The sequence below is a fragment of the Chenopodium quinoa genome, unplaced genomic scaffold (assembly GCF_001683475.1).
Source record: "Chenopodium quinoa cultivar QQ74 unplaced genomic scaffold, ASM168347v1, whole genome shotgun sequence".
Taxonomy (NCBI): Eukaryota; Viridiplantae; Streptophyta; class Magnoliopsida; order Caryophyllales; family Amaranthaceae; genus Chenopodium; species Chenopodium quinoa.
Genome location: NW_018743252.1, coordinates 3,798,816 through 3,860,699, shown reverse-complemented (window position 1 = coordinate 3,860,699; position 61,884 = coordinate 3,798,816). Strand labels below are relative to the sequence as shown.

The 61,884-nt window shown below is 34.9% G+C and overlaps 5 protein-coding genes and 1 long non-coding RNA gene across 6 annotated transcripts; 3 read left to right on the top strand and 3 right to left on the bottom strand.

Annotated features, from left to right (window-relative positions):
• Nucleotides 1-1,354: 1,354 nt before the first annotated feature.
• On the bottom strand, nucleotides 1,355-8,992 carry LOC110735038 (SPX domain-containing protein 4-like). Its single transcript, XM_021915157.1, has 3 exons — nucleotides 8,256-8,992; nucleotides 2,365-2,527; nucleotides 1,355-2,151 (listed from the first exon to the last, which is right to left on the bottom strand). The coding sequence occupies exons 1-3, from the start codon at nucleotides 8,667-8,669 to the stop codon at nucleotides 1,658-1,660; spliced, it is 1,071 nt and encodes a 356-aa protein (XP_021770849.1). The 5' UTR covers nucleotides 8,670-8,992; the 3' UTR covers nucleotides 1,355-1,657.
• Nucleotides 8,993-16,156: 7,164 nt separating this feature from the next.
• On the top strand, nucleotides 16,157-19,209 carry LOC110735035 (aldose 1-epimerase-like). The gene is made up of 5 exons (XM_021915156.1): nucleotides 16,157-16,738; nucleotides 16,863-16,912; nucleotides 17,467-17,590; nucleotides 18,301-18,405; nucleotides 18,790-19,209. The coding sequence occupies exons 1-5, from the start codon at nucleotides 16,624-16,626 to the stop codon at nucleotides 19,173-19,175; spliced, it is 780 nt and encodes a 259-aa protein (XP_021770848.1). The 5' UTR covers nucleotides 16,157-16,623; the 3' UTR covers nucleotides 19,176-19,209.
• Nucleotides 19,206-22,658, top strand: LOC110735034 (nuclear-pore anchor-like). The gene is made up of 3 exons (XM_021915155.1): nucleotides 19,206-20,603; nucleotides 22,074-22,148; nucleotides 22,245-22,658. The coding sequence occupies exon 1, from the start codon at nucleotides 19,249-19,251 to the stop codon at nucleotides 20,566-20,568; it is 1,320 nt and encodes a 439-aa protein (XP_021770847.1). The 5' UTR covers nucleotides 19,206-19,248; the 3' UTR covers nucleotides 20,569-20,603; nucleotides 22,074-22,148; nucleotides 22,245-22,658.
• Nucleotides 22,659-23,505: 847 nt separating this feature from the next.
• Nucleotides 23,506-25,991, bottom strand: LOC110735036. Its single transcript, XR_002513976.1, has 2 exons — nucleotides 25,665-25,991; nucleotides 23,506-24,041 (listed from the first exon to the last, which is right to left on the bottom strand). It is a non-coding gene; the product is annotated as an uncharacterized LOC110735036 (long non-coding RNA).
• Nucleotides 25,992-30,669: 4,678 nt separating this feature from the next.
• LOC110735033 (cystathionine gamma-synthase 1, chloroplastic-like) lies at nucleotides 30,670-36,114 on the bottom strand. Its single transcript, XM_021915154.1, has 11 exons — nucleotides 35,480-36,114; nucleotides 35,018-35,121; nucleotides 34,751-34,824; nucleotides 34,492-34,660; nucleotides 33,952-34,011; nucleotides 33,429-33,632; nucleotides 33,248-33,334; nucleotides 32,893-33,000; nucleotides 31,897-31,992; nucleotides 31,664-31,782; nucleotides 30,670-30,971 (listed from the first exon to the last, which is right to left on the bottom strand). The coding sequence occupies exons 1-11, from the start codon at nucleotides 35,970-35,972 to the stop codon at nucleotides 30,848-30,850; spliced, it is 1,638 nt and encodes a 545-aa protein (XP_021770846.1). The 5' UTR covers nucleotides 35,973-36,114; the 3' UTR covers nucleotides 30,670-30,847.
• Nucleotides 36,115-45,468: 9,354 nt separating this feature from the next.
• LOC110734875 lies at nucleotides 45,469-49,515 on the top strand. The gene is made up of 6 exons (XM_021915005.1): nucleotides 45,469-46,860; nucleotides 46,950-47,009; nucleotides 47,121-47,208; nucleotides 47,420-47,763; nucleotides 48,632-48,690; nucleotides 48,807-49,515. The coding sequence occupies exons 1-6, from the start codon at nucleotides 45,469-45,471 to the stop codon at nucleotides 49,513-49,515; spliced, it is 2,652 nt and encodes an 883-aa protein (XP_021770697.1).
• Nucleotides 49,516-61,884: the final 12,369 nt, after the last annotated feature.

The following is a 61,884-nucleotide window of genomic DNA, read 5'->3' as shown; positions in this document are numbered from 1 at the left end:
GTTCTTTTGGGTCGAGTATTGGATATGGGTAAGTTACAAAATTTGTGATCTGAAATTATTCCAAGTGAAACTTACCTAACAAACCAACTTGACTTATATAAAAAATGAAAGAATTCATACTCAGATATGACCTGAATCAAATAATATGATGAGGCTGCCCTAGTTAATCTCCGTGATAAACAAATTTCGTTTTAGCGGTTTTGAGCAAAATCGCTATTTGAAGTAGCAGAAACCGCTACTTGAAGCAGCGATTATAAGGCAAAACCGCTACCTCAAAAATTACACTTTTGTCTTCGTGATAAACAAGTTTTGACAAGTTTTATTTATCACGGAGATAAACTTGTATTTCCTCCAACGTGATCATCCCCCCTAATATTATTTTGTTGTCACCCACACTTTCTAAAGCTAACACGACAATAAATCGTCGATGATATAACACATAATAAGCCACACATTGCCTGTATCTCCCTAAATGACATGGTGGCACATCATATTTGCAATTAAAATGAATTTTTAGAATAATATAAATTTTCACGTGAATTTCTTTGTCCTAGGTTACTAGTTTGAAAATTACATGTTTTATCGATATTTTACAAGTTGTCTAGATATAATTTGTTAGGTGCTATTGCATAAAGATGATGAAGCATATAATGTCTTCATTGTGATTTGTGATCTATGATACTTTATTATGTCAAGTAGCAAAAAAATATGAGCTTATTCATATCTTTTAATTGGAATTGAGTCGTTTGTCCCAAAATATAATTGCATTGCATGTTGACTCTACGTTGTATGTTTTATTGAATGCACTTATACATAGATGATTGTTCAGCTGAAGTAGAAATAAATCGAAGGTAGTAGAAATAAATCGAAGGTTTTAAAGGAAGTAGATTTCGTGTATTTGATGATAACTTGTGATTAAGCAAGATAAAAGAGAGAAGTTTCATGTTATAATGGTTTCTATATGATGTCTTCTTTGGTTTCCATATTCTAAGTAAGTTTCAAATCTACTTGTAAGTATCTTGTTCTTTATGTATAGTTAAAGTGTATACGCAATGCACACCAAATTCCTTGAGTTACTAAGGGGAGGAATCACATATCTTATCCCCTACAATGTGTTTACATGGCACCCATGAACTGCTTAAAGGAAAAAAAAAATACTGATATTAAACCCATATACCAAGTAAAAAACTTGCTGTGGTACCATTATTCGGTTATTCCTGTAATAATCAAATATATAATGTTCAAGCAATAAACTCAACTCTACAACAAACTCAAACTTGCACAAGTATTAGTATATTAGTATAGTATTGTTATCAAAAAGGGCTTTTGTGACAGTAAACTGAACTAGCAGAGGGAAAAAAAATCTCAGCTGAACATAAATTAAAACTACATTGATATCCGACTGAGAACAAAGTTATAACATAGCATCCACTAATATTTGGAAGCAGTTTCATTGTTGTCATCACTATAGTTTGCTAACTTGTAATTATGATGCAGCGTGGCTATATTAAAAAATACACAAAACAAAAGCTGTTTCTGTTCAACATTTAGGGTTTTGCCCAAATGTTCAGTATGTGTTGTGTTCAATGGTACAGAGGCTCCATCTGCTGGGGAGTTACACTAAGTTGTTAGCAAAAAGCTGCAGGCTTTCCAACATTCATGGAGTCAAACCAGCATCAGCTTGGTCAACAGTTTCCTCATTCTCTGATGGTGGTGCATGGCTACTGTTGGAAGGAGAGTTCTCATTAGTTACAGCTCCACTACCTTCATCATTTTGGTCCCTAAATATCACTGCAAAGGACAACGGATTATAGGTTGAACTTGTCCGGAGGCCTTGTATGGTTTTGATTGCAGAAAGAGTACTCCGGTATATATCTTGGCTCGCTTCCCCTAATGATGATGCATCAGAAGGCATATTAGTTGCATCAGAGACGGCAGGATCTACTTGGTTTTGGTCCCGAGGAGCAGAAGTTGATTCAGTGACTTCCTCCTCTAGAGGGAAAAGAAGCTCAAGATTAGCCTCACATTCTCGAACTAATCTAGTAAGAGGTTCTGTAGTGAAGAAGGGTTGATGTGCTGCAAGTTGTGTGAAAGGAAGCCGCAGCAATCCTCCTGTTCTTTTGTCATACTTTTTCAATATCTTAACAAGTCCTGTCAATATATAATCCACAGGTTGCACTTTGGAGTTAGTTATTAATTTTTTTTGCGTAATATCTTCAGCATGACTGGAACACATACTGACTATACCTGTAAAATTTAGGGAGGTATACTTTCGGGAAGCAGCATCTCCCTATCATGAGTGACACCACCTTATGAATCAAAAAAAGTAACCCATAGGTAAAGCAAAAGATATAGCCACTGTACCTGCAAAGTTGAGGGAGCTATAGTTTTTCAAAAGCACCATTTCTCCATGTATAGTAACAAACTCCTTGCGTATATCCATCATTTCCTCACTGAATTCACTTTCTGATGCTGGAATTTCATCCCTTCTGTCCTCCCTTACCCTTAAAATTCTTTCTTTTAATTCCTGTAGCAATATTAAGCACATGTTACATACAATAGGTATCTGAAAATTATGCAAGTAAAAACTTGAAAGCAGAAGGTATAAACATCAATGTGCATCTTCTCGATTTTAAATAGCCTTTGACAATCACTTCTACAATTTCTTTTTGGCAAAAGCAACTACATGGTCATGGCTTTAAAAATACCTGTGATTCAATGGACACATCTTTTGAGCAATGGCAAGGCTGTGTATCTTAAATCCCCCATACTACGTATAAATAGGAGCACATGCAACAACTGGACGCAAAAAAGAGCACATTGATAATCGTTCTAGACAATTGCAAACAAATAAAGGAGTTACCTCCAAAACAAACTTAGTGAGAATGCTTCGGACTTCTGAAAGAGTTTTAACATTTTGAAAAACTACTACTAATTTTATACTAATCTAGGCCACTAAACCTAGAGGCAAAGCGAGCACTAGAGAAAGACTAAAAAACTATTGAATGCAAGTCTGCGTTTGTTGATGCCCTTTTTCTGAAGAGCCTCTTTCCTTTTATAGCTTTGATAGGTTCGAAGGGGGCCGTTGGATAAACTCAGAGGCTAAAATCTGCTGCTGGAGTAACTGTTCTTTGCTTGTCCATGATCTCCATATTTCGTGAGTTTATTGCTCCCCTGTTGATTTTGAAATCTTTCTAGGGGAAATTTTAATTTCAAGCTTTTTTTCCTGTTACTTCTAAACTGCTTGTGGTTGGTGGGCCTTTTATATTAGGTTTTAAGGACTTGGGACTTTGGAAATGAGTAACAAATGCCCCTCCCCCACCCCCACCCCCCAAAAAAAACATCACGAAACTTCTAACAAATCGAATATGAAACTGTTTAATACACATCCATAGGATATGACGCATAAATCACAGCTATTTCAACTGACTACATGCAGGCAACAAGTAATTAAGACATCAGCCTACTCAGAATAAAGGAATGACAGGGAAATGGTAAAGATGCACTTATTCATAAAATTAAACTTAAGGCACCAGGGAAAACATAACATATATATGGGCAGGCAACATGTAAGTCAACAAGCAAGCAGCCAACTCACGCTAAAGGTAGGAAGAGGAGAATGACAAAGGTGCATTTAATCCTGGTACACTCAGTATGTGTTACATACTTACATGTATCATGCAAAATCCATTAATCAATACAAAGGACTACATATTTCAAATAGCATAACCTCAGTCATAATTCGGACCATCCTGCACACCCAATGATCCAAGTGTCATGCACTGGAAATCTACAAGGTATTGCTAAATACACTATGAATACTACCAAAGTAATTTACTCAACGTTATTATAAAGCACGTCTTACTATAAGATTCATCTATTAATACAAAGTTAAAGAGTTTCTGGTAATACTAATCTAATTAATTCCAGGCACTTCTACATAGTAACATGTAATTCTGTGTGTAATACTCTTTAGGTTACCAGAAATGGTGCCAGTTCTTTTCTTTTTTAATTTGAAAGCTTGTATCTTAGTAGCCAATGCGTGCACCTTCCTAGTCAAAGAGGCATCAAATACAACAGCCATTACAAGTCCGCCAGAGTGTGTCTATGTAAGTGTATTTCAAGAGAATTCCAAGTGTATAAAAGTCCAACATAAACCAAATCAACAACCTAGCATGAACTCTAGAGAGACAGGGTCTAGGGAGGTCATATGTTCAAAGCTTTCACTCGATAAAATGTTTCTCTCGTGAAATTGTGATGATAAACTACGTATCCAGGGATAAATAAAATGCAATTCCCACTCATAGGTGTGACTATATTACAAACCCATATAATCCCTCTCACCTACAAAGATAAAAGCAAATGTAACATGGTCATACATAGTCACATCGTTGCTTTAGAGGCTCCCACTAGAAGATTGTTTCAAAATTTACTTGCATTACAAGATTCGTCCATTAAAAAGAAGAAATCTGATTTTACTCAATTTACTACTACATCAAATTATTGGAGCTTCCAACTTACTAAGGAGGAGGCAGGTAAGCAAATAAAGTTATCCACATCTGTGTATACAGAGGTGCACGGGGTGCCTACACCTACTGAGTAGCCCAATATGGATCATGAAATTTTATTAGTTGAGGTGAGGCTATTTCAATAAGGCTCACAACTGAAATCTGTAACCAACATCTTTACTTATTAGTTAGTGTTTGTACTTGCAAGACATCCATTTTCATGTGTTATCAATGCATAATTTCAACCATAAATAACTTTTAATCTTTTTTATAAGTAGAAATTGCTAAGAGTAGATAGTTTGAAAATACAAACTAAATATGAAAAAAAAAATCCCACATGACTATTTCTTTCTTTGTGTATAAATCACCATATATAGTCAATCAAAGTAGAATGTGTGAATAGTACAGAAGTCAAAGTGATTCAAAGGTAAAGAAATGGAGGACATATTAAGTGCACATTGGTGTGTACTAAGGCACAAAAAACGTGCACACCAATCCATATCATCTTAGAGAACCTTTAAATAAATGTAGGAAGACAATAACTTGGGTTTTGATAACTAGAATGGGAAAACCTTATGTCCTAGCCATCTTGGGCCTCATTAACATGGAAACGTGTAATAAATTAACCTAAGGAGGGGCACTATGGGTAGTCTAGTATATTGAGGTTAATAGTCTTTAATTTTATTATAAATAGAGCGAGAGGAGAAAGGAAGAGCAGGCAGAATTTTGGAGTGAACCCTTGGGAGAGTTGTGACCTCAAGACACTATTTTGAGAGCGTGACCTAAAGTCACTAATAGAAAATAGAAATTGGCATCCTAAAGTTGCTAGCTTGTACAAATCCCTGTTTCCAATATTTTCAATCAAAGATTCGATCTTTTCTCTCTGTTTTCTGTGTTAATTGTGTGCGTGAGAGTCCAGCAAGCTCAAGTCCATTACAAAACGGTGGGGTTTCAGCAGTAGTTTCCATGCTTCCTAGGTGCCTTGAGCCTTTTACATTGCTAGATATGTGTAAGAATTTTATTTCACAAAATATCATCGGTAATATAGACATATACTATGCATGAAAGTTGTGAATTATCTGCCAATAAGTACACACTTGTTTCCACAAAAAAGCTTTTGTTTCTTGTTTAGCCTACAAATATGTAGCTATCACTTCCCCCTGCCTCCTATTTGGAATTGAGATGACACCTCAAAATCTTCATTCCTTGCTCATGTTTCAACTTGTTTAATTTTTTGGTTTGGCCCTTAAAAGCTTAAATGGTCACATATTATTCTCATTTCCTAACCTCATATAATTGATTTCCCTTTCCTCAAAGATGTTCACCTAGTTAGCAAAATCATTTAGTCATTCTATCCAAGTGAATAATGATTGAGCTACTGAAGTACAAAGGCCTTGTATAAGGTAAGTGTCGACTACACCATAGTGAAGTATGAAAAAAGATAAATAAATAAGTAATACAAAGTCAGTCTCAACACTTTCCACCTTCAGCATTATTCATTATAATATGCAAATTTATAAGACAACAAATGGGTCCATATCTCTATAGACAAGCTGGTCTATAAAAGAGTTTCCTTGCTTCACATGAAAACATAAGATGCTTTCATCATTATCATTTTGTTATTCTCCAGTTTTTATATATTCTAGAGACATACACTAAATCAAGATTATGAGCTTTAAAGACTACTGAGCCATTCAGAGTATTAAAAAATTTATAAAAATAAAATAAAAAATGGCACGCCAACTCAAAGCTAAAAGTGAGGAAGAAGGGTATTAGTGAGCTAAAGTGAAATGGTGAGATTTATAAGGATTTCCACCATGGGTGGAGCAAGTGAATGGGTCAGTATTGGAATTTTTAGCTTCTTAATTTCTTAAAGATAAAAAAATTAACATAATACCACTTAAAACACTTGGTATATTCTTTCAAAAAAAAAAAAAACACTTGGTACGTGACAAAGAATACTTGCCAAAAGGGTAAAAACTAAGAGTAAAACTAAGAAAAAAAAGACCTCAACCATTTCAGAGGAAGTGGCAAGCAGAAAAATATATGGACAGCATGAAATATAAAGTGGTATGACATTTACAGCAGCAATACACGCAATGAGAAGAAAAATATGCAACAAGTAGGAATGACAGCAAATGAAGACAAGATGTGGGAGAGGTTCCTAAAAACCCCTCGGTAAATTAAAAGAGAGTGTAAGGAGATGGATGAGAGAAGCAAGTGTTTGCCTATGATCAAACCCGCCTCAATACATTTCAACTCCACCAGTCAAAACACTAGGATGGTAAAAAATGCAATTATTGAACCTCACAAGGAAATAGTAGCTTGGCAATCAACAAACAGTGAGCTGATGAAGCTTACAAAAAAATGCACAAATCCCTCTAATAGAATCAAGAAGCATACCAAAAGGCATGGCATTTATGATGCCGTGAAACCAACAATTGTGGAATAAGGCTTTATGAGTAATAGTTCCTGTGAAGTCTCACTTGAAAAAGAAATAAAATATAGGAGATGTCTACACATAAAATCCAAGCCCAGAAAATCAGTGGTAACAGAACATGACACAGTATCTGTTGCTCAAATGGCTTGTATACTACAACTGATTTAATTATACCCACTCTGAACTCCTGATTGGCTGTGCCATTTTTACCTTCTTACTTGATTTCCTATTTTGTTTCACCTACTTTCATGTCAACCTCTCAACATTATAAATTGCAGTTCTGCTGTATTTTCCATTTGCTAAATTTTATTTGAATTTCTTATTAAAGGTAATATAGTGCCAGTTTAATTAGCTTAACAATTTGAGTACTTCGGATTTCCAGAAGTTACCATTTAAAGAGTACATGTGATTTAACTCATGTTGATCACTTACAGTTCTACGGTTCTACCAAGGACAATCCTTACAAATTTGTAATCTATGAAGGTTTATATGCTTAATGACTTATGTCACTCTTTATGCAATTGTTCATCTCCTACGCATAAAACTTTTTTTTAACTCGTGCGTGTGTTTCAAAGATAAAGGTTTAACAGCTACAAATTTAAAGCTTTCATGCAACTCAATTGATTCTATGAGCTAATGGTTAATGCTAGTAATGGGTGATCTATGTTACTTAGACTCTCGGATATGGGTTGATACTATAAGCACTTGATTCTCTATTAAGCTGTTCTTTTCATTCTCCATCAGTTGGACAAATTCAAGATAAGGTCCACTAAACTACTGTCCCACGTTCAGACTCCTCAATGACAATGTATGTCATACACACCAATCAACACAGAATCACCTATTTAGGATGATCAATTCTAATTAATACCAAAATTCTTGAGCTATTTCCATTAATAATGCTATTAAATCATTGAATTCCCAAAATATTGTCACTTTTTGATAAATCTCTCTATATTATACTAAACTACAATTGAAAGTTCTCATCCAACATAAACAATCTTCACCAATTCAGTAATTCACAAATCTATCTCGCCTTCGACAACAAATCGTTCCAAAGATTCAGTACACACTTCCATACTCCACTAATGCATCCATCAAACTTAATTATCTAACACCTAATCTAAGTATGCCCCCACTAACAATCAATAAATCAAACTTCAATAACCTCAACAAAACACTAAATTTCTTACTAACAACACTCAAATCAGTCAAAATTCAACAACCCCACAAAAAATCTAATCAATAAAAACATTCATAAACAACAATCAATCAAAATTAACCCAAAAAATAATGAAAATACAAACCAGAAAACGGATGACAAAATCTTCTTCTTTCTCAACATAGAAATCATTCAACTTATCAAGTTCATCATTGAGAAGTCTAACAAACCAATCTTGAAACTCCTCCAATGTCATGGATCTCTCAGTTGTACTGCGACTGCGACTGGACCCACCACCACCATCATCAAACTCAACACTGGGCCCACCAACTTCATAATTTCCAACACCCAGTTGACGACTATGAGTATTAATACTATTATTATTACTACTATTAATATTAGAATTATTAGTATTAGTATTAGTATTAGTATTGACAGAAGAAATTGTATATGGGAATCGTTTAAGCAGCTTTTTCAAGGGTTTGTAGCACAAGAATTTGTCTCTCCATTCTGGTAGAGTTTCTTCTAAATGGGTTCGAAATTCTTTCCCGAATTTCATGCTCAAAAAACCAATTGTCAGGGGGGGAAAAACATGAAAAGTATTTTAGAATTTTTTACAAGAAATTTTTTTTTGAGAAATTGAGAGAAAATAAAGAGGGGCTAGAAAGGCAAAGTGAGGGAGTGAGAGAGAATCTGGAATCTGAAATTTGGATTATTGATTAAACTTAAGATATGCATGAGATGTAAAAAGTGAGGTAAGCGAATATTTGGGTTGGAGTCTTGTAGGTCAATGTTTTTTTGTTTATGTTTCGAAATAATGGTTAAGATTGTTTACTAATTTCAATTTAATTTTCTCAACTTATGTAACCTTATAATTTTAGCTTTAGCCAATCAAAAAAGAGATTTGTAAATTCTTTTAAAAATAAATAATTCAAATGCCACATAAGCAAAATTGAGGAATGAGATTTTAAAATTAAAATTAATTAAACATAAAATATTATCTTTTGAGATTAGAAATTTAATCTAAATATATAACCAGTGATTTGGTAGGTCTTGAAAAATTTGTAATTGTCTATTCCTCTGCAGCTTTACTTAAAACATTACTCCGTATTTTATGTAGACTGCTTTGTTAACTATTATGTGAAGAGATACGAGGAGAAAGTATGTGAATACTAAATCAGTATTAACCTTTTAGGTAAAACGTTGATCTTTGAGGAATGTATCAATTCTGTAAAACAGGATTATATGGCTTAATAAAACATGCACACTTATTTACTGTAAAGTGGTAGAAAATTGTTGCTAGATCTAGGGTCAAGTGTAAACAGCCTCTATGTAAAGTTGCGATACATCCAAACACCTCATCTCACCCGAGATGGATCCTCTTTAGGGGCATTGGATTATGTTGATATTGATATTGATATTGATTGTATTACTTTAGTGAGGATTTAAATTTGATCAAACATTTCATTAAATTTTCTATTGTTGACTAATTCGCCAGGGTTGTTTAACTTTATAAATTTTCACTTGATGCACACTATCCTTACAACTTCTTTAAAGTGCATGCATCTCTTTGTATTTACAATGAACCTCCTTTCAAATTGTTTAACATTTAATTTTTGATGAACAGGAAGAATTTTCTACCACATGCAATAGAACCTGATCATGTTGTATATATAGGATTTTGAACGGAAAAAGAAGCTCTTGAGAGGACAGGTTAGCCATTATCTTTGAAAATATTTTCATACTGTCTATCTCAAACTTTCCCCTTGTAGCCTTACCTGTTAACTTTGAATGTAGTGCCACATTATCTTAACAAAGTAAGACTAGTTGTAAGCCATTCCACAAAATGTGGTGTGCCTTAATTTTCTCCTTCCCTTCCCCCTTGCATGACTACTGACTTGAGCAAAATCACTGGTTACATTTTTAAGCCAATAAGTTGCCTTATATAATATATGGGTTTGCCTCATTTTCCATGGGTGCATTTATTATTATTCCTTGTTTTTTACACTGCAAAATCCACACTTGGGTGAATCTTGAGCTAGGTACACCCACAGTATTTTTTTGCTAATTTGGTAGCCATTTCTATCTTCAATTAGATTAGGGCGTAGTTTATGAATGTCATATAAATTATAGCTACTTTAGATGATCTCATGCATGGATTTAAAGATGAAATTAAGTCTGAGTGCATATCGTATGGTAGGCCTTGCCTTACTGGGTAGATGCATTATTACTACATATTGTACCCCTTGTTGAAGCACAGAGGACAATGTTTTAATTTGTTGGCAGAAAAATTATTTGTTCTTGTCTCGTACATTGAATCTTTAATGTGTTCATTATTTCAAATTAAAGCTTGTTGTTATGTATATGTAATTTTATGTGAATGGCCCCTTTTTAGGTAGGGGATGGAGGAAGCCCTTCTTGTCAATGATTTTATGTACAAGCATTCCACATTTGTGTGGGTAGGCTAAAGTAATTGAACTGTAGTGCAAGTTGCTATATAAGTACCTTATTTTCTAGTTTTAGTCGCTAATGTAGTCCTTTGCCATATTCCTTGACATGGCTATGATAGTTGTAATTCACATCCTGCTACTATGTTTGTTTGTTTTTTTTGTTTTGTTTTTTGTTTTTTTCTAAGCTTTAATGACCAATCAATTTCCCTCTTTCCTTTGTCAACATTTTATTATTCAATCTCTTTTACCCATTCTTTGCAGGAAATAAAGAAAGGTATTTCCGAGTATAGTTAACTCCTTGTAGTCCCCAAGTTTTAATTTTCCGAAGTTGATCCTATAGGAGTGAGACACCACGGTCCTAGAAATTTAATTAAGCATTAGAGTGCAAATAAGATTTAGGAGAAGTAAATTTCAGAGTTCACTCTTAGCTTTATTTTCTTCCTAATGCTACCCACTTTAGTACAGGGAAAAAAATAAATCCAAAAAATACCAGAATTTACTTTAAAATGCCTTGGTGCACATGGATCCATTCTTAGAGATTTGTCAATCATTTGTCTAAAAGATAAGGGATGCACCTTGAACCTTGATGAGTGTATTGAATTTACAACTTAGCTGTATGAACTATAGGAACCTTTGATCCAGCAGGTGTAGAGGACCTACTGTTTTGGCTTATGGATCTGATGAGAACCCCGGCCCACAGGGTCTACAATGTTAATTATGGTGATTCCTTACGACATATTTGATCCAATTAGTGTTGTTGATTTAATAGTTTTTGGAGGGAAAGATGTCAATTGTCAATGGCAGTTAATTGCTAACCTTTCTTTCTTAGTAAAATTTGATGATTTTACCAGGGGGAACATAATTTAAAAGAGCGACCTTTTAGAATGAGAACTTGTTTACGACTACTTTTAACTATTATACGAAGTATGAAATTATGACGCTTACTCTTGATGTATAGCAAGTCACATAAGAGGTATTATAAGCTAGTTAAAGCATTGTTTTTTTTCCCCACACCTCCCATATTCGAATCTTGTATCCCTTTTCCTCGTCGTCACACACAGTTTGGCTTCTAACAATCTAGGTTTGTGGCTTAAGAGGGGCCGCCCAGATTGGGCCCATGTGTACCCATAGCATAATAAGTCCAAGAAACTTGATCAAATGATTATGCACTTGTAAAAGTAAGACCATATAAAAATTGTTGATGGACAAATTATGGGTAATAATGTAGTTTTAGGACTCTGACTTACATGATTAGATGCGAGCAATGAGAGGGTAGTAAACTAGGAATTTTATATCAAAGTGCTCTCTTCCTAATCTAGGCACAAGAATAATGGGATTGGGCCAGTGAGCTAGACTTTAGTCCAATCCATTGGATTCGATGTGATTTAGAGTTAGCTAAACATTCGAGTTTGTCGGTACTGATGTAAAATTCAATCTTAATGATGCGCTAAAAAATTTCATTATTCCAAATGATGAAAGGACTTCATTGAATTTCACTTCAAACAAGAGTTTTGCTCCAACAATTTCTGTATTGAGATTGTTGTTGAGGTAACCTTAGTTGAAGTGTTGTATTCAACAATCATACACACTCTTCTGATGGATTTATTGCCCACACAACAAAAAATATTTTCATTTAATTCCAATCAAAATGTGGCTACATATGGACCAAAACATGATCAAAAGAATTTACACACTACTAGAAATAGGCCGATTTCAGACGGACAGTTTCTGACGTACACGTAATTCTGTCGGAAAAGTCAGAAATTCCGACGGATTTTCATTTCGTCTGATTTTCGACAGAATAAAAATCCGTTGGAATATAAGGGTTTTCCGACGGAATTAAATTCCGTAGGAAGATTCCGACGGAATATTCCGTCAAAAAATTACATTTTCGACAGAATTAAAATCCGTCGGAAGATTTCGACGGAATATTCCGTCAGAAAATTACATTTCCAATGGAATTAAAATCCGTCGGAAGATTCCGACGGAATATTCCGTCGAAATTTAATAATATAAAAAAACCAAACCCTAACCGGTTCTCTCTCCTTCTCATTTCTCTTTCTCTCTCCTTCTCTTCCTCCTGTTTCGCCTCTCTTCTCTTTCTTTCTCCTCTCCTCTCCTCTTTCCTCTTCTCTTCCTCTCTGACCTCCTCTCCTCCTTCATTCTCTCTCCTCCGCCCACTCTTTCTCTCTCTTCTCCTTCTCCTTTTTCGTCCTCTTTCCTTTTCTCCTTCCTTCTCCTTCTTCGTCCTCTTTCCTCTTCTCCTTCTTCTTCTTCGACCACCGCACCAACACCAACAACCAAGGACACCAGCAGCACCGACAACCGACAACCAACAACCACCGCCGCAACAACACCACCGCGCGAGCATCTCAAGGTTTCCACAACACCACCACCACCACAAAACAATGACCACCGTCGCAACAACACCAAGGTTTTTTTGTAGATCTAGTTTTAGTTAAGGTTAAATTGTAGATCTTGTTTTGTTTTTGAACATTTATGAATATAGTTAATTATTTTTGTAATTGTAATTGTAGTTTATAAATTTATTAGATATTTTTAATGATAATAGTGAATTGTCGTTTTTTTTTTTAATTGAAATTCATATCTACTGGTTTAGATCTTGTTTATTTGGTAATTTTTGTAGTCGGATTTTACGTTTTTATTTGGTAATTTTTTGTAGTCGGATTTTACGTTTTAGTCGGATAATAGTGAATTTACGTTTTTTTCGATTTGGTAATTTTTTTTTGTTTCGTTTATCTGGGTGGGTGGGTTAGGGGGTTGGTTAGGTGGGTTGCTGGTGGCTCAACAGGGTGGGGGCCTGGTAAGGGGTGGGTGGGGTAGATTTGGTCAGGGTGGGTGGGTGGGGTGGGGGAGGTTTGGACAGGGTGGATCTGGGTGGGGTAAGGGTTAGGGGTGGGTCTGGGTTTTTTTTATTTTTTTTTATTGACTTTTGCGACGGAATTTTCCGTCGGAATATACCTCTTCCAACGGAAATTTCCATTGGAAAAGTCACCAACTCTAACGGAAATTTTCGTCGAAAAATTGCGACGGAATTTCAATTAAAGTCAAAAACAGCGCCGACAGAAATAAATCCGTCGGGAATTTCGTCGGAAACTAGCCTTTCAACGGAAATTCCATCGAAAAAGGTCGAATTTCCGACAAAGGGTTTTGCGACAGACTGATTCCGACGGAAGGCTAGTTTCCGACAGATTTTTTCCGTCGGAATCAAGCTGTTTTATTGTAGTGACATATGACTGCCTTAGATGTTTGGATCATCCTAATAAGCAAAATACACCAAAGCACCTATTCATTCACACAGAGTTGAAAAAAAAACCCTAAATGGTTATGTGTGGCAGATTGGCAGTCCATGTTGCTCTTGTCTTGTTTTCCATTCTGATGAGTCCCCTAGTCTGCATCTACCTCCATATCTTCTGCTACATCTTGATTGCTCTGATTTGTTGGCCTAAACATAGTGTTCAGGTACTCCATAGCCTCCATCACAATTTCCTTCTTCACCTCAACTTGATCTGGCAGAATGCCAAGATTTTCAAGTTTCTTTTTGTTCATGTGGGGTATTTTGTACTTGTTCCCACCTTGTGCCTTGAGAATTTTTATCATACATCTTTGCAAAGTCACCCATATGTCCTTGTTGACTTTAGGGTTGAATGTGTCATAAGACTCAATGACTTTCTCAACTAACTCATCTAGATTGCTAGGAAAAGACTAATATTGCAAAGACTGAATTGACCTAAACAAGCCTAAGTCCAACACATTCAAATCAGGTACGATGACTGTGCTGGTTGGAATACAATTTGAATGTTGAACCCATTTGTTGTTGTTGCTGCAATGAACTCCTCATCTCTAGGAACTTGGTGAGGCCTTGTATTGTCCCATTGAATGACGACATTTTTTAGAAGACTTTCAGGCCATTCAGACACAATTGTTGGTATGACCTTTGTCAGTAACATCTCCCTAATCACCTTTATGTTGACATTCTAGAGTGCCTTTGTTTCCCATGTGCCTGCTGCTCTATTTTTGCTTGACTTTTAGCTCTCTCTTTGATATTGAATGGGAATATGCCATACTTCCCATCATGGAGTAGTTCCCCATTTCTGTCATACAATGGCTTCCCAATGATTTCCATGAACATTGCCTTAAGCTTGAATCTTGTTAACTGTTGTGCCTTGTAGGGATCTTCCTCTTTAGGAAGGAGATAAAATCTCCTCTTATCAGGATTGAGATAGAACCATTTCTCATCTATGTGTATGACATGGTTCATGTCAACAAAAGTGGGGTCCTCATTTGATGTCAGTGTTGGCTTTTGTTACTGCTTGTGTGTGTTCTCAGCCTCCCCTTTTTCTTCAAATAATGAAAAGTGACATGAGAAATCTTCAAGGCAACTACATAACTTCTTTTTGTCTGCCTTAGATGCAGAGGGACTGACTATAGGAATACATTTGAAAATTTCCTTGGCTTTGGACCTATTTTGCCATACTTCTTAGTCCTGACATCAATCAAATTCCCCTGTGCCATCTGTTTTTTTAATGTCAGTGAATATTCTAGTGATTGTTGATTTGTGAACATTGAATTGAACTGATAAAATCTTCTTGTGACGCCTTGGTAAGTTCCCATCGTGCATTTACACCAACATTACATCAACAATTTCCCTTTTCTTTTGCAAAGTGAGCTGCTTCCTTTGTGCTTGTTGATTCCCAACTTCATTGAATGCTTTCATGTCATTGTCTTCATCCTCTTCATGTGCAATGTGAACATCTTGTGTGCCTTGCTGCCCATTTTCTTCTTCTTCTTCTTGCATGTTTTCAATTGATGTTTCATATTGCTCTAAGTCTTCATCTTGCATTTCTTCTTATTGATCCTAGTAGATTTCTGCCATTGTTTCCTCTGTTAGTATTTGATCAACATCATAGAACAGAGCTTCAATAAATTATGCCATGCCTTTTGTCCGATTTTTTTTTTTCCTCAGATTGAGGTTGATGATATAGGGCTGGCTGCTGTTTTTTTTTTTTTTTTTTAGGAGATGAAGCTGCCCTAGGTGAATATGTAGATAATGAAGGTTGCTAGGTTTATGAAGATGATGAAGATTGAAGATGTGAAGCACTAATTTTAGTTTAAGGGAATTTTTTGGGTAAATATGGGCTAATCATGGATAGTTAGTGCTAACTTTTGGGTAAACATTTGACCTTTTGAAAAATTTCTAATTTATAATTAAGTGTGCAACATTAAATGCTTGTGACAGATTTGGGGGCTAGTATGTATAAGCCTCATAAATGATGAATGCTTGGTTTAAATGCAGGTTAAAAATCTGAATGTATGCTATTTTTTTCAAAAAAAATAAAATAGGAGGGAAATGAAACCTCACCCAAAATTTCACTCAATTCGAAATTTTGGTGAAAAATTGGGAGGGAAAACAAGTCCCTCCTAAAATTAGCAGATTTCCCCACCAATTTGCAAGTGGATGGGTCCTACTTTCTCTCTCCTCTTCCTTTAATTACTTTACAAAACTTTTCCTAATCTTTGCCCTTTAAGTTTTGCCTTGGTAACCGCAACCCCCTTCAAAATTGCACATAACATTTAACGGAGGTAGTAATATAGATTATATCCTTATTGACTTATTGACCATTTTACACAATAAAGTAACTAACTAAATGCACCTATGCCCCTAAAGTTTAATTGCTTTGACGAAACTTGATCTTTAATATATTATACCTACTTACTTCTTCTTTAAAAAAAATAACTACCGGCTAATTATAAAACACTTTTACGTAATACGCTAATGCAAACAATTTGTCAAACAAGCTAGCTTTAAACCTTCAAACTCTAACAAGCTAGTTTAAAGTTTTAAACAGTTAATAGAGATGAAGTCAAGAGTTTTCCAAAAGATCAGTCATCACAATTTATATTTATATCCATATCATAATTTTAATCCATATCCATTTATCTGGGAGCATATATAAAAGCTGAATTCATAAAATTGATAAAGTTAGTAATCCTCACAAAGAAAAAGATAAACATCCAGTTAAATTCCCCTCTCTCTTTCTAATGGCAGATCAAGGAAAGCAGGCTGAGATCTTTGAGCTCGACAATGGTTCAATGCATGTAAAAATCTCAAACTATGGCTGCACAATCACTTCTTTATCAATCCCTGACAAAGACGGTACATTTATTTTCAATAAAATTTCTGATCTTTTCATCTAATTTAAGTTTTTTCCTTAATTTCTTTTCTGGGTTTTATTATTGCATGTATGATAATTGATGGGTTTTGTCTAATTTTTGTGAAGGTAAACTTGCGGATGTTGTATTGGGATTTGACTCTGTCGACCCTTACCTGGTAATTTATCTCTTTCTTTCCAGGATTTTGCATTGGATTATTTATTTGATTAATAATTTTTTTTTTTTGAATTTTTGTATTTTATTGATGAATAACGTCTGTTTATTTCGCAAATTATCTATTGATTTTTTGGAATTTCTGATGAAAATTATTTTAGATGGCATGAGCTTGTTGGTTGAATTCATGAACATTAATAGGTTTATAAATGGGGTCAATAATTATAGGATATGAGTATGAATTTTAATAATTTTAGAACTGTATTGTAGATCAATTTTGGAAAATCTTAAAGGTTGTAATGTTGTCTTGATAATACACTTAGGTTAGTCAGTAAGTGAGACTTTTCTTGTAGTCAACCAAACTCAATTATAAATCCAAGCCCAAATTTGGATCCTGAAACGAACATACTTGTATTTGCCTTTGAGGCTGAATGCAACATCAGTTGTTCTTCCTGTTGAATTTCTTACATTTGAGCTGTCGGGTTTCTTTGCAACAAGTAATGATCTATGATCTTCAATGTTTCTGTCGCTAATTGATGTCTAATTTTTTTAACCCAGCAAGGAGCTGGATCATATTTTGGTTGCATTGTCGGTCGTGTTGCAAATCGAATTAAGAATGGGAAGTTTACACTTAATGGAGTTGAGTACTCTTTGCCTGTGAATCCCCCAAATAGTCTCCATGGTAAGATAACTTTAGCTTCTGAGATTCTTAAACTTGTGTTATCTCTTATCTCTGCGACTGTTGACATATGAGATGATATTATTTGTTGCTTTCCTTTGTTTATAAATTGTCATGTGAGACTCCCTAGTCTTGGTATTTAATTTCTGAATCCTCTTTATGATATAGTAAATATTGACTTCTTGTTGTTGAAGACAGAATCTAATAAATATTATTGGATCAAGCCTTCACTCTGTCTTCTTTATGCCTGTTATCTTTCAAAAGGGTGTGACTGTGTTCTTTATATACTCTCTGAACTATTAGAATTAAATGTGGTAGTGAATTGAATTTAGGTATCCCTTATTGACCCTAAACTTGTTTGAACTAACTGGTATTGAATTTAACTTACTCCACCTGAATCTATTGCTAATAAGTGAAAATACAGCAAGAACGCTGAAGGCCTAGGGTTTTTTCTTTTTTTCTCTTTTTATATGATTATCAAGTGCCACATTGCATTTATGCCTACGTTAATCTAGGCCCAAAAAGTGACCTGGTGGCCAAAGCACTACAATTGACATTATTAACATCTTTACAATGTGAACTAGTTCCAAATTGGGCCATTGTTTCGCTTGGATTCTAGTTCCATGTGGATTAGGTTGGACATCAAATTATGTTCCTTTTATCTGTACTTTCCCCTTATGTGTTTCCTTATAATTTTCGATCTTTTCATTTAGGTGGCCATAAAGGATTTGACAAGCAGATATGGAATGTAGTTGCCTATGAGAAAAACGACACTCCCTCGATTACTTTTAAGTATCCCAATCATGATGACGAGGAAGGTATGCTCTCTATTGTCACTTCCCTCTTCTGCTGACTACTGAATTTTTTAGTGTGTGTTTCAGAGTTTACATCAAAGAACATTTAGCATATTTTACACCTTGTTTATACACTAAATTAAGTGTTTGGAAGAGAATACAAAATATCACTTAGTATAGTTTTAATTCTCAATCTATTTGTAATTCCTTACCGTGTTTCTGTAGGCCTGATTAATATATATTAACATTTTGAAAGAATCTGCTAACGCTATCATTATACTGAATATACTCCAATAGAGTTAAACTTCCTAGTACAAATTTCTAACATCCACCTATTTGTAAAATAAACTGATGCTAAATCTATTTGTTTTCCAAACAAAGCCCTAAGAAATGTTCTTCATGAAACAGGTTATCCTGGTGATCTTTCTGTGACTGCAACATATACTCTTACTTCCAAAACAACCATGAGGCTAGACATGGAAGCTGTCGCTGAGAACAAGGCCACTCCAGTCAATCTTGCTCAACATACATATTGGAATCTAGCAGGGCACAATTCAGGGCCTGTGCTTGACCATCATATTCAAATATGGGCAAATCACTACACCCCAGTTGACGAGAACACAGTCCCAACCGGAGAAATTGTCTCAGTTAAAGGCACACCATTCGATTTTATTTTGGAGAAGAGGATCAGTCAGGATATTGATAAAGTTGGCATGGGCTATGATCACAATTATGTGCTTGACTGTGGGGATGAAAAGACAGGATTAAAACATACGGAACCAGGCTGTTGTTAGTAACTCTTCAGCCACAGATACAGTTCCATCTGTAGCTGGTAGCTCTCAGGCAGTCCCTGCTGAAGGTTCGAGTATGATTTCATCCATGGTTTCTGCAACTTGCCCACCCACAAAAGTAACTGAAGAAAGAGAGAAGAGAGTTATGAAAACCATGGTTGAAACACGAAAAACTGGGAGGAAGTTGGTTAGACCTCGACTTCTTAAATCTGAAGATGCCCAGCGTGATGTTGAAATGTCAGAGTTGGATGGCAAGAATGTGGGGAGGCCTAGCTTGGTAGCGCAGCCCTCTGTCTCTTTGTCCGGTGAACCTCTTGTTCGGAAATACCCTGCTTCTCCATCTCCTTCTGAGCTGGAAGAGCAATCATCTTTGCCTGGAGATTCTAGTTCTGATTTGCCTGCGCCTGCTCTTAAAAAGTCCAAGGGCTTAGAACCTGTTCAAGAGGATGTTCAAGCAACCTCTGCTGCTCTTGATAACGTTGAAGTTGTTCCAACAGTTGAAGAATTACTTGATGCAGCTGCTTTCTTGCCTCAAGACTCTATCGAGGAAGCTTCTGATTTTGGCAAGGATGATTTTGAACCATTTCAAGGACTTGGAAAGGAGCCTGGAGAATCTAATCATCCAGATGAGGAAAAGTTAGCAGATGCACAGAATGATTGTGGAATCGTTGATAAAGAGCATGCTGAGAAGCCAAGTGAGGCTGATCTAATGTTAGATGAATCATCAAATTTGCAGGCTGACCAGGATTTTAATCAGCAGATGGCTGATGTTGCTGACAGAGAAGAAGGAGGAATGCTCCCAGAAGGTTCTGACCTTGATGGTGGAGATGACACAGCTACTGTGGAAATTCAAGATGCATCTGAAGTTCAGCCTGATCATTCAACTGCAGCTTCAATCCCATCTCCAGCTCCAAATGATGATGATCCTGTAGCTGCTGTCAATGCAGAAGTCAATGACACAAATTCTCCTGAGATTTCAAATGCTAATGATCAGACTGAAGAAGGGGAACTAGCTGAAGATGTTGCTGACGATTCAAATATATCTACTGAAGGCAACGATCAAATTGCTGGGGATGCTGAACTTACCAGTGAAATTAGTTTAGGTGTTGCTGAAGGTAATCTGAGTTCTGTGGAATCTTCTATTTCCAGAGAAGATAGTCCCAATGTGATGGCTAGTCAGGAAGCAACTCAGCCTTCACATATGAGAGCAAGCTCAACAATTATAATGATATCTGAAAGAGCTAAGGAGCGGGCTGCAGCTAGGCTTGGACGTTCCCCTGCACCAGATTCCACTCCTTCTCCTGCTGCAAGGAGAGGGCGAGTGCCAATGAAACGAAGTCGAGGTGCCCGAGGTAGCCGTGGTGGGCGTAGGCCAAGTTCTGGTGATCAGAGCTAAAACTATAAGCTGGCTTATTTCTTGCCACCCCAACTGTAAGTTTTCTTCTCCTTGCTGCTTGTAATTTTTCTACTCCTTCCAAAGTTCAATTGCATGTTAATTTAGGAATTAGGATTGTTGGTACTGGCTACTTTGTCTTGTGAACAGCTATCACTAAAGCGTACTATTAATGTTTCATCAAAGGAGGACTCATGAAAAAGCCTAGAATAATGTTTAAAGGGGGTAATTTGACTTTTGAGCTGTTGGTTTCATTAGGAAGTGGATTTAATTAAAGTAAAAGCATTCCTTTTCTCTCTAGTGATTGTTATTCTTGCTTTGTTTTGTTTGGTAGTAACGTAGCAGTAATAGGCTCCAATTAGATTATGGCATCATAGTATCAAGGTTTAACAAATTTGAGTTTTACAGTCCCAAATTCTATATGAAGTTTAATTGTTGAAAGTAAATTGTAGTTTTCAAATAGGTTAGTCTTGTCCCAGTTCTTGTTCTTAAAGGGCGTTTAATTATGTTGCATTCTTCCTTTTCATTGGGTGTCAGATACACAGCCTGTGTCTGAGCTCTCCTTGCGAAGATTAAGCCTGTGTCCCTACTCATCTTTTGGAGTTTTCTTGTATTTTAAAGAATTAAATACAGATTTGAGTATGTCTTTGGTAGAAATTTCCATATCTAACCCACCAGTGGTAGCTTGCAGTCAGACATTGTAATACAGTCCACCCACCACATCAACATTCTCTCTTCAATTGGCTTAATTTTGTATGCAAATAGTTAAATGTTAAGAACCGTAGAAACAAAGGTAGTATTTATGTTGAAAATGGTGTCAATTACTGCCTAAAATTCCTACTTATTTTGTTTTGGACGGTATTTTCCAATTTCTTAATCCCTGACAATATAATTAGTTTGTAAGCTATTACTATTTTTATTCAATTCTGCTCTGCAACCCTAGCTGATTTCATTTCTGAGTGAAATGCTACAAAGCACTATGGTGGAATAAAAATTGTTATTGTTTTTTCCGAACACTTGATTTGCAATTTAATTTTAGCGTTTCAATTCCTGGATTTGAATTGAAGAAGTTCAACTTGAACTCACAAAACATTATCTTTAGTATTTTCTGATCTTAGGACTAGAATGATACTCTTTTTATTTATTTATTTATTTTTTCATTTGATGCCTAAAAATCGTCATATATGATATTTGTTAGGTTTGTTAGTATAAAGTTAGGAACTGAAACACATCTTCTTGTGCTTGCATCGGATCCCTTTCAAATATTGACATGTCTTGCAAAATATGTTGGATGTATGAAATCACTAAAAGTTAATTTTTTGGAAATTAGCATTGGTGAAGGGTGTATGTATTGTTTCTGTGATAACAGAGAAAGTAACATAGCTGCTCTTGAATGGGAGGCGTAAAATTTATTTTTTATTTAATTACATATTACATCTTTTTATAATGGGACTATGTTGGGTTTTAACATTATCTTATTCTTGTTTTCCAATGTTTGCTATTGACAGGTGCAAGTTTGAGTTGATGCCAATCAAAGAGTGCAAGAGAAGGAGAGCTGTAAAGGAGATTCATTTAGATTGAAGGTAATGAGCTTTAATCCCTCCTCCGATGATTATATTAACATGATGAAAGTTCCGTATCTCACTAATATGCTCCCAATATTCTCTTTGTACCTACAGGAAGAAAGATGTACAAAGATATTCAAGCAAGATCCATGGCTTTTGAACAGATTCGTGGATTTACTTATGTGTAGATGTAGTGAGTAGGCAACAAGGACTTGTCGCAGCTTACAACTTACAAGAACATCAAGCACCATTTTTCTTAGTCTTTCTCTACTTTGCTCGACTTTTGTTTAGGGTTCTAAGAATGCTTTTTGAATGGCAAGTCAAACTTAGCACAAGGAGTTCATAGAACTTGCATTTGCACATTTTGTTGCTCTGTAACATATCTAGCCAGTTGCATGGTACTGATTATTTTTAAGAGAAATGGGGAAGTGTATAATTTATGGCTTTTTGCTTAGGTGATTAATTTCAGGGCACGATAGACTAGAATTGTGTAAGTATCAATATAATTTTGGTAGATTTTCTGCTATTATGTTGAAGTCATGGTATTTTTAAAAATTGATTAGCTTTAAATTAAAAATTCGGAGTTATAAAGCTCGTTAATGTGTGGAAGTTATTAGTGTCAATACTATCAACCAAGGACGACTTGAAAATTTAACAATGCCGTATTTTTGAGAATTGTAAAAAGCTTTTAGGAAGTAGTAAACACTTTAACCAAGTCTTCCAAGTAAACCAACTTGGTGCAGCAGCATGATCCAAGACAAGTATGGACATGGGGCAAACTTTAAGACAACGAGCACCTCATGTTTAATTAGGTTGCATAAGTTAAAATTTGGTTTATGTAATAAGTTTATGGTGCAAATTTTATATGCAAGCTTTGAAAACTGGTTATTTTTCATATACAAGTTAAAGCCAATTTAAGTAGTGGGTGAGTTTTTTCAGTGATCAATATTTGGGGTATCAATGCCAACCAAAACATTGGATAACAAAAGTTGCAGCATAATCTAGCAGATCCAAATTATGTCATCATTGGCTTTTAGCTAATTTGCTTAATATCCAATAATCATTATATTGATGAAATATCAAATGTCATATAACTAGATCATGAAATTTCAAAAACCATGTAAAAGTAGTCTAGTTGCAGATCATGGTCTTAGCCTCTTAGGTAGCTCAAATTCATGACATGAGTTCTCAAGAGAACCTTTTCCATTTTTTTTGAGAGAAATTTTCCATCTTTCTTGTCATTTAACATCTTGACTATTACACTTGTTAATTCTTAACTTTGTACATTAATAATTCTAATATTTAGCATCTATTGTTATATAGAAAAAAAACACATACAAGAAATAGAGCAAAAGTTTAGATGCTACACTAAACGGAAGTATAATAGAAGTAAATTATATGAATAGTTATTTGGTAGTGTCAACACAATATGAAATGCAACTTTACAATGCCTTGGCTAAATGTTAGAGCCTTACCATATGATTATATCTATCTATTAATTTGGAGAAATGAACTTGAGAAAATGTAGCTAGTTCCATCTTATCAGATGTGAAGAAAAGGAAAATAACATTAGCCTAAATGGGAACTTAGGACCAAAATACTACACAAATTGCAGATTACTACATCATAAAAAGTAGGACAGATAAAAAATTATAACCATTAAATTCTGCGGTATTTTAAAACAAAATAATTATAATAAAAAGTTTAGAACCTTAACAAAATTGCTATATGAAGCATGACGTGCACATCAAAAGCAACATCTAAGGACAAGTGCGGGGCATCAACACATTCGCTGATTGATAAGTCCACATTGCAGATACTCTGCAAAATGTTACAAACCTTCAAAAAAACTTCCAAAAGAACTGCTTGAAGCTTTCCCGTTGCCAGTACCAGTGTTCTTCCTCTTAGTACCTGAAAGAAAAGGAAAGCGAAAGGATGCACTTTCAACAATCACCAATATATGTTGCATATGTGGACGTGGGAGAACGATAACCAGTAAAATTGAACAGACATGGAAATATTGACTTAATGTTTACACAAGAAACAAAGCAATTTTGTTAATCTAGTCAGTGGATTACAATAAATACACATCAAACAATCAATATTAAAAAAGAAAAAGAGAAATCGACATATGAACATGTAGTTCGTGTTATTTTCAGCTAGAAGCTTCTATCAAAGTTCAAATAATCATTAAAACAATAAAGTAGGTAATTTATATTACTTCTCAATCTGTGTTGGTAATATTTATATTAATTTATATTAAATCAAATAAATAACCTTATTTTCATAAATGATTATTTTTTTAAACTCTTACACTTTACGTGATTTACCACTTTAACTTATAATGACTCCAATCAATTAATCAAGAACAAACATAATAATATAATCATCAACACACATTTCCATTTCATTCTTGAATTAATTAGTGAGCACATACAATTTATTTTAATTAAGGTTCCTTGCCTAATTTTGTGTACAAAATTGCATTATTACTACCTTGGTGTATAAGATGCACTAATAAACTTCATTGAGTCAATCTCAACTTATATGAGTGAGTAAATAAATAAACTAACTTCTTGACTCTACTCCAATAATATATGGGTGAGAAATAAAATCATTAATCATGCTCAATAATTATAATCTTAGCTCTTTTAAACATACATAAGTCTTGCTTATTAATTTCATGCTTCCTTGATACTTGAAAATAAAACATACTTCCATGATTCATACATATTCAAATTGTATCATACCTCAAATAACATGTTCACATACTTGCATAATAATTCATGATTAACCAACATCAAATCCAAGCATTTGATCAACCAAACATGCTACTAATTCATCACTTGATACTTACTTTTCATTCCTATCATGATACTACGCATACACAATTAGTTTTATGTGCATATGTACCTTCAATAATGCCTAAACTCGGCCACACTTGCTAGAAGTCACCTAGCTTAATATATAACCATAATTAATCCACTATAACCACAAATTTCCAGCAACTATTATATATATTAAACCTCACTAATTAACCCAAATTTAATGGTTTAAAAGCCTTAAAACCTTTTCTTTAAGTGGGTACTTAAATCTCTTTCAAAAAGACTTAGTTTTCATGACTTAAATAAAATTTCACCATACTTATTTAATATAAAACATCACTAACAAACCAAAAAATCATATTTAAATCATTAAAAACCTTTTCTCTTTTATGGGTAATCAAATCCTAACATAATAATTAAAAAGTAGTGTATATAATAAAATTTCAGCATTAATTAAGGGCTTAAAACTCACTTAAAAATATGTTCTTATCATTAATTAACAACCACAACAATCTAGGATCAAACCCTAATTATAAACATCAAATATCCAAATTCTAGGGTTTGTAAATTGGGATTTTTAATAAAATTATAATCTGAAAACATTAATAATAAATTAACAACATCATAATATAATTAAAATCATGCTTTGAAATAATTAAACAAGCTTAGAAATTAAAATAGGAGAAAAAAGTTTCTTTTTCTTTAATACCAAAACCGCACAAAGGAGAGAGAAAAGAGGGACGATGGTGGCCGGCTGAGCTTTCAGTGATGCTGCTGGCCGCCGGTGGTGACGTCAGTGGTCGGTGGTGGCGCCGATGGTGGTCGTCGATTGTGAGGAAAAGAGGAGAGAGAGTGACGTGGGAAAGAGAGGAAAAAGAGAGATACAAATAAAAGAGAAAAGTTTGGGTCTTTTGAGAAATCTGACATTTGATTTTTGAGTATTTGTATCCCCTTTAAATAAACAAAATCATTTATTCACACAATTGTCATTACTAATCCTATTCTCCTTTGAAATCTTCTTTGGGGCAAACTTGTTGGGCCCTTAAAAACTACTTTAATCCCAACAAGCTAGTCCAATACTTTAAATGAAATTGGTCCAATTATTTGAAATATTTTATTACCTCAATTAATACTCATATTAATTTATACACACTTATTTTATAATTAAATAATTAATTCATTTAAAATGAAATAAATCATTTTGATTTATAAATAAAATATATAATTTATATATAAGAAATATTATAAAAATACGGAGTATTACAACCACCCCATCATTCCTCCGCGAAACCACCGCCACCACCCCCAACCTGAGCCCGAAACACCAATCCCTGCCCACCCATACCTCGAAACCCCAACTCCCACTCCCACCTCGAAACCACCACATCCACTCATCACCCCATCTAGACCCCTGATCAAAACCCCAAGCCCCCATCCCATCCAGACCTCGAAACCACCACCCTCGCCCGCCTAGACTCGAAACCACCACCCCCACCGGCCCTGACCTTGGTCAAAAGTATGATATTTATGAAATTTAGTTCTGGGCAGAGGAGAGGGCAAAAAATAGGTCATAGGATAAAGAGAGAGAGAGTGGAGGCAGTGGTTTTGGGTCAAGTGGCGTTCTAGGCGGTGGTCAAGGTTGAGATTCGCGTTCGGGGTCGAGGTCTGGTGGTGGCTAGGTGAGGGTAATAGTGACGGTGGAGGCGGAGGTGGTGGTGGGGGCGGCTGGGTTGGTGGTAGGGTAGGTTGACTTTTTTTTTACTTATTCTTTATTTTTATTTTTATTTTTTTTTTTTTTAAAAAAAAAAATCCTAACCATAGTTAACTTTAACTAACTATTTAAGTAAATAAAGTTGTAAGTGGGATAAATTCTTAAATAGGGAAATTTGTAATAAAAAATGAAGGGGGTGACTATTGAGAATTTCCCTAAAAAAATTTGTATACACCTTGCACGGTGTTCCCAAGGGTATAATTTACTCATGGTATTTTTATTAAAATGAGTAGAAAAATCAAATGAGGAAAAAATAATATTTGGATACACCTACCTCTAAGTACAACCAGGTTTATATAAAAGGTGTTGTCGAGTTGAGCTAATTGGTTAAAAGTCGAACAATTTTTATAATTGAATTACACGTGTCGATTTTGGGTTGAAACCCAAACCCGTTTATCTTCGTGTCAACCCAATTATTTAAATGGATCGAGACTTATTGACAACCTTATTTCAAGTCAAGTTTGCGTTGGGTTATCATGTTGCAATAGCTTTTGACAACCTTAGGAGGAAATAGGCAGTGTATTTGGGATTTAAAATTGAATGAATCTTAAACAAAGGCAAGGAGAGAGAGAAAATGGAGTTTAAAGCAAAGGTTTGAAGGTTTGTGTTATCCCCCATTGATGGAGTTAATGTGTTAGATTGATTAATTTAGAAATTACTTGCGGTTAATAATTACCCTCCAAAGGGTTTCAAAAGTAAAACTAATGGTGATATTAATATAGTGCTACTACAAGAACTGGATTAGAATAGAAATGAGTAAAATTTGTGGCCTAATTACTTCCTCCATATCTTTAATTTGATCAAAAATTTTCATATGTGGTTGGTCACATTATGTAGCCGAGGTTACTTATTCAGGGGTTATTTATTCTGTGGTTATACTCGGTCGATCACGGATTACTCGATCAATTAGGGATTACTTATTCATGGGTTACTCGGTCGGTCAGGGGTTACTCTTACACATAAAATGCACTAATTGACTAAATAACCCCAAAATAAGTAACCCTCGACCGACTGAATAACCCAAAAATAAGTAACCCTTAATCAACTAAGGCCCTGTTTAGTTCACCTTATTTTTACTTATTTCAGAAAAAATAAGTTCAGATCAGATCAGAAAAAATAAGTTCAGATCAGGAAAAATAAGTTCAGATCAGATCAAATCAGAAAAAATAAGTTCAGATCAGGTCAGAAAAAATAAGTTCAGATCAAATTATTATTATTATTATTATTATTATTATTATTATTATTATTATTATTATTATTATTATTATTATTGATTTATGATGTATCGGATTTGATTTTATCGTTTGTTGAACTAGCAATATTGTCTATGTTATTAAATAGCACAAACAATAAACGATAATAATTAAAATTTCATTATAAGCTCCAAATCATAAACGTTTACAAATATAATTTTCATTACAAGAAGTTCCAAATTTCCTTCGCTATATTAAGTTGTACTTCTTTCATTACAGCTATATTAATTCTCGTTAAACAAATCATAATCTGCTCTTGGTTCGATTTCTATACCACTATCAATGGGTATATCCAACTCATGTATTCGAATAAAATTGTGAAGTATGAATGTAGCAACCATAATTGCCAATTGTGAAGTGTGAAGTGTGGGTCGGATTAATTCGGTTCGGCTCATTTCGGGTTGACTACATTAATGCACATGCACCTACAAAGTAGTAGTATTCGTAAATAGTAATTACTAAATTTGAATAAAGAATGCACATGCATCCAAAAAGTAGTGGTATTCATAAATTTTCCTAGGTTTTTTTGAGACGTAAATTATAATACATTTGATAATAGAGAATTTTTTTGAAAATATTTGAATAAGCTTAAATAGGAAAATAACTCATAGAATTAGGGAAAGAAAAAAAAAATATGACGTAATCCTAGATTGCTAGTTAATTTCGGGTCAATAACAAGTCGGGTTGATTTCAGGTCGGGTTAATGATAGATCGGGTTGAATTCGGGTCGGGCTAGTAATAGGTCAGGTTAAATTCGGGTCGGGTTAGTAATAGGTCAGGTTAAATTCGGGTCGGGATAGGAATAGGTTGGGTTGAATTCAGGTCGGGTTAAATTCGGGTTTTGATGGGTTAAAACGGGTCAGTGTGTCATTCCCACACAACCATACACGCATGAATAAAAAAAGGTTCAATAGAGGAACAAATGAATAAAAAAGCACTTAAACGCACTAAACAAGTTAAATATAAAAGCTTAAATAAAAAAAGGAAAATGAAATCTAATAATCACACCTTTGCTCCATCTTCCAGAAACAATCTCACCTTTTGAAATTTTAGAAACAATTCCATTAACAATAATGATATTATTATTATTTAATAATAAAAATATAATATAATATAATATAATATAATAGTAATAATAATAACATAATATAATATAATATAATAATAATATAATACAATATAATACAATATAATAATAATAATAATAATAATAATAATAATATAATATAATATCATAGTAATATAATATCATATAATAATAATAATTATTATAATGATAATAATAATAATAACAATAATAATTAAACATTAATATTGATTAACATTAAAAGTAGAATATTGAAATAATTAAAATAAGGTCAAATCAGAAAAAAAAAAAAAAAGTTCAGATCAGATCAGAAAAAATAAGTTCAGATCAGAAAAAATAAGTTCAGATCAGATCAGAAAAAATAAGTTCAGATCAGATAAGCTAAAATCAGGTGAACTAAACAGCCTCTAAGTACTCCTAAATAAGTAACCCCTAATAAGTAACTCCGACTAGAGGTGTTCAAAAATTGGTTCGGGTTAAAAAAAATGGACCGAACCAGTCCGGATGACCTCGGTTCGGTCTCCGGGTTGAGAAATTTATTTTTCCGGTCTTCGGTCTGGTCCAAAACCCTATAAAAATCGGTCTTGGATCGGACCAATTTTTGCTTAAAATTATACATAAAACCTTTAATAATGATTAAGATTATCTTTAATAACCTTGAAAAACTTTAGTTGTATGAGATTTTTTGTACAAAACATACAAAAAAAGACATTAAAATATTGTTTTTTTTTCGAATTTTTCATAAATTATTTAAAATTTAGAATTTTTTTTAATAAAAATTCTACAATCGGTCCGGTCCGGGTTTTGGACCCATTTTTTCGGTCCGGTCCGAATTTGATCCTGGCTTAATCGGTCCGGTCTTCGGTTCTTGAAGTTCATTTTTTCGATCTGGTCCAGTCTTAGAACAATGAACATCCTTAACTCTGACCACACGATGTTGCCAACTACATAGAAAATTCAGATTAGATAAATTGAATTTTTAAATAAAAAAATATTCAAATTAGATACGCCACTTTCCTTTTATCTCTACCTCTCTCATATCACACTATTCCTCTTTTTTCTTTCTCCTGTCTAGGAATCTATGTTTTTGCAAATAATGCAACTCACAAAACAAAGGACCGATTTTTTGCAAACTGGAACAGATAAAGGACAAGAAAAGCACAAGTCTTAACTTTATTTACTGTATGTGATAAACTCTGGTAAAAAAATAAAAAATAAAAATAAAATATGTACAGTGATAAGCTTAAGGAGAGAGAACTTGACAAACAAAAACATGATTATAATCAGCCCGTCTTGTGTGCGGCTGTCAACACCGTGTCACCGCTTATAAAAGAGCAAAATAACCCCTTTAATACTGGCCGAGTAGCCCTTTACTACTGACGAAGTAACCACCCCTATAACACTGAGCAAGTAACTCTTATAGCATTAACGAAGTAACCCCTATAATGACTGGTCATACGGTGTGGCCAGCCACATATAAGAGTTTGTGTATTATAACAAATTGCGCAATTTTCTATAATAAATTGAAGAGAAGTTCTCAATCAAAACCCAAAACCTAAAATCTTGCCACCAGAACTTGACAAACAGACAGGTAACAAAGAGCAACAGCAAATAACAATGAAAATGACTGATTTCTTATGAAATAAGCAAATACGTCACATCGGGAAAATCAGGAATCATTTAAATGAATCACCAACCGCAATGAAGAGAAATCTTTAGGGGATGAAAAATCATCCTTAGAACAAAACATGGTACTGTAATAAAAAGCAAGAAATTGCGCCTTATATGGCCTCCAGAGCTTGAAGCATATCTGCCTTCAAATCCTCAAAGTCCTCAACTCCAAAACTGAATCGAATCAAGTTGTCTGAGATCCCATACGCTAGCCTCTCAGATTGACTTAGATCCCTGTTTATAAAATACATGTAAAGAGTTGATCAATCAACCAAACAATGCAAATCGACCCCCACAATCATATAAAATTGACAAGGTTAACTTATCATGTACTCCGAATATGCTGCGATATACTCCACATAATGCCAACAATCTAAGAGGGTACTAACGGTCAAGTATACATACCTAAATTATTAAGGATAGTTGCTTCTAGATGCAAATAATAAATTTGCCCCAAATAAAGACAATGAAATAAGGGGAAAAAAAAAGCTACTCTGGTCCCTTTTGTAGCAATATGCTTTTGTAACTATTTTCTGCTTCAATTATATTTAATTCATCAAATCTTTCCAAATCTTGAAAAATATATTTAAATAAGGAAACTAGCAGCTTTTGAACATAAAATTGACAATAAAACACTGGTGTCGACTTATAAAATCATAGCAACAAGGTGGTCCAAGGCCTAAGTGGAGGGACCATCATATTACACATCAGCGTGTAACTACTTATAATGACATAACAAGTAGGACTAAATCCTAAGAATACCACAAAACAGGCCATCGATTTTTAGTGATTTCTCTTCAACTTGACAACTTTCGAGCAATTGGCAATCTAGTAGTCTTAGGAAAATGATACCATGACAAATCAACTCCTCTTTATTCTGGTCCTTTACTTTCCAAGAAAAATACGTAAAGAAAAGGCATACATACCAGTAAGACATGATTGCAGGCTGATCAACAATGCTTTCACAGCCTCCAAATGATGGAGCGATGTAAGCGATCTTCAATGCATCAACAAATTTAATTGTGTCCATCAGATCACCATCAATCTGTAATACAATAGATAGAATGTTATTTCAACTCGGATGTAGCTGCAATGGGGGCAACAGTGCAGGAAACAAATTTGCCAAATACCACAACCAGTGCGGAACTGAACCACTCACCTCAAAACTAACCACTCCACCAAAACCAGTCATTTGCCTTTTAGCCAGCTCATGCTCAGGGTGACTAGGAAGGCCTGGATAATAAACACGCTTCACCTGCCAATATTGTCCAGTTAGTTCTGAACCTCTCAAACAATTTCAGAAACCGTTTCATGGAAGTGATGAACATCAATTCACCACAAGCAAATACAGCACAGGCATAGATGACAATAGAATATTAAATAGTATACATGCCTATACTTAATTATCTATCTTTAAAGGAAAATAGCCGCCATATTTAATGCTGCCACAATACTAGTTTAGGTACTTAACATGCAAAAATCAATAGTCCATACAGTAAGAACAAGAGACTAGCAAGCTTCTACCATGAATACACAAAGCAGTTTGAGGTAGAGTTAATGATATGTTCGCATGTTGAACCAAAGGTCTACAACATAAGCAAGCTGACGATTTTATTCTACACCCCATCCTTCTTTCAACACAGCCAGAATAAATAAAGGATCCTTCTGCCCAACTGATAAATGCTTAACTCAAAACATTGCCACGAGAAAGATAGGTTTCTAACAACATAGCTCTAGTATTTCTATGAATAAATTTTAAGAGATATAAGTGGTCAAAGTTCAACCTCAAGAGCATGAGAGCCTTGTATTATCTACGAGTGAAAGAAGTGGTGATCAGTATAAGACTCTTGTCAATAAAAAATCTGATGAAAACTAGCCTCCCTCAAATTACCATAATTAGACAGCAAATTTTTTTAGTAAGCAAAAGCTTCCATGAGTAACTTTTACCAAGGTATCTAGACAATCTTGTGGAGAAAAAATGTTGCATACAAAAACAATTGTCTGTAAGATAAGTTGTAACATAATTCATGAAAATAGATATGAGGGCCACTGTAACGTATAATAGAACACACCCAAAGCTATACAGAAGACCTAGAGGACACAAGGTTCCACCTGATAAAGTCACGAAACCAAAATGATAAACCAACTTAATTACCTTAGGATGTGCCTCTAAAACTTCGGCCATCCTCATCGCGGTAGTATTCTGCTGCTGTACACGAAGATGTAGGGTCTTCATACCACGAATGATCAGGTACGCGGCATTCTGGACAAAAGTAAATCCAAACCATGAGAACTGAAGCGTGGCAGAGCCCGACAAATTTAATCCATAATAGGTAATAATTATGATACAATTTACTCTCAGTGTGCACATCCACTGACTTCCAATATGATAGGCTTAAGAAAGTCAAAAGCTACAATAATACAAGAAATACAAAAGCATGAATCTCACATAACCATGAATAACAAGAGCTGAAATAAGAAAAGTATAAATTTCCAGCAAAGTTACTTACTGGGTTAAGAGTCCCACCAAGAATGTGATGCATATTGCGTATTGCAGATATCAATTTTAGTGAGCCACTGATGCAACCACCAAGCACCTGCAAAATTTCACATTTCAAATGTATATATCAGAAACAGAAATCAAAGCACCAATTTTCTATATGGTCAAATCCAAAGTAAGAGTCAACATACATCATTATGTCCCCCAATGAATTTTGTCATTGAGTGCACAACAAGATCAGCTCCCAGAGCTAGGGCCTTCTGGTTAAGCGGGCTGGCAAATGTTCCATCAATGCAGACCAAAGTTCCTTTCTTGTGGCAAAGATCTGATACCAGCTTAATGTCAACACATCTAAGAAATGGATTGGTCGGAGACTCTGTGAAGAAAAGAGTAACCTGCCAAACACCATATCATGTTGTTAATATCTTCATCTCTTGAACTACATACTTCCTCCCCTTTTTTAGTAGTATCCGACTTTGACACTATTCAAAGTACTTCGACCATCAGTGGTTATATACATTAGATCTTGTTAGATTTGTCTAACACCCAACATCAACGTTTGATGCATTCACAATGACAATTAACAATGCCAAGGGCCAAAGTAGTGTTTTAAAAAATGTGCAGAGTCAAAATTGAACCACTAAAAAAAAAAAAAAAAAAAAAAAAGGATAAAAATTAGAAGGCCAAAAGTAGTCTTCCCTGATTACTACTTACATTATTCTGATCCAATGCAGACTTCAGGCCTTCAACATCAGCAGGGTCAATGACGGTTGCCTACAGTTAGAGGAAAAAAAACACACAATGAGCGCCAATAAAACCTCATCTACTAACACCACAATATATACAAATCAGCAGCTTGGATACTTGGTATTGAAATAGATCAAATATGACAATCAAGAGACGGCCCTTAATTTCATACAGATTGACAGTGTGAGTTTCAGTGAAAATTATAAACATGTAAAAAGCACATCATCTCGCATGATCTAGAAACATATTGAATGAAATTCTGGGCAAGCTTATACTTTAAACCACTTTTGTTAAACCCCATTTTCAAAAACATTACATTCTACTTAAAAATGGTCTACTTCTATTCTCCCTCATTATACGGACCTCCAAAATGCAAAGTAAAAATAAGCAAGACATGACAAAAAATCACATTTGATTTACAATAAAATACAAAGTAAGTAAGATTCCTCCACAAAAAAAAAAAGGATAAAATTATATACATATATATATGAATGGCATAGAATTTACCTTGATTCCCATTTTTGGGAGGAAATTCTCAATAAACATTCTGGTCTTGCGGTAGCAGTCAGTAGTAGTCACAATATGACCTCCAGCAGGAACCAGAGCCAACATCATGACAATACTTGCACACATTCCAGATGCCAGTAACATTGTAGATTCAGCTCCTTCAAGAGCACTGTTGCATCATAAACAATCAGATCGACATTCTACAAACTAAATAAGCAAGGATATTAAAAACAACGCAGTAGATTGATAAAAGACAAACCTAATCTTATCTTCCAAAACCTGTGATGTAGGATTACCATACCGGCCATACTCAAAACTTGTTTGACGCCCCTCCTACAAAGCGAGATTATTGATGTAAAATACAAATGAACACTAACCAATCACAAGGAAACTATTGCAGCATACCCCAAATAAGATCACTCTTTCACAATAACTAAATTCAACACCAATCAGGATTATTCTCCCACCCAAAAACCAGTAATGCACCAACCAAACAACTCGAACGATTAAAGCCAAATATTAATACCTTGAAATCAAGAAGATCAGCAGTTTTCTTAAAGAAGTATGCAGAGGTGTTAACTACTGGAGTAGTAATCGCATCAGTAACAATGCCGCGCCCTAAACGTTCACCTGCACGACAATCAACACTTCAGCAAGCCACACACAATATAATTGCAACAAAACTAAACACCATATTCCTCACATCATTTATCATTCTTTTCATTGCTTCTTTTTTCGACACGAATAAAACTGGCGCGGGTTTGTCTAAAACCCGAAACACCAAAACCCTAATACTAATCAACAAGAGATCTACAACATCAATTAGCAAGTATGAACACACTCATTTATCAAAAATGCATTTATTTATTTATTTATAGAAACATCAAATATTATTTTCACAAACATAGTACAATCCAAATTAAACCTCAAAAACAATATCACAATAAATAAATAACAAAAAATGATTGAACAAATTAAGGAATTATACCAGCATGAATAGCAAGACTCCCATCAGAGCTCAAAAAATCGTAAGAAGAAAACTCTACACCACCATCACCATCACTGTTAGTTTTACAATCACCAACTACATCAACAACATCATCAACCTCCGACGAATCATTCACGATTTCGACGGCGGCGATGGCAGCGGCGTCGACGGCAGTAGCCGCCGGAACACCGCTAAAATCACCCTCTTTGTTCGACCATGAAGCCGCAACAATTTGCGCAACACCGATGTTGCTACAGTTCCGGCGAGCCTTGGTGCTCAACTGGCGAACAAAGTTCGGAGGAAATCGCAAGATCATGGAAGAAAGACCGCTAGTACCGGAAAACGAACTCCCGCCAATTCCAGCGAAAGTCCGGCGATATTTACCGGCGTTTGAAGAAGGGATGTCGGGTTTCAAGGTAGCGGAGAATTCAGGCTCAGAGCGGCATTCAAATGGGGGAAAAACCCTAGCGTAACAGCTGCTAGAAACCGCCATTGAAGGAGATTGAAGGTGTTTTTCACTTTTTTGAGGGTTTTTCTCTCTCCTCAAGATTTGTGTTGGTGGTGTAGTTTGTGGGTGAGTTTTCAGAGTTCCGTCCTCCGGAAAATGTGACGGAAATTTCTGAAATGGAGAGTTGATTTTCAAATATAAAAGGGTAGTATTGGTTGGTGGGGAAGCATTTGGCCTTAACTTAACTATGGTTAGTTGGAGAGAGAAGGTTTTAACTAAGGTTTTTTATAATGGAAAAAAAAAAAATTTGGTTTTTCAATAATAAAAAAAAAGACATTCTATTTTTGTTGGAACTTGGATGACTTCATATTTTATTTTTAATTTATTATCATTTCTATTAAATTAATTTAATATTATGTGGGAAATTTTTAATTTTAGGTTTAGATGTTATATTAACATAAAGTAATTGTTAAGTACAATTTGTTTGTAATATCTCGTACACATGTTTGTTCAATAAGTGTTGTATGTATGCCTAACCATACGGTGTCACATTATTTGATATGAGTATTCTTTATTCAATTATATTAGGTTAGTCTCGTACGATGCATGGTTTTAATAATAAAAATTCACTTGTAAATATGTAACACAAATTTTTTAAGCAAAACATAATAATTCTTAATCCCTCGTGAAATTTATTGAGCTAAAGTAAAGGACATAAATATTCTAATTAACTTTATAGTTATAATAAAATTTAAAAAATGTTAGCTTTACCTTAAATAATAATAAAAAAAAAAAATTGATGTCAACAATAGTTTTGGAGGTAAAAATTTTTATAAGAAGCTGCAATTACTTTAGTATTAGTTATAGAAGATAAGTAGCCTCAATTATTTATAAGAGTAACTTATTTTGTCAGTAAAAGTAACCTTATTTAATTATATATTTTTTAAAAAAAAAAAAAGTAAACCTATTTATTCATTTGATTAACTGCTAGTCTTTTCTTTTAACTAACAAAAGATTAACTTCACTTATTTATAAGAGTAAGTGAGTAACCTCATTTTTTCATGGTAGATCAATAAAACTTATTTACGTTACTAGAGTGGCTAACACACGTAATGTACATGCCATAGCTAGTCATGCATGTTCGGGAGCTTTTTCAATTGTTAGTTACATTAATGAGGGAAAATATGCAAACAAATATTTTAGGAGTATAAATTCTAAATAGCTATATAAAAAAATTAAAAAAAAAACAATTAACAATGAAGTCAAAAACGAAAAAAAAAACACAATTAACATTAACGGAGGCAAAATAAAAACTTGTACATATTAATGAAGGTAAACATGTAAATACACATTTTGAAGGGTATAATTGGCAGCACACTATTCATAAAAATAATCTTGTACTTTTTATAAAGTAGGGGAGGTAACCCTATTTTCCCATTGAAGTAATCTCATTTAGGTTAAAGTAACCCCATTTACTCATCAATGTAACCCTTATTATTCAAATTATTACCTTATGTGAATTGGTCACACCATGTGGCTAGCTACATACTTCATCAGCTCTCCTAATATTGCATCAAAGGGAGGGGATACTGATTTTAAGAAGAGGAGAGAGATAGAGAAGAATAAAGATAGGGACCCATGTGAGAGAGAAAGAAAGAAAACAGGTGCAAATAGGGAAATGTTACAGTGTTTGTGAAACTTACTATATTGGTAATATAAGAATTTGTGATGTTTGTAAATTTTTTTATTTAACTAATTTTTGTTGAATGTATATAGTGAAAACTAGGGTGAGCAAAGACCTAGGGTATCCGGTACCGGACCCGGAACCGATTAGGACCCGCCGGGTCCGGACCCGAAATTGGTCTCACTGGTTCCGGGACCGGGTCCAAAATGTCGAACCCGGTTGTAACCGGGATCCTGAATTTTACCCGATTCGGTTATAAATTTTAAGTTTTTTTAAGACCCAATACTCGTTAGACATTAGTCCATTACCCATATGAAATAAGGCCCAAAGTCCAATTTTATGTTTTCAGTTTTCACAGTTCTTCATCTTCATTCTTCCGTCTTTAGCTCTTCAGTCTTCACTACACTTCACTTTATTTAGGGTTTTTTTTCAATCATTGCCAGCCTCCACCTTTAGTCCTTCACCATTCATCAGCAATTCAGAGAGTATCTCGGTCTCGTTCTCTTCTCTGTTTCGTTCTCAAGCATTTCTTATTCTTCATCGCTGGTTAATTCATCTTCTTCTTCACCACCTTGCCATTGTTCTTTCTCTTTCTAGATCCGACTATCTAACCCATTTTTCTCACTTTTTGCTTCTTCTTTTTTGTTACACTTCAATTCTGCTTTTATTTTTTTTTAATTTTTTTAATTTTAAGTACAAATTTTATTGGGGTTTTCATTTAGGGTAATGCGCTTTTCGTTCCATTTTCGTTTCACAATGCTCTAAATCTGTGATTGCTGAACAATGCTATGAAATGTGAATCTGTAATTTTTGTCGTTTCATTACCCCTTCAATATCTGCTGGTTGCTGCTGTGAATTTTAGAATCTGTGATTGCTCCTTAGATTCAGAAAATTTAGTTTCAAAAACCGAGTACCCCGTTTCGGAACCGGTTCCGAGCGGTTCCGGTTCCGGATCTCAAATGGTGGGACCTGGTTGTTACCAGGTCCGGGTCCGGTTCTAAAATCTTAGACCCGGTAGTAACTAGTTCCGGGACCGGGTCCTTAGTTTTTAACCGCGTACCCAGTTTTGCTCAGCCCTAGTGAAAACAACGTTTGCTTAGTACATCTTACAATGACAATCATCTCTCGCACAATTTATATGTCATGTATAAGTACTACAAAAGAATTGTTATTCTAACTATTTGTGGTAAACATAAGGATGCTTTCTGTCTGCATCTGTTTATATTTGAAAGATTGAAAACTTGATTACAACAACCATTTTCAACATAGTCCACTAGCTAGCATAATAATGAGAAAAAAAAAACACTTTCTCATTCCCTCTCTACCCACTTTCTCACTCCTCTTGCTCATAAGCATTTTTTGTGGTCATATTTTTATCCCATCAATGATCAAAAATATTTCCTCACCATTTTCTCTCCTACTTTTTTCAATATCCCACCAACAATAATTTTCTCTATTACACATCACCATATTCATATACTTCCTCTGTTTTTTTAATGTTGCACCACTTGCCTTTTAAGGAATATTAGAGCTGACCAAACATGGCTCGACCTGATTTTGGGCGAGATTTGGGCAGCCTTTTCCGGCCTGATTTCTTAATATTTTTTTTTGGGCGGGCTTAAGAATGCATTTTTATGCTATTTTAGTTCATTTTTTGTCCTGGCCCAAAAATGGCTCGTAAAGCCCGCACGGTCTGGCCATTTTGGGCAGGTTTGGGCATGGAATTTCGGCCCAAAGCTAGGCCCGACCCGATGAAAGGGCTATTTTTTAAGCCTTGGCCTGACCCGACCATTGATCAAGACTAGGAAGTATCACAAATATTGCACCCTCTATTTTAGGAAAAGAAATATTTGTGTTGACACTACAATTACCAAATATACCCTTACTTTTCAACACTTGATTTTTAAGTTCATATATACCATCACATGGGCAATCTTGTATTTTTACCTTTCTCTCTCATCCTTTTTACCATTACCAAAAAACTTGTGCTCAATCCCTATGATGCAATAAAAAAAAAGAATGGAGGGAGTATTAAAATCTAATTATATGAAAACAATTATGTAAATAATAATGAGTAAAATTATGTAATATATTGTCAGAATTATTGGTTTTATTGTCAGAAGTATTGTGTAAAATTATTGTCAAATTTTATGGTTTTATTGTCATTATCATTTTCTTTAACAATGGATATAATTGATTAAGGTACATATTATTCGGATTATAAAATAAATTAAGATTGGAAAGTCAATAAAATTCTTAATACAAATTTAACTTCACACACAACTAAAACAAAGCTAAATACAAATTTAGCACACAAATTTTACAAATCTTCTTTAACCCACCCAAAACACATCGTTTTGGGGGTGGCAAACTAAAAAGCCGCTGATTATCTTTGTTGCGGGGCCCACCAATTATTGTTCACCAATTTTTTTGCTCATCCTATGAGCATTTTTGGTTTTGCTCATGAGCATTTCCCAAAATGCTCATTAACGTAGTAGGTTTATTTTAGTTTTTCCCCAAAATTTTTGCTCATGAGCATTTTTTTGCTCACTATTGTCAGTGCCTTTAGATCTATAGTTTTAGAAATTAAGAAACAAGAAAAATTGGTTGCAAAAACAGAAAAAATTATTTTAATTTTAATATCATCTCTATTAAATGAAATTTAACATTATTGGGGATTTTTTAATTTTTGGTTTAGATTTTATATTAACAGAAAATAATTGTTAAGTACAATGTGTTTGCAATATCCTATATATATGTTTGTTCAGTAAGTGTCATGTGTGGCTAACCAAATGGTATTGTCACATTGTTTTATAGGACTATTCCTTATTCAATTGTATAAGTAGCCTCATTTATTCATAAGAGTAACTTATTTTGTCCATACAAATAACCCCAAATTTTATTATTTTAAAAGTAGGTAACCATATTTGTTCATTTAAGTAACCCTTATTTTTTTTATAGGAGTATTCTTTATTTAATTGTATGAGTAGTCTCATTTATAGGGGTGAAAGTAATTCAAATTAAAATCAAACCAAATCGAACCGAAAACCAAACCAATTAGTAATTCAGTTTGGATTTTTCTAAAATTCGGATCGGATCGATTGAAAAAACAAAAAAAATTGGATTGTTCTTTGAATTCGGTTTTAGAGTCCCTAAAACTGATAAAACTGAACCAAACCGAATTATGTTCTATTGATGTACCTGTACATTTGTTACATAGGCCTAAAAGCCCACTAACTTAAGTAAGCCCACACATCAAAAGAAAAGTAAACCCCTAATATTCCAAAATCTTACCTTTAAGCGCCTCTCTCATATTTTCTTTCTCTCTCCTCTCCTCATTCCTTCTCTTATGCTTAAAGCCTTAAATCATCTTTTAGCCTTATCTCATTACAATTTCAACATTTAAAAATTCTCATTTGTTATTTACAACCTTGAGGTCTAAGCAGCCCTCAAATTCTTCGATGTTTAATTCCTTGGTGTAGTCTTGCTAAGTTGCGGGCAAAGAGGCAGTGGTTGTAGCGACAATCAAGATTACCTTCATCAAAGCTATATTTATATAATTTGCATATAGAGCTTAATTTTGGGATAATATTTGGTAACATTTAATTTATAATATGTAATATTATCTTGAGTATTGTAAATTTTCTGGGTTTGTTAATTTATAATTTGTAATCAAATTTGTAAAACTTGCACAACCTTTAAATAAAATTTGCAAACCTAAAGAAATTAAGTCAAAAAATTCGGTTTATGGATTGGATTCGGTTTATATGTATTGTTGACAATTTTGATCGGTTTGGTTTGGACCAAATCCTTATTTGGTGTGGATTTGGATTGAAAAATCAAAAACCAAAATATTTCGGTTTGGACTGTAATCCAAACCGCAAAACGAACTTTCACCCCCACTTATTTATTCATAAGAGTAACCTATTTTGTCTATAAAAATAACCCAAATTTATTATATTATAAAAAGTAATTAAACATATTTGTTTGTTTAAGTAACTCCTTGTAGGCGTCGCTCGAAGTGCGCCTACGTGGAGCATGTTGTGAATATGCTTGGAAATCAAAGGAAGTTGGATTTGACATTATAACAATAGGGACAAAAAAGTAGGGAGTCGCCAACAAATTTGTAAGGAACTTGTAAACCGTTCTTGGATTATTAAAGGCAAACACGAAAAGGGGACAAACCGAAAGGCAACAACGATTTGATCCATGAAGGTTAGACCTCATTCATAATCCATGAGATTACTAACTCCATAGTGGTCCTGAACCTTAACTAGATATTCAGGGATGATGGTACGGATTGAGTCATGAACCTAATGACGCCATATTGACCTCTACTTGATTCTTATAGTGACATGTATTAATTGCAACTCAAAAGACATACAAACCATATTCAATTCACTCCAAACTAATTAATCTAAATTGGTTGAATATTTAATGCACACGTAAATCTAATTATTGTCTTCACTTGAATTAAACAACAAGATTAATAGGAACCTAAATCGGTTATCCAAATTATCTTATTAGGCGTGATTTTCAATTACATATTCCCAATTAAACATGCAATATATAGGTGATCAAAATAAATCAAATAAATTAAATAAGCATGCATAAGTATATGAAGCAACTCAATAATAACTAGAGAACGAATTAAAACTTGCTAAACATGATACTAAATAATTATTAATAAAATCCTAGGCATGATACTAACATGATTAATATAACGCCTAAAATGATACTAATAATTAACAATCAACCCCTAAACATGATTCTAGCAAGAATAAATATTGTAGAATTAATTAAACGAGTGCAAAAAACATTTTTATTCATTCCAAAAAAACTTTCTCTCTCTAAAACTGAGAGCTTATCTCACTAAGAAGTGAGTTTCCTTAGTGTAACTAGGGTTCTTTGGTTTACATGCATCGTGTTCTTGCCTAACTTAATTTTCCCTAGGTATCTAGGCTTTTAGGTAGGAGGAATTTCAGTGGCTTTCTTGTGTCTGTGGTTTTCTTAACCACTTTCTCTTCAAACGAAAAGTTTATTTTCTGGGTCCTTGAGTTTTATCCTCGTTTCACAAAAAAAAGGCATTAACCTTTCAATATCCTCTGCTTATTCCAATGCTTGCTGAGATCCTTTTCTCGGTTTTACCACATTTCTTAATTTGAGTAGTAATTGCTCTTCAGTTTATTGGTGCAGTGGTTTCATAGCTAAAGGCGGCTATCCAGTAGGTTGTCTAAATGCTTCAGTTATTGCTCCTCATGCGTGTGGTGTTTTAGCTTCCAAGAACGTGAAGTTTACTTATAAATTCAAAGAGTTCTTCCTAGTCATTCATATCTTTTGTCTTCTCATCTTCTTCTTGTTCTTGTCTTTAGTCATTTAAGTTTCAAAGGAATCTGTATTACACTCATTCTTGTCTTTAAGTCTTTTGTTTTCGAGTTTATTCTCTGGCTCTTATCATGAGCCATCACAGAAATTCACTTAATGCCCATGATAGGCAACAAGCCCAAATTATGCGAGGGGGACCTCTTATTCCCCCTCCAGAAGACTTCGATCTTGGGAGTGGGCCTATTAACTTCAACTCGTGTCTAATTGGTTTATTCATTGGACCTCACCCTCCCTCTGAAATTTTTGTTCAACAAATTGTTACCTCACGTTGGATAAGGAGAGGCAAAATTAGGGTTCATAGGTCGGGGCCGTATTTCTTGTTCGAATGTAGGCACAACCAGGATCTTGAGGGGCTTGTAGCTGCAAGCTCAACTGTTATAGATGGAAGAATCATTAATCTTAGGAGGTACCAACTTGATTTTGTACCTCACCTCATGAACTTCACGCAAACAAGAGTTTGGGTGAGGGTTTACGGGCTACCTTTAGCCTATCTTACATCAAGCTGGGCAAGGCAAATTTTTCGGCACGTGGGATATATTGAGGAATTAGAGCATGATGGAGAGGATCTCCCCATACATGCTGAACTAAGGGCGCGAGTCCTAATTGACCTCTCTATTCCCCTAATACCGGGGTGTTTTATACCCTTGGAAGGAATTAGAGTGATTTGGGTGTATCTGAGATACGAAGGTATCTATAAATTTTGCAAATCGTGTGGATGTGCAGGTCATGCCACAGCCCGGTGCACTCTCCATGCAGCCGTCGCAAGAAGAAGGGTCAGACGTAGATTGAACGAAGTGGAATCGGATGGGTTAAGAGTATTATATGGTCCAGCCGAATACCCATTCTATTCGAACCTTATTCGAGGGCTTCCGGACTGGTATAGGTTTCGTAACACCGAGTTGGATCTTCGACCAGTGGAAAATCCGGGGAAAACCCCTTATATGGGGGAGGGCAAAGGGAGGAGAGGGGTTTTGAAGAAGGGCACCCGTATGAGGATTCTTTGGCTTCTTAGGAAAGTGATGAGAGTGAACAATTTCACTCGGGGAGGGATGAATGGTCGAATGACGAGTCAGAACTGATTGAACGAGAGGCGGAAAGGATGGAACCGGATCTCACCCTATCTCCGGGGAGACGTCTGGGTCTATCTGGAGATCCATATGCTGAATTCGTGCATCAACAATGGCATGCTCCAAATACAGTAGGGCATGATGAAGGAAACATGAGAAACTTCAGTGAGGGGAATCGAATGGTTGTTGCTCAAGGAGATTTGCCAAGAAGAAGGGAGGAATTAAGCCTAAGCAGACCCATAGGAATACGGGGTTCGGTGGGGAACGAAACTACAAATCCTCCTATTCCGACTCGGTCTTTCTTTGCGGGTTCAACGTTTGAGGTGGGTGAACCATCCTCAATGAGACAAGGGCAACAACAAGGAGGGGGGCCAGGGACTATCTTTCACACTCTAGGGATTACTGATTGGGCAACCTCGCCTATCGAGTTCGAACGAAACAATGGGGTGATATATGGGAATGTATGTGCAAGGAGCACGGCTATGGCTGCTACTTTTGATTCGCCTGCTTATGGGTGGCTAGAAAGTCCATCAAGAATTACAACTAGAAGAATTGAGGAGGAGGAGCAGCGTGTTGATGATGAGTATGTAAGCATTATTGAGGCAAGCACCATCTTGTCTTTGGGAATACGAAATGCAAGGAGGACTGAAATCCAGGAAATTCATAGAAGTGCAAGAGCATCAACATCGCCATTTCTACGGTTGTCCGCAACAGACTTGGCGGGACTGCCAAACCTCCCACTCTCGGAGTTTGATCCCCCTAACACTCCGGTATTGCATTTTAGTTCTTTCAATTTTACAGATTTGTTTAATTATGATGACAGTGCAAATAACAAGAAGAGAATTCGGGAGGCAGTTGGTCATTTACCACATTCATGTGATGGGGATTCAATCCGATACAGTGAATCAGATTATGAGTGGGTTGAGCGGAAGAGACTCAAGAGGCTTCACAGGTGGTCTAAAAAGGGTGGGTTTACAATATGGCTCAAAGACGAAAAAGGAGCATGTAGGCTTGCATCAAAGGCGATTTCTGATCCCGACATGGCTAGGGAATTTGGATTAGATATCGATGGGGACCTCCGTATGAGGGGAAAAAATAAGAGGCCTCAAAACTGTTCATCTTCTTCTTCCGGGTCCCCTAAAAGGCAGAAAAGTGAGGAGGTAACATCGGCACTTAGGGAAATACGGGATGATATGGACATCGATCTACAGTTATCTATCTTTGACTCAATCAAGCTAACAGCGGAGGGTGAGGAGGCTGCTCTAACTTAGCCCCCGAAGGAATTATGAATATTGTGGCTTGGAATCGCAGGGGGTTAAATGATCCACACACCCTTGCAATCCCATATCTAGTGTGGCTCTATCAGTCTAAATTACCTATGTTTTTATTTATATCAGAAACCAAAATGGATTTTGCCTCAGCGGCAGCTAGATTAGGTGCTCTTGCCCCTACTGCCACTTTTGGGTGGGATTCGGAAGGTAGTAGTGGTGGTCTTCTTGTTTTAGGATGGTCTAATGCTGAAGTTGTTTGCTTGTATTCCTCAAAAAAATTTATTTTGTGTAAGATAAATGAATTAAATGGCAGTTTGAAGTATGTTTTGTTTTTTTATGGCGAACCTCAAGTAGATAAGAGAAGAATTATTTGGGAACAATTGCAATGGTTTTTAGAAGAATTCAAAAACGTACTTGTTATAGGGGATTTTAATCAAGTTGAAAGGGGAAGTGACAAACTAGGGGGCTCGAATCGGATTAGAGGAATTGAGGCGTTTCTAGATTGGAGGTTTAGTAGCAATGTGACAGAAGTTCCGTTCTCGGGTCCGAAATTCACTTGGAGCAACAAACGGGAAGGGGACGACCTTATTCTAGAAAGGCTAGATCGGGCCTACATAACAGAGGAATGGTTTGATCACTCTCCGGATGGGAAAATTAATCATGAACCGATAGTTTGCTCTGACCATGTGGCAATAACTTATCATGAGCAACCTAAAGCTTCGACTTCAAATAGACCATACCAAATTGAAAATTGGTGCTTGGCCTTCCCAGAAATCAAAGAAATAGTGGGGAATCTATGGAAGGAAGAGGTTCGGGGGTCTTTCATGTTCCAGCTGTCAAGGAAGCTAGATAAGCTAAGGTCAAAAATGCAATATTGGTGCTTAGACAATAAAAAGGTTTGGGGGATCAACTGGAGGAAACTTACAAAGGATCTCCGAATTTCAGGGATGAATGTAAGCACTCTTCATGAAGGGGAGGGATACATTCAGCATATTAACCTTCTTATTCCGGAGAGTCTATTGGGGTTTAGTTTTTGGAAGCAAAGAATGAAGGCAAATTGGATTAGGTATGGGGACTGCCCAACACCTACAATGTATAGGAAGGTGAAGCAAAGGCAGTTACAAAGTTTGATTCTTACATTAAGGAATGAGGAGGATATGTGGGTGGAAGGGGAAAGAGGGGTAAAAGATGTGATTTTATCCTCAATCAAGGACATTTACAATCCGATTACGAATGATAATCACGGGGAATATATAGATCTCCTGCTTCGGCAACTTGCCATACCTTGTCTTTCAGAAGAGGAGCGGGGTTGGCTTGACAGGGACTTCTCGGAAGAGGAGATCAAGAAGGCTATGTTTGATATGCATTGCTCTAAATCTCCCGGTCCAAACGGATTTACGGTGGATTTCTTCAAAGTTTATTGGAATGAGGTGGGACGGTTGGTGACTAATAGTGTTATGGAATTCCTAAGGATAGGGAATATGCTCAAGGAACGGAACCAGTCTTTGCCAGTGTTGATACCAAAGGTGAAAATTCCAGAGATTGCTAATCATTTTAGACCAATCACTCTGTGCAACACTGTTTACAAATGCATTTCTAAATGTTTGGTGAATAGGCTAAAGTTGGTCCTTCCAAGTCTGATTACGGAAAATCAGCATGCCTTCATCCCCGGAAGGTATATGGAGGACAATATCCTCCTAAGTCATGAACTTATGCACCTTATAAACTCGAGAAAAGGCTCTAGTTTCACAGCTGTTAAGATTGATATGTCCAAGGCTTATGATAGAGTGGATTGGCTTTTTCTTCTAAAAGTTTTACAAGCTCAGGGGTTTTCAAGTCACTGGATAAGGATGATATTTCAGTGTATCTCAACGGTAAGTTTTAAGGCAATTATTAATAGGAAAACTACTGACCATTTCGCCCTTAAGTGTGGTCTGAGGCAGGGAAACCCTCTCTCTCCGTATCTTTTCATTATTTGCATGGACATTCTGTCGAGAATGTTAAATCTGGCAGAGGATATAAATAAATTCCAAGGTTTAAAGGTTTCACGTTAGTCTCCCTCGATCTCTCATCTCTTCTTTGCAGATGATGCTATGCTCTTCTTCAAGGCAAGTAAGGAGGCATGTATGTGTATTTCTGACATCCTCTTAAGGTTTGGTAAAGCTTCTGGCCAAAAGTTGAATCTCCAAAAGTCTCTTATTAAGTTCTCGCCGGATGTTGATAATGATATGAAAGTTGCTATAAAACAAATACTTTCTATGCCGGAAACTGATAATATGGGGATTAATCTTGGAGCCCCAATTGACATTCAGGGGAAAAATAGTACTCACTTCCAATTTTTGGTTGATAAGGTCACAGAGAAAATCATCTCTTGGTCTTCCTTAAGACTCTCTCAATCAGCAAAATTAATTCTTATCAACACGGTGCTGGTAAGCATGTCTGCTCATGTTATGAAATGTCTAAAACTTCCTCTAAGAATTGCAAACAAGATCGATACATTAATCACTAGTTTTTAGTGGGCTGGAAAGGGAGCTAAGGGGCTACATTGGGTAAACAGGAACATCACCCAAATTCCTAAGAGCATGGGAGGCCTGGGAATTAGAGGTTGCTCGATGCTTAACGAGGTTCTCCTATTTAAACAAGCAACAAGAATGCACTTGAACCCCCAATTGCTACTATCGAGGATTCACAATAGTTTCCAACCGTGTGGAATATGTAGTTTTGCTGGTACGAATATAAGGAAAAGAAAAGGGAACCTTTCAATGGGAAGGTTAAGTCTCCAAAAAGTCATCGAGGTCTTCAAGAACGGGTTTGCATGGAAGGTAGGGAATGGAAATAACATTAGAGCAATTAGTATGCCCTGGGTGAATGGCAAAATTCCTTCAGTAAAGTCAGGTCAAACTCTTAGGGCAACTGCGAATTGGAGAGTGAAGGACTAGTCAGGTCAAACTCTTAGGGCAGCTACGAATTAGAGAGTGAAGGACTTTATCAACAGGGAGACTCAAACTTAGGATGCGGGGAAAGTAAGGGAATGTTTCGACTGGAATAGTGCTTAGGAGATCATATCCATGGAACTTCCTCAATCTACTGAGGAAGAAGATTTCCTCTATTGGAATTATCATCAGTCTGGGAGGTACACTGTTAAAACTGGGTACTACTATCTTTCAAAGGATTTGGGATTAGAAGGATCCACTTTTCTAGCAAGGGATCATGAGTTTGTAAAGCTGGTCTGGAGATTGAACATTCAGCCAAAATGGAAGTTGTTCCTTTGAAGACTTTTTCATGATGGTATTGCAGTTAAAGATAATCTGGCTAGAAGGGGAATACAAGTGGACGCAATCTGTGATCATTGCGGGGTAGGCTTGGAAGACAACCAACACCTCTTCAAGTTCTGTACTCTGGAAAAGGAATTTTGGGAGAATGGCTCCCTAACTATTTGCCCTGACTTTCCTGGGTTCAACTTATTGAAAAGATGGATCCAGCACTATATCCTGCTGTTTAATAGCGAGGATGGTAAGCATAGCAATCGTTGCACCGTGTTTATTGCAACACTGTGGGGACTTTGGAAATCTAGGAACGCTAGATGTTTCAAGGGTTCTACAGAGACGATAAGTTCAGTAAGGGATTTTATTAATCTTGCCATGAATGATCATGAAATTTTTAATCTTCAAGCAAGCCCAACACCGGATTTGGAGGTTTATGACCGGGAAAATCCGACTTTTCCTCCGGGGTTTTATCACGTGGACCTGGGAAAGGATAAAAGTGGTTATGATGATTTCACTGTGGAAGTCGATGGCTCCTGGGATAAAAAGACTAGAAGGGTAGGGATAAGTTGGGCAGTTAAGAGTATTCAACAGGGCAATGCAATGGACGAGGGTGGAAAGCATGGAGTGGCCGCTTCAGCCATTCAATGTGAAGCTTGGGCTTGCCTAGAGGCAATGAAATGGGCCCGAGCGAAAGGTAAACAAGGAATTCTTGTTTTATCTGACTCGATTGGTCTTTTGACCAACTTACAAGGGAATCATGGTAAGGATATTTCGATATCTTGGTTACTTAAAGAGTTAAGAGTATTGAAGGCATCTTTTCAAAGGTGCACGATTTTGAAGGTACAGCGTGATCAAGTCCAAAAGGCGAACGACATTGCTAGAAAATGTCGGACTAATCTTTTGACTTTGTTGTAGGTTTTGTTTTTATTTTCCTTTGCTATTGTCAAAAAAAAAAAAAAATTAAACGAGTGCATGTAATAAATAAATCTACTTACTTCGATTGCGAAACCTTGCAACTACATCATGAATAAACGGTTAGTAAACTTCAATAAAAATATATAAATCAAAAGAATTAAAATAAATTAAAGAAAACAAATTAAAATGAGTTTAGATTGAAACCCTTAGGGTTTATGATCATCCTTTCACGCCTTGGACCGCCGATAGAACTTTGGGTGAAGTATATTGATGTCTAGGAGCACTTGAAGGAGAAATGTTGAAAGGTTTAGAAAGATGAAAGATTAAGAAAACAAGAGTATTAGGGAGAAGATGAGCAGAAAATGGTGCCAGTTTTCAATAGAGTTTAGTATTTTTATCATATCTTTTTCGTTTAATTCGGAATTGGGCTTATATAATATATCATTACTAAGCTTATTTCAAGGGCTATCTAACCATTTAGGATTTGGATAACTGCACGAAACTTAGATTTGACCGATTATGGGCTGCAATAATGAAGAGAGGAAATTGGGCTAAGATATAAGGATTTTGGGGTAAAAAAAAGGTTTAGGCTAATAAAATGGTTAGAATGGCTTAGAAAATGATAGTGGATTAGGGTAAAAAGGAATATTTAATTAATTCTTAAATCCATCACGCGAACTGGACCAAATTAGACAATGAAGGTTGTTTCGTCATCGGGTTTTGGTCAGGGAGACATTTTTAGGTGTGTACACCCTTGCACTTTTATTTTGACTAATAAAAGATTAAGTCCACTTATTTATGAGAATAACCCCATTTTTCCATTGAAATAATCCCATTTACGTTAAGGTAACCCCATTAACTCAACACCTTAACCCTCATTATTCAATTTTTTATTACCTTATGTGAATTGGCCATACTAGGTGGCTAGCTACATATAAGAATTTGTGATGTTTGCTATTATTTAATTATTTTTGTTGAACTTGTATAATGAAAACAACGATTATTTTGTAAATGTTACATTTTTTTTAATAATAAAATAAATTCATTAAAAAATTGTCATACGACATCTACAAAGAAGATTTGATTATAACAAATACATAAGTGTAACACCCCCAAATCTCCCACTACATAAATACTAGTATAATACGTATAATTATACCATAGAGATAGACTGAGGCGTATTACCGCCGCGTGATTACGCAAGGCTACCAAAACTACTAACCAAACCAATACTTTGCAGCGGAAACTCAAACTCTTTCTTTATTAATAATAGCTATAAATAGAAACCATTGTCATGAGTACTCATAATAAACAAAGATCAACATTCCTAATCTAGGTGAATAACATCCTGGACTCCCATATGCTCAAATATTGACTCCACCTGAAAATAGTCAACACTGTTTACCATTAAGATAAACAGGGCGAACCATAACAAATAAGAAATACGGGTTAGCAAAATATGCTAAGTACGATAAGTGCAAGATATGTAAATTTAATTTATTAGCAAACATGCTCTTAAAACCAATTCCAATGTTAATCCAATAATTGAAAAACTCATGATTCAAAACCAATTCCAATAATTCAATAATTTGATAAAACAATTTATAAAACCAATTCCTCTTTAGAAAACTAATTCTCAAATATTCTCAAAACAATTCCTATAACTCAATAATAATGATTAGTAAAATCAATTATTTTTGAAAACTCAATCTCCTCTCTAAGTGTGCACACCCCTTTAAAGGATATTCTTGAGGAAAAAATAGGTCATACAAAGTCCATAGTTATTACTAATCATTATTATTGAGTTATAGGATATTCTTGAGGAAAAAATAGGTCATACAAAGTCCATAGTTTTCAACGAATCCGCATAGTGGGATTATTATAATAATTATGCTTGTAAAGCTTTTTAATAAAATCCACTTTAAATTCCTCTTTGAATAAAATCAAACTTTTCAAAAACTCCTTTTGTATTTAATTCAACTAGCTTTTAAAATCAAACCTTTTTTTTTTCAAAAACTCTTTTAAAACAATCCAACATACTCTTAAAAAAAACCAAACTCCTTTAAACATAATGATTTCAAACCATTCAAAACATGATATAAAATCAATCCTCCAATTCATTTAGCAAAACCAATTTTTCAAAACATGCATTATTTCATAAATCATAATTCAATTCAATTTAATTCAATCAGCATAAAAATTATGTAAAACATGCTTATTCAATCCAATCAATTTCAAAGGTATCTAGCCACCTAAACGTACCTTGATTCCGAATCAATCAACACTTTGCACTTTTAAAGTTCAATTTTGAATACACTTTGCAATTTACATAACCATAAGGTTATCACAACATCTTTAGAAACCCAAATCTAATGTGCATGGACTATAAAACTCTTTTAAAAATAATACTTTAATATAAAAATATAGCTTTGAAATAGGTATTTATATTTTAAAAAACTAACCATGAAGAAAATAAAGGAATAGGATTAAAGAGAATTGGATTTGCAACAAGGAAAGCTATTGATTGGAAGGTCACTAGTTCAAGTGACCCGTTTGATGACCTTACTTGGTGAAGAGTTGATCCCGCCAGGTAAGGATTTGCTAGCCATGGTCAAACAGTTTCGATCCTCTCCGTTGCTCTCTTCATGGAGTGTAGTATGTTTTTGCTCCTTGGTTTGTAACGAGTCCCTAATCTGCGACTTATCCGGCCAATTCAAGTTTATTTTCGTCTTTAGTCTCAAAAGTTGTTGTAACGACTTTAGTGTTAAAAGCCATATTTTAAGTTTTAGTTCTTGTTCTGTAGGTTGTAAACTCTGATTTTATGAATACATTTGCTCTTGTCAAAAAAAAAAAAAAAAAAAAAGAGAAAGAGAATTGGATTTGCGTTAGAAAGAATAGGAAGAACTTGTAGAGGCCATAACTCCTTCAATATAACTCTGAATTGGGTGATTCTTGAGCCTAACCTCAAGAATGTGTTGAGAGGAACAATTTTCCTGAAATAGAAAAACCTCCAAAACTGACCAGAAGTGCTTGAAAATTGGCTCCAAAGATATACGGCCTGATTTTCTTTTATAAAAGAGGAGAAGAAAAGTAGGAAAAAGGTTGAGGGAAAAGAAGAGTAAGAGAGAAGAAGAGAATTGAGTTTTTGGTGTGAAGAATATGAGAGGTATGAGGGGATATTTATAGGCTAGCTCATGCAAGAATTATGGTAGGAGAATGTAAGAAGAATTATTGTAAATTAATTGGTTTAAGGAAATTACTTGGAGAATAGAGCTAAAGAATTATGGAAAGTCTAGGTTATGGTGATTAAGTAATGAAGAAATAAGGTAAGATGTAGTCATGAAATATTAAATGGTAAATGGCTTTTCTTGGGGAATAATTAAGAATGATTTAAGGTAGGGAAATAAGATGATCAAATATTTAGGAGATGGAAAATAAGAATTAAGGAAAATAATAGAATTGAGAAAGATAATTAAAATACAAAAATTACCAAAATAATTTTTCTCAAAATACAATATGGTGGCCGAAAATTTGAGCTTTCCTAAGCTCATTTTTTTTGGACCCCCCTTTAAATATTTAGGAAATTATTTGCTAGTTTTTATGGAATAAAAATGATTATGTAAATAATATATTTTGTATAAAATAATTAATTAGAAAAATACCAATTATTCACTAATTAATTTAACTAAGAAAATCAGATTTTCTACAATTAGAAAATATGAAAATCTTAGCTAATTAATTAAGGAAATTCGTCATGGTCTTTTTCAAAAGTATTTTTATTGCGTTACGTTTGTAGTCTACTGGTCTTAGACTACCCTTCTTCGCAATTCTGGTATTGCTGGTCTGATAAACAACCTTCTATGACGCTCTTAGTCTTTTTAAATATCTGCAGATGGTGTTGTACAGTTTGTTCTTTATTGCTAATTAATTAGGAAAATTCGTTAGTGTACTTCATGGTATTTTTCAAAAGTATTTGACAAATTCATGAATATTGGTAATACAACCTTAAATCGTAATCATTAACTCTTGTTCACTTCAAATAACATAATGTTTCGCTTTTAAAACATTAAAAAACTTGATAATCTTTTCTCATGACTTCAAATTCCTCAATTTGGTTGTAATAATCCATAGCTTTTCTCTAAGGCAATTCATTAAATAACTCAATTGATTCTTCCATCATTAATAATTTAATTAACTTTGTTGTCAATCCTTTAGAGTAAAATCGTTTAAGTAACCATCCCGATGCATATTAGGAAGATACATAGAATAATCATTTAAAGTATATCTTTTGGGTGGTTATTATAGATAACATTTAATTGTTATTTATTTTTTATTTTAATAGATTTAGTTTACAGATTAGTTTCTCATTTGTTTTTACAATATTTTATAGTTAATTTTGTCTATATAAAGGGCTTTATGTTGTAACGTTTTCGGGAGAGAAGTTTTGAGTTATAATTGATCAATTCGTATGAATTGTTTTAGCAAGAGAATTGTATATGATATTTTGTTGAGAAAGCTACTAATTTAGTTGTTATTTAGTATTGGTTAGATTAAATAGCTTCATATTTTTGAATTTCTTGAAGAGCCCATAAAAATACGCATCAAATTGGTGTGGATGATGGGATCAATTACAGTAGGTGAAATCTCAAATTTTGCAGGTGAAAACTAGACAAAAATTTAATTAATTAAAAAAAAGAATCACCTTAAAATCTTTAGAAATGAAGGAGAAAAAAGCCAAACAATCTGACCTACAAAACTGGTTTGTATTAGGTTCGATTTCAACAAAATTTTGCACAAAACTTTAATAAGTGCACCGTTTCCCTCGATTAACAGCAGTAGCAGCAACCACACCAATTTGATGCGTATTTTTATGGGCTCTTTAAGAAATTTAGGGATATGAAGCTATTTAATCTAACCAAGATTGAATAACAACTAAATTAGTATCTTTCTCAGCAAAATATCATATGTAATTCTCTAGCTAAAACAATTCATACGAATTGATAAATTATAACGCAAAACTTTTCTCCCTAAAACGTTACAACCTACAACCTTTTATATAGGCAAAATTAACTCTAGAATATTGTAAAAACAAAAGATAAACTAATCTGTAAACTAAATCTATTAAAAAACAAAAGATAAACTAATCTCGGCCTCCATGTAAACGTTGAGAAAGCAAAAGTTTTCTGGCCCATGAAGGACCCACGTAGCCGTCTCATAAGTGTCTTCTCTCCTGATATTGCTCGTCTTATGCATGGTGTTGAGTTGCTTGGTGGTCCTAACAGTGTGGATTCCTCTTTTTGTAGTGAACTTGTTTCGCAGACAGTGTCGAAGACCATTATGCTAATGGATGCTGTTGCTAAGCTTGATGATCCCCAATGTGAGTTATTACTACTTCGCGTGTGTACTTGGGTTTCAAAACTCTACTTTACTATGCGCACTTGTCCCCTCGTCATTTTAAAGTGGCCCAGCTATCTTTTGATGTGGCTAGCTCTTCTTGTTTCTTTGGAGCGCATTGTAACTACTTTTAGGCTTGGTTTTGGTGATTGGCAATGGCTACTTGCCACCTTACCTTTTGCTTATGAAGGACTGGGTGCTTATTCAAAGGGTGATGTTCAACACTATGCTTTCCTTGCGCCACGTTTGTAGTCTACTAGTCTTCAGACTACGCTTCTTCACAATTCTGCTATTGTTGGTCTGGAACCAGCCTTCTATGACGCTCTTAGTCTTTTTAACAGCCTTCTATCACACCATTTGGATTACTTTGACCGGTGTTATCAAGAATTGGAATTGAAACAACCACTGGAACAACATCATCATTAGGAGACATGACATCCGCATCATTGATAGGAGACACAACATCTTCATCTATTAGAGGATTCCTTGAACTAGGTGAAAAACAAGTAGAGGACTTTTGTGACTCCTCGGCACATTTCCAAAAAGACTCTAAACTCATGGTAACAAAAGCTCTACAATATACAATAATACACAAAAAAACAATCAATTATCTAAACAATCTAATAATTTGTCATTCTGATTTTTAAAGTCTATACTACTTCTATAATTCTATTGCAAAGAATCAATATTACACATAAAAAAAAAACCCTAATAAACACAAAATTGACAAATTGAACTTCTTCTCATTATCAATTAAAAAACCAAAGTAAAATTCTAACTGATTAACTTCACATTCAATTATTCAATTTTTCAATAATATATCAAATGCCTTGTTTGGTAAAGAGCTTTTAGCTTAGCCAATCAGTGGTTTGACCAATTTAAAAAGCTAATTTGGGTGTTTGGTAAATAGCTTATTAAAAGAGTTTTTTGGGTAAATAAAAAACTCTTTTAGAAAAAGCTCATTATAAGAGCTTTTTAAAATTAACTTATTGAACAATTAGCTTTTTGGCTCTTAAATACACTAAAACGGCTAATAATTAACATCTATTTACCGAACACTTTTACACAATAAGCTGATTATAACCAGCTTGTAAAACCAGCTAATATAACCAGCTAGTCAAATCAGCTAATGCAATCAGTTATATCAATCAACTCCCAGTTAATTACCAAACAGGGCCAAAACCAATTAACCAAATCAGCAATTATCAAATTTTAAAAAGTTAAACAAACAAATTTAGAGGAGAAAGGACTCATGAAGTCACGAGTCACAAACAAATTCAGAGGGGACTGCAGCTTGCCTCCGGGATCCAGCGGACTGCAGGCGAGAGGCGACTCACCGAACTATGGTCAGTGGGTGGCTGGGTGCAGCGGCTCAAAGGTGTTGTGTTTGATTTAGTTAGGGAGAGAAATTAGAGGTTAGAGTTTGGAAATTTGGGTGAAAATAAGAAAATAGGAGATGAGATGTACTAAATGTCTGAATGTAACAAATAGAAAAAAATAAATAAATAAAATTGGTAGGGGTAGGACTCAAACCCAAGATCTATAATTAGGAGTGAATTCTGCATTTTCGCTCAAAATTACCACTTCCCCAATCTTCAGCATCTAAATTCTTTCCTCACAAGTATTTCTTTTAACCTTTTTCTTTTTTAAAAAATAAAATTAAATTAAAACTTATAATTTTTTTTCAAAAAAATCTATGGGTTAAATGAACCCCCTTAAATCCGCCCATGCTTTCCGCATCGCGTCTGAAAGGGCCCGCTCGGACGACGAAGGTAAGGGATAGAGTTCAAGTGAGACATTAATGATTAAATTAATGCATTGAAGAATGTATCTAGTCAATATGATTCATCTATTAAGAAAGTGTATACCAAGAAACACAACAACGCTACTAGTACTCCAATGAGTGTCATTTATGACACAAACTTTAGGAAAATTTGTCAATTACTTCATACTCTGGTTTTAGAGTCTAATTAGAGGAATGTGAATGTCTTATTAAGAAGAGTATCCCCTTTGGAAAGGTTGAGATTATTGAAGAAGGTATATTATGATTTGAATTTAGCAAAAGAGAACGAAATTAAATAAAATAAAAAAATAAAAAAATAAAAAAAGGAAATGGCAAGATAGGAGAAAGTTATTTTAAGAATCTTGATGGTGAAGGGGCTAGAGTGCAAGAGTGGAAATATCCAATGTGTTGAAGATTAAGGAAGCCCAATGTGAAACTAAACTTGAAGAGTGGACTCATTTAAAGAGTCGTGACACTGTTAAGGTCCGAAAAAAGTCTGAAATATCCATCACTTTTTTTGCAGGGTTGGGCATTACATTTGATGTTAAGGCCCAACTCGGCCCGAATTTTTGATCACCTCTAATTATGTTGGTTAACTCAAAATCTAAATCATTCTTGGATATTAGAGGCATCATTAGGAAGTAGCGTATAGCACTCATAAAGATCGAGTCAAAGAAGATTCGTGTTCGGTTCCTACTTCCATTGAACAATTAGCCTACCAAAAAGCAATGAATCCATAGACATTGGTGTACAAAGGGTTTGTGCCTCCATCCATTACATATAAAGTCATCGGCATCCAAGCCCCCCAAGTCCAAGAGCAAGCCAAGAAGTAAATTATCCAACACAAAGTTCACCAACAAGTTTCATCTTCAACTAACTAGATCAGGTAGAAGATTGGATCAGAATAAGGATGTATCTTTCCTAGTGTTCTAATATGGTTCAAAAACTTAACGCCTACCACAGAAATGTCTTATTTGAAATGATTTGAAAATAACACCAATTTGGATTTGAACACTAAATAGATCAAATTGGATTTGGACACTAAAATAATACGAGTACATGGAATCACAATTGGACCTGAACAATTTATTTTGTCCTCATCTTCGAACATTACTAGTAGCCACAATGGTGTATTAACACGTCAGACAATGTTAATTATTTTTCTTAGTTGATTTCTCCATTAACTATTTTCAGATTTTAATCTCAAATAAGATAATTATTTCTTACAAACTCCCATTTGTACGTCTCAACGCAGATTCACAGCATAAAAAACATTAAGATATTCCAAATTAGCTCCTTCAAAAATCACTAATTATTTTTCGATAAATACTACTGTAAATAAATGTTGAAATAGGAAAAATAATATATGGGTAATACTGGCAAATATAAAATCAGAGAAATTTATACTGCAAAGCGGCTCCCAAATTATATCTCGCACAATTAATAATATAAGCAACCATGACTACTTCAATTAGTCAATTTGCCTTCAGTATTTGTGCCAAAATCTCCAATCTTTCAAAACCAAATTTGAAAATCATATTGAAATTTCAGAATCATTCATACAATCTGAATATAAAAAAGAAAAACCATTTCATACAAAAAATTGCGAAATGTCAAAAAAAAAATTCCAGAAGATGTAAAAGATGATGAAAACATAGTATGATTAATAAACGGCTAGATTGCAGAGAATATATACTAGTATAAAGGCTATTCGAAACTTAACCCTAGTATTGTATTGGGCTGAAGATGTTTCAAGTCCAAAATATGTAGATTTGGGTTACTTTGATCTTTCAAGTCTTTATTTGGATTGTATTCTCATGTTTGGGCCTTTATTAATAATGGGTGCCTTTACAATTTTTAGGAAAGAATACATGGAGTTAGGAAAATCTTCCATGGACACCGTAACCTAATTTGCGAGTTTTGTGTACGGTTGACAACACCATGTACTTTATTGTAAAAGAACGAAGTAATTTCTATAATATTGACTGAATAATCCCTGTAATACAAACCAAGTAACTCATGTAACACTGATTAATTAACCACTACAACACTGACGAAGTAACCCCTGTAACACGGACTGAATAACCCCTATGATGGTTGGTCACACAGTGTAGCCAACCACATATAAAAGTTTGTGTATCAAAAGATATAAACAATACAAATTTACTATCTGTCAAGGGATTTATATCTTGATGAGTTTGTCTGAAGTTGCCTAACAAGGTGACAAAATCTGTTGCCCAGTTAGCTTTTTGGTAAATGTAACGAGACTTCACAATGGAGAATTTCTGAAGAAGGAACACACTGATCAAGTCCTAGATCTTCCAAGGACGTTGAATTTTACGCTCTTTTTTTTTTTTGACAAGAAGAAAAAGGGATTTCATTAATAAAATATAGCCTAACGGCACTTACATATAATTCCTAAGAAATCAAGAATTTCAACACAAGTACACACCTTAAAACTAGATACATCGTATATTTGATTAACAATCGTCTTAATAAAAAACTTCATATGAAGCAATACAATCTGTGAGTTCGCATTGATTTGGCTTAAAATCCATTGATGCGTAGTCGTTTGAGTGAATATACTTATGTGGTCTTCTAGATTCTTGTAGAGATTATGAAACCCTAGATGTTCAATTTTTTCCATACAAACATAAAAAGAAAATAAACTCAAGATAAAAATCATCATCTCAAGGATGAGATTTATTTATTGAAAGCAATTAAAAGGTATTTGGGGGCTTACCACCGATAAGAACACCAGTGGAAGCCCCTACAAAGATTCACAATTGAGACCAAGAGGAAAGAGATGGTAGAGATGGAGAGAAAAAAGAGAAGAGAGAAGGAAAACCTTCAAAAAAAATTGAAAAAACCTAGCAATGGAGGCTAGAAAACCCCTCTCAAGGAAGAAACCCTAGAGGAAACAAAAAAACCCTCCCAAAGAGAAAACCTAGAGGGAACATAAAACTATGAATTTTACCATGTTAAATACTAATAATAAACAGATTATCCAAATGGGTGCCCCAACATGTGCACAGGATACGTGGAATTTGTTATATATACCTTGGTGCATCGTACACCCAACTAACTCAAGGTTAGTTTTTTCTCTACATTTGATGATTAAATGAAAAACAATTATTAAAATGAGAACAAAACACTCATGGGTGTACGGTGCACCTAGGTGTATATAAGTAGAGGTGAACAAAAAATCAGGGTACCCTAAATTGGAATCGAAACTTGTTAAGAACCGCAAGTTTCAGAACCGGCGGAACCGTAGGTTTCGGAAGAGGTTCTGATTCTGGGTAGTGAAATGGAGAACCTGTTGCAACAGGTTCCAGTTCAGGTTCTCGATTTTTTGGTACCAGGACCTATAGAGTGCCCTGTAACCTAATAAATAAAAATATTATTTAAACCCAAATTATATATCAATTTAAGTCCAATTTTTTTATAAATAAATATATTATAGTTATAAATATATGTATTAAATTTGGTAGATAATTATTTTTAGTTTAATGTATTTGCAAGTTGTAAGAGTCATAAATCTATGACTTTCCATTTTTTTTGAAATAATTTTGCAAAAAAATTACAAAATATATTGAAAGACATGGTACTCTAAATCGGAAACGGAACCTGCAGGTTGTGGTTCCCATTATTGTTCAATAGATTCAGGTTCTCATTCGGAGCAAATTGTTGCAACAGGCAACAAATTCCGATTTCGATTCTAGGAATTTTAACAGGGTATCCTGTTATGCTCACCCTTATATATAACAATCTCTCCAGGATATGTAGTACTTGGTATTATTTTTGGGTAACCCTATACTAAGGTTGTCACCGTCTTGTATTGCAAAAGAGTCATATCAAGTTGTCAACATTCATGAGTTGTGTTAAATTATTGTCCATCTAATAATCTCTTCTTTAGTAAGGAAGCATGAGTATTAAAGTATATTATGATTCAAAAATAGGGATCTATACTTGTGAACTGTTAAACATCGCCCGCAAATTCCTACATAAAGCCCACAAAATAAGAGTGAAATGACACTTTTGCCCTCATACTAAAAAACACACAATTTCTCTCTCTACTCTCTACTTCCACTTTCTCTCTCTAAATTATTTCCAGAGCTATGTCTAGGCGGCCCGGCAAGGAAGTGGCGGCACCGGCGGTGGGCGGAAGGCGGTTTGCCGGCCAGAAGGTAATTTTTCTAATTTTTGTAATTTTTTTTTTAAAAAAAAACCTCCGTCGACGGTGTGGCGCCAAGGCGAGACGCCACCACCACGGAGGAGGCGCCTAGGCAAGGCGCCCGTACGGTGGTGGCGGCGCCTAGCCCAGACGCCACTCCCACGGCGGCGGCGCAGAGGCTAGGCGCCACGGCCGTGGTAGTGGCGTCTGGGCTAGGCGCCGACACCACCGCAAGGGCGCCTTGCCTAGGCGCCTCGTTCTTTTTTTTTTTTTTTAAATTTTTTTTTTTGTTTTTTTTTTAATTTTAAATTTTATTTTCGATTTTTTTTTTTTTTTTTAAAAAAATTTGTTTTTCTTTATTTTAAATTGTATGTTCCCTTTTTTTTTTATCTTTTTTTTTTTAAATTTTGTTTTTTTATTTGTTTTAATTTTATATTTTTTATGTTTATAATTTTATTTCCGTGACATGTTTATTTGCTTTTGTGTTTATTTTCGACTTTTTTTAATTTGTTTTCGTTATTATGTTTCGTTATTTACTTGGAGTTAGGCATCGCAATTTAGACCTGGTGCGGGGAAGAGTATTGACGTCGTGAGGAGTACGATATACTCAATGGAGAGCTCGGGGCCCAGACACGTTAGATCCCGTGGTATTTCGGCCTCGGCCCGCAGAGAACGGGTGCACTGTTCTGCGGACGATCAAGATGATGATGATGATGAGGAGGAGGAGGAGGAGGAGGTCGAGGAGGAGGAGGTCGAGGACGAGGATGATGCAGATGAGGATGTCGACGATCAGAGTGGACCATATGATGATTACGGTCCATTCAGTCAGAGACTTGATGATACGTATGAGACGCATAGGGTAGATGTGCGTAAGGGTCGAGATGGTAGGTTTGTTAGTAGATCTGGCACATCATCTGCGTCCACTGTGTCTGCGGGTAGTAGAAAACGGTCGAGGGCCGTTAATGATTCTTGGATGGTGAGGGGTGAGGTGGCCGGGGGACCTATAGACGGGAGTGTG

What these genes read in the sequence shown, in the direction of transcription:
- LOC110735038 (XM_021915157.1), bottom strand. Translation starts at nt 8,669, where the DNA reads ATGAAATTCGGGAAAGAATTTCGAACCCATTTAGAAGAAACTCTACCA. An exon ending in ATTTTGTCATCCGTTTTCTG is followed by an intron (nt 2,528 to 8,255) that starts GTTTGTATTTTC and finishes ATATTGCTACAG; the next exon opens with GAATTAAAAGAAAGAATTTT. An exon ending in TAGCTCCCTCAACTTTGCAG is followed by an intron (nt 2,152 to 2,364) that starts GTACAGTGGCTA and finishes ATATATTGACAG; the next exon opens with GACTTGTTAAGATATTGAAA.
- LOC110735035 (XM_021915156.1), top strand. Translation starts at nt 16,624, where the DNA reads ATGGCAGATCAAGGAAAGCAGGCTGAGATCTTTGAGCTCGACAATGGT. An exon ending in ACTCTGTCGACCCTTACCTG is followed by an intron (nt 16,913 to 17,466) that starts GTAATTTATCTC and finishes TTTTTAACCCAG; the next exon opens with CAAGGAGCTGGATCATATTT. An exon ending in CAATCATGATGACGAGGAAG is followed by an intron (nt 18,406 to 18,789) that starts GTATGCTCTCTA and finishes TTCATGAAACAG; the next exon opens with GTTATCCTGGTGATCTTTCT.
- LOC110735034 (XM_021915155.1), top strand. Translation starts at nt 19,249, where the DNA reads ATGATTTCATCCATGGTTTCTGCAACTTGCCCACCCACAAAAGTAACT.
- LOC110735033 (XM_021915154.1), bottom strand. Translation starts at nt 35,972, where the DNA reads ATGGCGGTTTCTAGCAGCTGTTACGCTAGGGTTTTTCCCCCATTTGAA. An exon ending in GAGTCTTGCTATTCATGCTG is followed by an intron (nt 35,122 to 35,479) that starts GTATAATTCCTT and finishes ATTGTCGTGCAG; the next exon opens with GTGAACGTTTAGGGCGCGGC. An exon ending in TCCCAAAAATGGGAATCAAG is followed by an intron (nt 34,012 to 34,491) that starts GTAAATTCTATG and finishes CTCTAACTGTAG; the next exon opens with GCAACCGTCATTGACCCTGC.
- LOC110734875 (XM_021915005.1), top strand. Translation starts at nt 45,469, where the DNA reads ATGGATTTTGCCTCAGCGGCAGCTAGATTAGGTGCTCTTGCCCCTACT. An exon ending in TGCCAGTGTTGATACCAAAG is followed by an intron (nt 46,861 to 46,949) that starts GTGAAAATTCCA and finishes TTTGGTGAATAG; the next exon opens with GCTAAAGTTGGTCCTTCCAA. An exon ending in TATTTCAGTGTATCTCAACG is followed by an intron (nt 47,209 to 47,419) that starts GTAAGTTTTAAG and finishes TCTTCTTTGCAG; the next exon opens with ATGATGCTATGCTCTTCTTC.